Source organism: Crinia signifera, chromosome 2 (assembly GCF_055691185.1).
Source record: "Crinia signifera chromosome 2, ASM5569118v1, whole genome shotgun sequence".
In the NCBI taxonomy this organism is placed as follows: domain Eukaryota; kingdom Metazoa; phylum Chordata; class Amphibia; order Anura; family Myobatrachidae; genus Crinia; species Crinia signifera.
In genome coordinates this window covers 164,693,314-164,765,402 of record NC_139218.1, presented here as the reverse complement: position 1 = coordinate 164,765,402, position 72,089 = coordinate 164,693,314, and positions in this window count along the sequence as shown.

Below are 72,089 nucleotides of genomic sequence, written 5' to 3'. Positions count from 1 at the left end.
CATTGATGGTGGGAAACCATCTGGTTCTCCCCCATCGATGTAAAAACTATGAACATCGACCATAATATATCGATGTTTTATAAACATTGATGGTCATCCCTAATGAGAATTGCATCAACCAATCACATGGTCTAATTTCCAAACTAATTTGCATAAGAAATTTATTTGCTCTCCATAACTTATTTAGGTCCTTCCTCACCATAGTCTAATTGAAAACCTACAAAACCAGCCAAAGATGGTTGATAACAAGAATGTTCTTGACCAATTGGTTTGTTGGTTGAAGACTGTTGTATGATGGTCCCATCAAAAGTAGTAAAATAGAAAACTGTTGACTTGCCATTGATGTTGTTACATATTGGTGGTCATCCATTGTATTTGATGGACTGGCCTGTGGGCCAATCAGAATATGGGGGCGGGGCTTCACTGGTGTCGTGGGTGGAGCTATGCTCAGTGTCCCAGGAAATAGCAAAACAAAACTAGTAGTTTGAGCTTGACATTGATGGTGTGAAACCATCTGGTTCTCCCCCATCGATGTCAAAACTATTGAACATCGACCATAACCTATAGATGTTTTATAAACATCGATGGCCGATGGACATCCCTAATGAGTATTGCATCAACCAATCAGATGGTCTAATTTCTAAACTAATTTGCATAAGGGCTTTCTTTGCTCTCCATAACTTACTTAGGTCTTTCCTCACCCTAGTCTTATTGAAAACCTACAAAACTAGCCAAAGATGGTGGGTGACAAGAACATTCATGACTGATTGTCTTGCTGGTTGAAGACTATCACATGATGGTCCCAGCTAAAGTAGTAAAATAGAAAACTGTTGACTGACAGTGCATAAACCAATCGGAATGGATTGTTTTGAATGAGTGTTAGTGATGGCCATTGTTGCCTTTGCCATCGATGTTGTTACCTATAGGTGGTCATCCATTGTATTTGACTGACTGGACCATGGGCCAATCAGAACACGGGGGCGGGGCTTCACATGTTTCAGGGGGTGGAGCTATATTCCATGTCCCAGGAGATAGCACAACAAATCTTTTCGTTTTAGCTTGACATTGATGGTGGGAAACCATCTGGTTCTCCCCCATCGATGTAAAAACTATGAACATCGACCATAATATATCGATGTTTTATAAACATTGATGGTCATCCCTAATGAGAATTGCATCAACCAATCACATGGTCTAATTTCCAAACTAATTTGCATAAGAAATTTATTTGCTCTCCATAACTTATTTAGGTCCTTCCTCACCATAGTCTAATTGAAAACCTACAAAACCAGCCAAAGATGGTTGATAACAAGAATGTTCTTGACCAATTGGTTTGTTGGTTGAAGACTGTTGTATGATGGTCCCATCAAAAGTAGTAAAATAGAAAACTGTTGACTTGCCATTGATGTTGTTACATATTGGTGGTCATCCATTGTATTTGATGGACTGGCCTGTGGGCCAATCAGAATATGGGGGCGGGGCTTCACTGGTGTCGTGGGTGGAGCTATGCTCAGTGTCCCAGGAAATAGCAAAACAAAACTAGTAGTTTGAGCTTGACATTGATGGTGTGAAACCATCTGGTTCTCCCCCATCGATGTCAAAACTATTGAACATCGACCATAACCTATAGATGTTTTATAAACATCGATGGCCATCCCTAATGAGTATTGCATCAACCAATCAGATGATCTAATTTCTAAACTAATTTGCATAAGGGCTTTCTTTGCTCTCCATAACTTACTTAGGTCTTTCCTCACCCTAGTCTTATTGAAAACCTACAAAACTAGCCAAAGATGGTGGGTGACAAGAACATTCACGACCGATTGTCTTGCTGGTTGAAGACTATCACATGATGGTCCCAGCTAAAATAGTAAAATAGAAAACTGTTGACTGACAGTGCATAAACCAATCGGAATGGATTGTTTTGAATGAGTGTTAGTGATGGCCATTGTTGCCTTTGCCATCGATGTTGTTACCTATAGGTGGTCATCCATTGTATTTGACTGACTGGACCGTGGGCCAATCAGAACACGGGGGCGGGGCTTCACATGTTTCAGGGGGTGGAGCTATATTCCATGTCCCAGGAGATAGCACAACAAATCTTTTCGTTTTAGCTTGACATTGATGGTGGGAAACCATCTGGTTCTCCCCCATCGATGTAAAAACTATGAACATCGACCATAATCTATCGATGTTTTATAAACATCGATGGTCATCCCTAATGAGTATTGCATCAACCAATCACATGGTCTAATTTCCAAACTAATTTGCATAAGGAATTTATTTGCTCTCCATAACTTATTTAGGTCCTTCCTCACCATAGTCGAATTGAAAACCTACAAAACCAGCCAAAGATGGTTGATAACAAGAATGTTCTTGACCAATTGGTTTGTTGGTTGAAGACTGTTGTATGATGGTCCCATCAAAAGTAGTAAAATAGAAAACTGTTGACTTGCTATTGATGTTGTTACATATAGGTAGTCATCCATTGTATTTGATGGACTGGCCTGTGGGCCAATCAGGATATGGGGGTGGGGCATCGTGGGTGGAGCTATGCTCAGTGTCCCAGGAAATAGCAAAACAAAACTAGTAGTTTGAGCTTGACATTGATGGTGTGAAACCATCTGGTTCTCCCCCATCGATGTCAAAACTATTGAACATCGACCATAACCTATAGATGTTTTATAAACATCGATGGCCGATGGCCATCCCTAATGAGTATTGCATCAACCAATCAGATGGTCTAATTTCTAAACTAATTTGCATAAGGGCTTTCTTTGCTCTCCATAACTTACTTAGGTCTTTCCTCACCCTAGTCTTATTGAAAACCTACAAAACTAGCCAAAGATGGTGGGTGACAAGAACATTCACGACTGATTGTCTTGCTGGTTGAAGACTATCACATGATGGTCCCAGCTAAAGTAGTAAAATAGAAAACTGTTGACTGACAGTGCATAAACCAATCGGAATGGATTGTTTTGAATGAGTGTTAGTGATGGCCATTGTTGCCTTTGCCATCGATGTTGTTACCTATAGGCGGTCATCCATTGTATTTGACTGACTGGACCGTGGGCCAATCAGAACACGTGGGTGGGGCTTCACATGTTTCAGGGGGTGGAGCTATATTCCATGTCCCAGGAGATAGCACAACAAATCTTTTCGTTTTAGCTTGACATTGATGGTGGGAAACCATCTGGTTCTCCCCCATCGATGTAAAAACTATGAACATCAACCATAATCTATCGATGTTTTATAAACATCGATGGTCATCCCTAATAAGAATTGCATCAACCAATCACATGGTCTAATTTCCAAACTAATTTGCATAAGGAATTTATTTGCTCTCCATAACTTATTTCGGTCCTTCCTCACCATAGTCTAATTGAAAACCTACAAAACCAGCCAAAGATGGTTGATAACAGGAATGTTCTTGACCAATTGTTTTGTTGGTTGAAGACTGTTGTATGATGGTCCCATCAAAAGTAGTAAAATAGAAAACTGTTGACTTGCCATTGATGTTGTTACATATCGGTGGTCATCCATTGTATTTGATGGACTGGCCTGTGGGCCAATCAGAATATGGGGGCGGGGCTTCACTGGTGTCGTGGGTGGAGCTATGCTCAGTGTCCCAGGAAATAGCAAAACAAAACTAGTAGTTTGAGCTTGACATTGATGGTGTGAAACCATCTGGTTCTCCCCCATCGATGTCAAAACTATTGAACATCGACCATAACCTATAGATGTTTTATAAACATCGATGGCCGATGGCCATCCCTAATGAGTATTGCATCAACCAATCAGATGGTCTAATTTCTAAACTAATTTGCATAAGGGCTTTCTTTGCTCTCCATAACTTACTTAGGTCTTTCCTCACCCTAGTCTTATTGAAAACCTACAAAACTAGCCAAAGATGGTGGGTGACAAGAACATTCATGACTGATTGTCTTGCTGGTTGAAGACTATCACATGATGGTCCCAGCTAAAGTAGTAAAATAGAAAACTGTTGACTGACAGTGCATAAACCAATCGGAATGCATTGTTTTGAATAAGTGTTAGTGATGGCCATTGTTGCCTTTGCCATCGATGTTGTTACCTATAGGTGGTCATCCATTGTATTTGACTGACTGGACCATGGGCCAATCAGAACACGGGGGCGGGGCTTCACATGTTTCAGGGGGTGGAGCTATATTCCATGTCCCAGGAGATAGCACAACAAATCTTTTCGTTTTAGCTTGACATTGATGGTGGGAAACCATCTGGTTCTCCCCCATCGATGTAAAAACTATGAACATCGACCGTAATCTATCGATGTTTTATAAACATCGATGGTCATCCCTAATGAGAATTGCATCAACCAATCACATGGTCTAATTTCCAAACTAATTTGCATAAGGAATTTATTTGCTCTCCATAACTTATTTAGGTCCTTCCTCACCATAGTCTAATTGAAAACCTACAAAACCAGCCAAAGATGGTTGATAACAAGAATGTTCTTGACCAATTGGTTTGTTGGTTGAAGACTGTTGTATGATGGTCCCATCAAAAGTAGTAAAATAGAAAACTGTTGACTTGCCATTGATGTTGTTACATATCGGTGGTCATCCATTGTATTTGATGGACTGGCCTGTGGGTCAATCAGAATATGGGGGCGGGGCTTCACTGGTGTCATGGGTGGAGCTATGCTCAGTGTCCCAGGAAATAGCAAAACAAAACTAGTAGTTTGAGCTTGACATTGATGGTGTGAAACCATCTGGTTCTCCCCCATCGATGTCAAAACTATTGAACATCGACCATAACCTATAGATGTTTTATAAACATCGATGGCCGATGGCCATCCCTAATGAGTATTGCATCAACCAATCAGATGGTCTAATTTCTAAACTAATTTGCATAAGGGCTTTATTTGCTCTCCATAACTTACTTAGGTCTTTCCTCACCCTAGTCTTATTGAAAACCTACAAAACTAGCCAAAGATGGTGGGTGACAAGAACATTCACAACTGATTGTCTTGCTGGTTGAAGACTATCACATGATGGTCCCAGCTAAAGTAGTAAAATAGAAAACTGTTGACTGACAGTGCATAAACCGATCGGAATGGATTGTTTTGAATGAGTGTTAGTGATGGCCATTGTTGCCTTTGCCATTGATGTTGTTACCTATAGGTGGTCATCCATTGTATTTGACTGACTGGACCGTGGGCCAATCAGAACACGGGGGCGGGGCTTCATATGTTTCAGGGGGTGGAGCTATATTCCATGTCCCAGGAGATAGCACAACAAATCTTTTCGTTTTAGCTTGACATTGATGGTGGGAAACCATCTGGTTCTCCCCCATCGATGTAAAAACTATGAACATCGACCGTAATCTATCGATGTTTTATAAACATCGATGGTCATCCCTAATGAGAATTGCATCAACCAATCACATGGTCTAATTTCCAAACTAATTTGCATAAGGAATTTATTTGCTCTCCATAACTTATTTAGGTCCTTCCTCACCATAGTCTAATTGAAAACCTACAAAACCAGCCAACGATGGTTGATAACAAGAATGTTCTCGACCAATTGGTTTGTTGGTTGAAGACTGTTGTATGATGGTCCCATCAAAAGTATTAAAATAGAAAACTGTTGACTTGCCATTGATGTTGTTACATATCGGTGGTCATCCATTGTATTTGATGGACTGGCCTGTGGGCCAATCAGAATATGGGGGCGGGGCTTCACTGGTGTCGTGGGTGGAGCTATGCTCAGTGTCCCAGGAAATAGCAAAACAAAACTAGTAGTTTGAGCTTGACATTGATGGTGTGAAACCATCTGGTTCTCCCCCATCGATGTCAAAACTATTGAACATCGACCATAACCTATAGATGTTTTATAAACATCGATGGCCATCCCTAATGAGTATTGCATCAACCAATCAGATGATCTAATTTCTAAACTAATTTGCATAAGGGCTTTCTTTGCTCTCCATAACTTACTTAGGTCTTTCCTCACCCTAGTCTTATTGAAAACCTACAAAACTAGCCAAAGATGGTGGGTGACAAGAACATTCACGACCGATTGTCTTGCTGGTTGAAGACTATCACATGATGGTCCCAGCTAAAGTAGTAAAATAGAAAACTGTTGACTGACAGTGCATAAACCAATCGGAATGGATTGTTTTGAATGAGTGTTAGTGATGGCCATTGTTGCCTTTGCCATCGATGTTGTTACCTATAGGTGGTCATCCATTGTATTTGACTGACTGGACCGTGGGCCAATCAGAACACGGGGGCGGGGCTTCACATGTTTCAGGGGGTGGAGCTATATTCCATGTCCCAGGAGATAGCACAACAAATCTTTTCGTTTTAGCTTGACATTGATGGTGGGAAACCATCTGGTTCTCCCCCATCGATGTAAAAACTATGAACATCGACCATAATCTATCGATGTTTTATAAACATCGATGGTCATCCCTAATGAGTATTGCATCAACCAATCACATGGTCTAATTTCCAAACTAATTTGCATAAGGAATTTATTTGCTCTCCATAACTTATTTAGGTCCTTCCTCACCATAGTCGAATTGAAAACCTACAAAACCAGCCAAAGATGGTTGATAACAAGAATGTTCTTGACCAATTGGTTTGTTGGTTGAAGACTGTTGTATGATGGTCCCATCAAAAGTAGTAAAATAGAAAACTGTTGACTTGCTATTGATGTTGTTACATATAGGTGGTCATCCATTGTATTTGATGGACTGGCCTGTGGGCCAATCAGGATATGGGGGTGGGGCATCGTGGGTGGAGCTATGCTCAGTGTCCCAGGAAATAGCAAAACAAAACTAGTAGTTTGAGCTTGACATTGATGGTGTGAAACCATCTGGTTCTCCCCCATCGATGTCAAAACTATTGAACATCGACCATAACCTATAGATGTTTTATAAACATCGATGGCCGATGGCCATCCCTAATGAGTATTGCATCAACCAATCAGATGGTCTAATTTCTAAACTAATTTGCATAAGGGCTTTCTTTGCTCTCCATAACTTACTTAGGTCTTTCCTCACCCTAGTCTTATTGAAAACCTACAAAACTAGCCAAAGATGGTGGGTGACAAGAACATTCACGACTGATTGTCTTGCTGGTTGAAGACTATCACATGATGGTCCCAGCTAAAGTAGTAAAATAGAAAACTGTTGACTGACAGTGCATAAACCAATCGGAATGGATTGTTTTGAATGAGTGTTAGTGATGGCCATTGTTGCCTTTGCCATCGATGTTGTTACCTATAGGCGGTCATCCATTGTATTTGACTGACTGGACCGTGGGCCAATCAGAACACGGGGGTGGGGCTTCACATGTTTCAGGGGGTGGAGCTATATTCCATGTCCCAGGAGATAGCACAACAAATCTTTTCGTTTTAGCTTGACATTGATGGTGGGAAACCATCTGGTTCTCCCCCATCGATGTAAAAACTATGAACATCAACCATAATCTATCGATGTTTTATAAACATCGATGGTCATCCCTAATAAGAATTGCATCAACCAATCACATGGTCTAATTTCCAAACTAATTTGCATAAGGAATTTATTTGCTCTCCATAACTTATTTCGGTCCTTCCTCACCATAGTCTAATTGAAAACCTACAAAACCAGCCAAAGATGGTTGATAACAGGAATGTTCTTGACCAATTGTTTTGTTGGTTGAAGACTGTTGTATGATGGTCCCATCAAAAGTAGTAAAATAGAAAACTGTTGACTTGCCATTGATGTTGTTACATATCGGTGGTCATCCATTGTATTTGATGGACTGGCCTGTGGGCCAATCAGAATATGGGGGCGGGGCTTCACTGGTGTCGTGGGTGGAGCTATGCTCAGTGTCCCAGGAAATAGCAAAACAAAACTAGTAGTTTGAGCTTGACATTGATGGTGTGAAACCATCTGGTTCTCCCCCATCGATGTCAAAACTATTGAACATCGACCATAACCTATAGATGTTTTATAAACATCGATGGCCGATGGCCATCCCTAATGAGTATTGCATCAACCAATCAGATGGTCTAATTTCTAAACTAATTTGCATAAGGGCTTTCTTTGCTCTCCATAACTTACTTAGGTCTTTCCTCACCCTAGTCTTATTGAAAACCTACAAAACTAGCCAAAGATGGTGGGTGACAAGAACATTCATGACTGATTGTCTTGCTGGTTGAAGACTATCACATGATGGTCCCAGCTAAAGTAGTAAAATAGAAAACTGTTGACTGACAGTGCATAAACCAATCGGAATGCATTGTTTTGAATGAGTGTTAGTGATGGCCATTGTTGCCTTTGCCATCGATGTTGTTACCTATAGGTGGTCATCCATTGTATTTGACTGACTGGACCGTGGGCCAATCAGAACACGGGGGCGGGGCTTCACATGTTTCAGGGGGTGGAGCTATATTCCATGTCCCAGGAGATAGCACAACAAATCTTTTCGTTTTAGCTTGACATTGATGGTGGGAAACCATCTGGTTCTCCCCCATCGATGTAAAAACTATGAACATCGACCGTAATCTATCGATGTTTTATAAACATCGATGGTCATCCCTAATGAGAATTGCATCAACCAATCACATGGTCTAATTTCCAAACTAATTTGCATAAGGAATTTATTTGCTCTCCATAACTTATTTAGGTCCTTCCTCACCATAGTCTAATTGAAAACCTACAAAACCAGCCAAAGATGGTTGATAACAAGAATGTTCTTGACCAATTGGTTTGTTGGTTGAAGACTGTTGTATGATGGTCCCATCAAAAGTAGTAAAATAGAAAACTGTTGACTTGCCATTGATGTTGTTACATATCGGTGGTCATCCATTGTATTTGATGGACTGGCCTGTGGGTCAATCAGAATATGGGGGCGGGGCTTCACTGGTGTCATGGGTGGAGCTATGCTCAGTGTCCCAGGAAATAGCAAAACAAAACTAGTAGTTTGAGCTTGACATTGATGGTGTGAAACCATCTGGTTCTCCCCCATCGATGTCAAAACTATTGAACATCGACCATAACCTATAGATGTTTTATAAACATCGATGGCCGATGGCCATCCCTAATGAGTATTGCATCAACCAATCAGATGGTCTAATTTCTAAACTAATTTGCATAAGGGCTTTATTTGCTCTCCATAACTTACTTAGGTCTTTCCTCACCCTAGTCTTATTGAAAACCTACAAAACTAGCCAAAGATGGTGGGTGACAAGAACATTCACGACTGATTGTCTTGCTGGTTGAAGACTATCACATGATGGTCCCAGCTAAAGTAGTAAAATAGAAAACTGTTGACTGACAGTGCATAAACCGATCGGAATGGATTGTTTTGAATGAGTGTTAGTGATGGCCATTGTTGCCTTTGCCATTGATGTTGTTACCTATAGGTGGTCATCCATTGTATTTGACTGACTGGACCGTGGGCCAATCAGAACACGGGGGCGGGGCTTCATATGTTTCAGGGGGTGGAGCTATATTCCATGTCCCAGGAGATAGCACAACAAATCTTTTCGTTTTAGCTTGACATTGATGGTGGGAAACCATCTGGTTCTCCCCCATCGATGTAAAAACTATGAACATCGACCGTAATCTATCGATGTTTTATAAACATCGATGGTCATCCCTAATGAGAATTGCATCAACCAATCACATGGTCTAATTTCCAAACTAATTTGCATAAGGAATTTATTTGCTCTCCATAACTTATTTACGTCCTTCCTCACCATAGTCGAATTGAAAACCTACAAAACCAGCCAAAGATGGTTGATAACAAGAATGTTCTTGACCAATTGGTTTGTTGGTTGAAGACTGTTGTATGATGGTCCCATCAAAAGTAGTAAAATAGAAAACTGTTGACTTGCTATTGATGTTGTTACATATAGGTGGTCATCCATTGTATTTGATGGACTGGCCTGTGGGCCAATCAGGATATGGGGGTGGGGCATCGTGGGTGGAGCTATGCTCAGTGTCCCAGGAAATAGCAAAACAAAACTAGTAGTTTGAGCTTGACATTGATGGTGTGAAACCATCTGGTTCTCCCCCATCGATGTCAAAACTATTGAACATCGACCATAACCTATAGATGTTTTATAAACATCGAGGGCCGATGGCCATCCCTAATGAGTATTGCATCAACCAATCAGATGGTCTAATTTCTAAACTAATTTGCATAAGGGCTTTCTTTGCTCTCCATAACTTACTTAGGTCTTTCCTCACCCTAGTCTTATTGAAAACCTACAAAACTAGCCAAAGATGGTGGGTGACAAGAACATTCACGACTGATTGTCTTGCTGGTTGAAGACTATCACATGATGGTCCCAGCTAAAGTAGTAAAATAGAAAACTGTTGACTGACAGTGCATAAACCAATCGGAATGGATTGTTTTGAATGAGTGTTAGTGATGGCCATTGTTGCCTTTGCCATCGATGTTGTTACCTATAGGCGGTCATCCATTGTATTTGACTGACTGGACCGTGGGCCAATCAGAACACGGGGGTGGGGCTTCACATGTTTCAGGGGGTGGAGCTATATTCCATGTCCCAGGAGATAGCACAACAAATCTTTTCGTTTTAGCTTGACATTGATGGTGGGAAACCATCTGGTTCTCCCCCATCGATGTAAAAACTATGAACATCAACCATAATCTATCGATGTTTTATAAACATCGATGGTCATCCCTAATAAGAATTGCATCAACCAATCACATGGTCTAATTTCCAAACTAATTTGCATAAGGAATTTATTTGCTCTCCATAACTTATTTCGGTCCTTCCTCACCATAGTCTAATTGAAAACCTACAAAACCAGCCAAAGATGGTTGATAACAGGAATGTTCTTGACCAATTGTTTTGTTGGTTGAAGACTGTTGTATGATGGTCCCATCAAAAGTAGTAAAATAGAAAACTGTTGACTTGCCATTGATGTTGTTACATATCGGTGGTCATCCATTGTATTTGATGGACTGGCCTGTGGGCCAATCAGAATATGGGGGCGGGGCTTCACTGGTGTCGTGGGTGGAGCTATGCTCAGTGTCCCAGGAAATAGCAAAACAAAACTAGTAGTTTGAGCTTGACATTGATGGTGTGAAACCATCTGGTTCTCCCCCATCGATGTCAAAACTATTGAACATCGACCATAACCTATAGATGTTTTATAAACATCGATGGCCGATGGCCATCCCTAATGAGTATTGCATCAACCAATCAGATGGTCTAATTTCTAAACTAATTTGCATAAGGGCTTTCTTTGCTCTCCATAACTTACTTAGGTCTTTCCTCACCCTAGTCTTATTGAAAACCTACAAAACTAGCCAAAGATGGTGGGTGACAAGAACATTCACGACTGATTGTCTTGCTGGTTGAAGACTATCACATGATGGTCCCAGCTAAAGTAGTAAAATAGAAAACTGTTGACTGACAGTGCATAAACCAATCGGAATGGATTGTTTTGAATGAGTGTTAGTGATGGCCATTGTTGCCTTTGCCATCGATGTTGTTACCTATAGGTGGTCATCCATTGTATTTGACTGACTGGACCGTGGGCCAATCAGAACACGGGGGCGGGGCTTCACATGTTTCAGGGGGTGGAGCTATATTCCATGTCCCAGGAGATAGCACAACAAATCTTTTAGTTTTAGCTTGACATTGATGGTGGGAAACCATCTGGTTCTCCCCCATCGATGTAAAAACTATAAACATCGACCATAATATATCGATGTTTTATAAACATCGATGGTCATCCCTAATGAGAATTGCATCAACCAATCACATGGTCTAATTTCCAAACTAATTTGCATAAGGAATTTATTTGCTCTCCATAACTTATTTAGGTCCTTCCTCACCATAGTCTAATTGAAAACCTACAAAACCAGCCAAAGATGGTTGATAACAAGAATGTTCTTGACCAATTGGTTTGTTGGTTGTAGACTGTTGTATGATGGTCCCATCAAAAGTAGTAAAATAGAAAACTGTTGACTTGCCATTGATGTTGTTACATATCGGTGGTCATCCATTGTATTTGATGGACTGGCCTGTGGTCCAATCAGAATATGTGGGCGGGGCTTCACTGGTGTCGTGAGTGGAGCTATGCTCAGTGTCCCAGGAAATAGCAAAACAAAACTAGTAGTTTGAGCTTGACATTGATGGTGTGAAACCATCTGGTTCTCCCCCATCGATGTCAAAACTATTAAACATCGACCATAACCTATAGATGTTTTATAAACATCGATGGCCGATGGACATCCCTAATGAGTATTGCATCAACCAATCAGATGGTCTAATTTCTAAACTAATTTGCATAAGGGCTTTCTTTGCTCTCCATAACTTACTTAGGTTTTTCCTCACCCTAGTCTTATTGAAAACCTACAAAACTAGCCAAAGATAGTGGGTGACAAGAACATTCATGACTGATTGTCTTGCTGGTTGAAGACTATCACATGATGGTCCCAGCTAAAGCAGTAAAATAGAAAACTGTTGACTGACAGTGCATAAACCAATCGGAATGGATTGTTTTGAATGAGTGTTAGTGATGGCCATTGTTGCCTTTGCCATCGATGTTGTTACCTATAGGCGGTCATCCATTGTATTTGACTGACTGGACCGTGGGCCAATCAGAACACGGGGGCGGGGCTTCACATGTTTCAGGGGGCGGGGCTATATTCCATGTCCCAGGAGATAGCACAACAAATCTTTTCGTTTTAGCTTGACATTGATGGTGGGAAACCATCTGGTTCTCCCCCATCGATGTAAAAACTATGAACATCGACCATAATATATCGATGTTTTATAGACATCGATGGTCTTCCCTAATGAGAATTGCATCAACCAATCACATGGTCTAATTTCCAAACTAATTTGCATAAGGAATTTATTTGCTCTCCATAACTTATTTAGGTCCTTCCTCACCATAGTCTAATTGAAAACCAGCCAAAGATGGTTGATAATAAGAATGTTCTTGACCAATTGGTTTGTTGGTTGAAGACTGTTGTATGATGGTCCCATCAAAAGTAGTAAAATAGAAAACTGTTGACTTGCCATTGATGTTGTTACATATCGGTGGTCATCCATTGTATTTGATGGACTGGCCTGTGGGCCAATCAGAATATGGGGGCGGGGCTTCACTGGTGTCGTGGGTGGAGCTATGCTCAGTGTCCCAGGAAATAGCAAAACAAAACTAGTAGTTTGAGCTTGACATTGATGGTGTGAAACCATCTGGTTCTCCCCCATCGATGTCAAAACTATTGAACATCGACCATAACCTATAGATGTTTTATAAACATCGATGGCCGATGGACATCCCTAATGAGTATTGCATCAACCAATCAGATGGTCTAATTTCTAAACTAATTTGCATAAGGGCTTTCTTTGCTCTCCATAACTTACTTAGGTCTTTCCTCACCCTAGTCTTATTGAAAACCTACAAAACTAGCCAAAGATGGTGGGTGACAAGAACATTCATGACTGATTGTCTTGCTGGTTGAAGACTATCACATGATGGTCCCAGCTAAAGTAGTAAAATAGAAAACTGTTGACTGACAGTGCATAAACCAATCGGAATACATTGTTTTGAATGAGTGTTAGTGATGGCCATTGTTGCCTTTGCCATCGATGTTGTTACCTATAGGTGGTCATCCATTGTATTTGACTGACTGGACCATGGGCCAATCAGAACACGGGGGCGGGGCTTCACATGTTTCAGGGGGTGGAGCTATATTCCATGTCCCAGGAGATAGCACAACAAATCTTTTCGTTTTAGCTTGACATTGATGGTGGGAAACCATCTGGTTCTCCCCCATCAATGTAAAAACTATGAACATCGACCATAATATATCGATGTTTTATAAACATTGATGGTCATCCCTAATGAGAATTGCATCAACCAATCACATGGTCTAATTTCCAAACTAATTTGCATAAGGAATTTATTTGCTCTCCATAACTTATTTAGGTCCTTCCTCACCATAGTCTAATTGAAAACCTACAAAACCAGCCAAAGATGGTTGATAACAAGAATGTTCTTGACCAATTGGTTTGTTGGTTGAAGACTGTTGTATGATGGTCCCATCAAAAGTAGTAAAGTAGAAAACTGTTGACTTGCCATTGATGTTGTTGCATATCGGTGGTCATCCATTGTATTTGATGGACTGGCCTGTGGGCCAATCAGAATATGGGGGCGGGGCTTCACTGGTGTCGTGGGTGGAGCTATGCTCAGTGTCCCAGGAAATAGCAAAACAAAACTAGTAGTTTGAGCTTGACATTGATGGTGTGAAACCATCTGGTTCTCCCCCATCGATGTCAAAACTATTGAACATCGACCATAACCTATAGATGTTTTATAAACATCGATGGCCGATGGCCATCCCTAATGAGTATTGCATCAACCAATCAGATGGTCTAATTTCTAAACTAATTTGCATAAGGGCTTTCTTTGCTCTCCATAACTTACTTAGGTCTTTCCTCACCCTAGTCTTATTGAAAACCTACAAAACTAGCCAAAGATAGTGGGTGACAAGAACATTCACGACTGATTGTCTTGCTGGTTGAAGACTATCACATGATGGTCCCAGCTAAAGCAGTAAAATAGAAAACTGTTGACTGACAGTGCATAAACCAATCGGAATGGATTGTTTTGAATGAGTGTTAGTGATGGCCATTGTTGCCTTTGCCATCGATGTTGTTACCTATAGGCGGTCATCCATTGTATTTGACTGACTGGACCGTGGGCCAATCAGAACACGGGGGCGGGGCTTCACATGTTTCAGGGGGCGGGGCTATATTCCATGTCCCAGGAGATAGCACAACAAATCTTTTCGTTTTAGCTTGACATTGATGGTGGGAAACCATCTGGTTCTCCCCCATCGATGTAAAAACTATGAACATCGACCATAATATATCGATGTTTTATAAACATCGATGGTCATCCCTAATGAGAATTGCATCAACCAATCACATGGTCTAATTTCCAAACTAATTTGCATAAGGAATTTATTTGCTCTCCATAACTTATTTAGGTCCTTCCTCACCATAGTCTAATTGAAAACCAGCCTAAGATGGTTGATAACAAGAATGTTCTTGACCAATTGGTTTGTTGGTTGAAGACTGTTGTATGATGGTCCCATCAAAAGTAGTAAAATAGAAAACTGTTGACTTGCCATTGATGTTGTTACATATCGGTGGTCATCCATTGTATTTGATGGACTGGCCTGTGGGCCAATCAGAATATGGGGGCGGGGCTTCACTGGTGTCGTGGGTGGAGCTATGCTCAGTGTCCCAGGAAATAGCAAAACAAAACTAGTAGTTTGAGCTTGACATTGATGGTGTGAAACCATCTGGTTCTCCCCCATCGATGTCAAAACTATTGAACATCGACCATAACCTATAGATGTTTTATAAACATCGATGGCCGATGGACATCCCTAATGAGTATTGCATCAACAAATCAGATGGTCTAATTTCTAAACTAATTTGCATAAGGGCTTTCTTTGCTCTCCATAACTTACTTAGGTCTTTCCTCACCTTAGTCTTATTGAAAACCTACAAAACTAGCCAAAGATGGTGGGTGACAAGAACATTCATGACTGATTGTCTTGCTGGTTGAAGACTATCACATGATGGTCCCAGCTAAAGTAGTAAAATAGAAAACTGTTGACTGACAGTGCATAAACCAATCGGAATGGATTGTTTTGAATGAGTGTTAGTGATGGCCATTGTTGCCTTTGCCATCGATGTTGTTACCTATAGGTGGTCATCCATTGTATTTGACTGACTGGACCGTGGGCCAATCAGAACACGGGGGCGGGGCTTCACATGTTTCAGGGGGCGGGGCTATATTCCATGTCCCAGGAGATAGCACAACAAATCTTTTCGTTTTAGCTTGACATTGATGGTGGGAAACCATCTGGTTCTCCCCCATCGATGTAAAAACTATGAACATCGACCATAATCTATCGATGTTTTATAAACATCGATGGTCATCCCTAATGAGTATTGCATCAACCAATCACATGGTCTAATTTCCAAACTAATTTGCATAAGGAATTTATTTGCTCTCCATAACTTATTTAGGTCCTTCCTCACCATAGTCTAATTGAAAACCTACAAAACCAGCCAAAGATGGTTGATAACAAGAATGTTCTTGACCAATTGGTTTGTTGGTTGAAGACTGTTGTATGATGGTCCCATCAAAAGTAGTAAAATAGAAAACTGTTGACTTGCCATTGATGTTGTTACATATCGGTGGTCATCCATTGTATTTGATGGACTGGCCTGTGGGCCAATCAGGATATGGGGGTGGGGCGTCGTGGGTGGAGCTATGCTCAGTGTCCCAGGAAATAGCAAAACAAAACTAGTAGTTTGAGCTTGACATTGATGGTGTGAAACCATCTGGTTCTCCCCCATCAATGTCAAAACTATTGAACATCGACCATAACCTATAGATGTTTTATAAACATCGATGGCCGATGGCCATCCCTAATGAGTATTGCATCAACCAATCAGATGGTCTAATTTCTAAACTAATTTGCATAAGGGCTTTATTTGCTCTCCATAACTTACTTAGGTCTTTCCTCACCCTAGTCTTATTGAAAACCTACAAAACTAGCCAAAGATGGTGGGTGACAAGAACATTCATGACTGATTGTCTTGCTGGTTGAAGACTATCACATGATGGTCCCAGCTAAAGTAGTAAAATAGAAAACTGTTGACTGACAGTGCATAAACCAATCGGAATGGATTGTTTTGAATGAGTGTTAGTGATGGCCATTGTTGCCTTTGCCATCGATGTTGTTACCTATAGGCGGTCATCCATTGTATTTGACTGACTGGACCGTGGGCCAATCAGAACACGGGGGCGGGGCTTCACATGTTTCAGGGGGTGGAGCTATATTCCATGTCCCAGGAGATAGCACAACAAATCTTTTCGTTTTAGCTTGACATTGATGGTGGGAAACCATCTGGTTCTCCCCCATCGATGTAAAAACTATGAACATCGACCATAATATATCGATGTTTTATAAACATCGATGGTCATCCCTAATGAGAATTGCATCAACCAATCACATGGTCTAATTTACAAACTAATTTGCATAAGGAATTTATTTGCTCTCCATAACTTATTTAGGTCCTTCCTCACCATAGTCTAATTGAAAACCTACAAAACCAGCCAAAGATGGTTGATAACAAGAATGTTCTTGACCAATTGGTTTGTTGGTTGAAGACTGTTGTATGATGGTCCCATCAAAAGTAGTAAAATAGAAAACTGTTGACTTGCCATTGATGTTGTTACATATCGGTGGTCATCCATTGTATTTGATGGACTGGCCTGTGGGCCAATCAGAATATGTGGGCGGGGCTTCACTGGTGTCGTGAGTGGAGCTATGCTCAGTGTCCCAGGAAATAGCAAAACAAAACTAGTAGTTTGAGCTTGACATTGATGGTGTGAAACCATCTGGTTCTCCCCCATCGATGTCAGAACTATTGAACATCGACCATAACCTATAGATGTTTTATAAACATCGATGGCCGATGGCCATCCCTAATGAGTATTGCATCAACCAATCAGATGGTCTAATTTCTAATCTAATTTGCATAAGTGCTATCTTTGCTCTCCATAACTTACTTAGGTCTTTCCTCACCCTAGTCTTATTGAAAACCTACAAAACTAGCCAAAGATGGTGGGTGACAAGAACATTCATGACTGATTGTCTTGCTGGTTGAAGACTATCACATGATGGTCCCAGCTAAAGTAGTAAAATAGAAAACTGTTGACTAACAGTGCATAAACCAATCGGAATGGATTGTTTTGAATGAGTGTTAGTGATGGCCATTGTTGCCTTTGCCATCGATGTTGTTACCTATAGGTGGTCATCCATTGTATTTGACTGACTGGACCGTGGGCCAATCAGAACACGGGGGCGGGGCTTCACATGTTTCAGGGGGCGGGGCTATATTCCATGTCCCAGGAGATAGCACAACAAATCTTTTCGTTTTAGCTTGACATTGATGGTGGGAAACCATCTGGTTCTCCCCCATCGATGTAAAAACTATGAACATCGACCATAATCTATCGATGTTTTATAAACATCGATGGTCATCCCTAATGAGTATTGCATCAACCAATCACATGGTCTAATTTCCAAACTAATTTGCATAAGGAATTTATTTGCTCTCCATAACTTATTTAGGTCCTTCCTCACCATAGTCTAATTGAAAACCTACAAAACCAGCCAAAGATGGTTGATAACAAGAATGTTCTTGACCAATTGGTTTGTTGGTTGAAGACTGTTGTATGATGGTCCCATCAAAAGTAGTAAAATAGAAAACTGTTGACTTGCCATTGATGTTGTTACATATCGGTGGTCATCCATTGTATTTGATGGACTGGCCTGTGGGCCAATCAGAATATGGGGGCGGGGCTTCACTGGTGTCGTGGGTGGAGCTATGCTCAGTGTCCCAGGAAATAGCAAAACAAAACTAGTAGTTTGAGCTTGACATTGATGGTGTGAAACCATCTGGTTCTCCCCCATCGATGTCAAAACTATTGAACATCGACCATAACCTATAGATGTTTTATAAACATCGATGGCCGATGGCCATCCCTAATGAGTATTGCATCAACCAATCAGATGGTCTAATTTCTAAACTAATTTGCATAAGGGCTTTCTTTGCTCTCCATAACTTACTTAGGTCTTTCCTCACCCTAGTCTTATTGAAAACCTACAAAACTAGCCAAAGATGGTGGGTGACAAGAACATTCATGACTGATTGTCTTGCTGGTTGAAGACTATCACATGATGGTCCCAGCTAAAGTAGTAAAATAGAAAACTGTTGACTGACAGTGCATAAACCAATCGGAATGCATTGTTTTGAATGAGTGTTAGTGATGGCCATTGTTGCCTTTGCCATCGATGTTGTTACCTATAGGTGGTCATCCATTGTATTTGACTGACTGGACCATGGGCCAATCAGAACACGGGGGCGGGGCTTCACATGTTTCAGGGGGTGGAGCTATATTCCATGTCCCAGGAGATAGCACAACAAATCTTTTCGTTTTAGCTTGACATTGATGGTGGGAAACCATCTGGTTCTCCCCCATCGATGTAAAAACTATGAACATCGACCATAATATATCGATGTTTTATAAACATTGATGGTCATCCCTAATGAGAATTGCATCAACCAATCACATGGTCTAATTTCCAAACTAATTTGCATAAGAAATTTATTTGCTCTCCATAACTTATTTAGGTCCTTCCTCACCATAGTCTAATTGAAAACCTACAAAACCAGCCAAAGATGGTTGATAACAAGAATGTTCTTGACCAATTGGTTTGTTGGTTGAAGACTGTTGTATGATGGTCCCATCAAAAGTAGTAAAATAGAAAACTGTTGACTTGCCATTGATGTTGTTACATATCGGTGGTCATCCATTGTATTTGATGGACTGGCCTGTGGGCCAATCAGGATATGGGGGTGGGGCGTCGTGGGTGGAGCTATGCTCAGTGTCCCAGGAAATAGCAAAACAAAACTAGTAGTTTGAGCTTGACATTGATGGTGTGAAACCATCTGGTTCTCCCCCATCAATGTCAAAACTATTGAACATCGACCATAACCTATAGATGTTTTATAAACATCGATGGCCGATGGCCATCCCTAATGAGTATTGCATCAACCAATCAGATGGTCTAATTTCTAAACTAATTTGCATAAGGGCTTTATTTGCTCTCCATAACTTACTTAGGTCTTTCCTCACCCTAGTCTTATTGAAAACCTACAAAACTAGCCAAAGATGGTGGGTGACAAGAACATTCATGACTGATTGTCTTGCTGGTTGAAGACTATCACATGATGGTCCCAGCTAAAGTAGTAAAATAGAAAACTGTTGACTGACAGTGCATAAACCAATCGGAATGGATTGTTTTGAATGAGTGTTAGTGATGGCCATTGTTGCCTTTGCCATCGATGTTGTTACCTATAGGCGGTCATCCATTGTATTTGACTGACTGGACCGTGGGCCAATCAGAACACGGGGGCGGGGCTTCACATGTTTCAGGGGGTGGAGCTATATTCCATGTCCCAGGAGATAGCACAACAAATCTTTTCATTTTAGCTTGACATTGATGGTGGGAAACCATCTGGTTCTCCCCCATCGATGTAAAAACTATGAACATCGACCATAATATATCGATGTTTTATAAACATCGATGGTCATCCCTAATGAGAATTGCATCAACCAATCACATGGTCTAATTTACAAACTAATTTGCATAAGGAATTTATTTGCTCTCCATAACTTATTTAGGTCCTTCCTCACCATAGTCTAATTGAAAACCTACAAAACCAGCCAAAGATGGTTGATAACAAGAATGTTCTTGACCAATTGGTTTGTTGGTTGAAGACTGTTGTATGATGGTCCCATCAAAAGTAGTAAAATAGAAAACTGTTGACTTGCCATTGATGTTGTTACATATCGGTGGTCATCCATTGTATTTGATGGACTGGCCTGTGGGCCAATCAGAATATGTGGGCGGGGCTTCACTGGTGTCGTGAGTGGAGCTATGCTCAGTGTCCCAGGAAATAGCAAAACAAAACTAGTAGTTTGAGCTTGACATTGATGGTGTGAAACCATCTGGTTCTCCCCCATCGATGTCAGAACTATTGAACATCGACCATAACCTATAGATGTTTTATAAACATCGATGGCCGATGGCCATCCCTAATGAGTATTGCATCAACCAATCAGATGGTCTAATTTCTAATCTAATTTGCATAAGTGCTATCTTTGCTCTCCATAACTTACTTAGGTCTTTCCTCACCCTAGACTTATTGAAAACCTACAAAACTAGCCAAAGATGGTGGGTGACAAGAACATTAACGACTGATTGTCTTGCTGGGTGAAGACTATCACATGATGGTCCCAGCTAAAGTAGTAAAATAGAAAACTGTTGACTGACAGTGCATAAACCAATCGGAATGGATTGTTTTGAATGAGTGTTAGTAATGGCCATTGTTGCCTTTGCCATCGATGTTGTTACCTATAGGTGGTCATCCATTGTATTTGACTGACTGGACCGTGGTCCAATCAGAACACGGGGGCGGGGCTTCACATGTTTCAGGGGGTGGAGCTATATTCCATGTCCCAGGAGATAGCACAACAAATCTTTTCGTTTTAGCTTGACATTGATGGTGGGAAACCGTCTGGTTCTCCCCCATCGATGAAAAAACTATGAACATCGACCATAATCTATCGATGTTTTATAAACATTGATGGTCATCCCTAATGAGTATTGCATCAACCAATCACATGGTCTAATTTCCAAACTAATTTGCATTAGGAATTTATTTGCTCTCCATAACTTATGTAGGTCCTTCCTCACCATAGTCTAATTGAAAACCTACAAAACCAGCCAAAGATGGTTGATAACAAGAATGTTCTTGACCAATTGGTTTGTTGGTTGAAGACTGTTGTATGATGGTCCCATCAAAAGTAGTAAAATAGAAAACTGTTGACTTGCCATTGATGTTGTTACATATCGGTGGTCATCCATTGTATTTGATGGACTGGCCTGTGGGCCAATCAGAATATGGGGGCGGGGCTTCACTGGTGTCGTGGGTGGAGCTATGCTCAGTGTCCCAGGAAATAGCAAAACAAAACTAGTAGTTTGAGCTTGACATTGATGGTGTGAAACCATCTGGTTCTCCCCCATCGATGTCAAAACTATTGAACATCGACCATAACCTATAGATGTTTTATAAACATCGATGGCCGATGGCCATCCCTAATGAGTATTGCATCAACCAATCAGATGGTCTAATTTCTAAACTAAATTGCATAAGGGCTTTATTTTCTCTCCATAACTTACTTAGGTCTTTCCTCACCCTAGTCTTATTGAAAACCTACAAAACTAGCCAAAGATGTTGGGTGACAAGAACATTCACGACTGATTGTCTTGCTGGTTGAAGACTATCACATGATGGTCCCAGCTAAAGTAGTAAAATAGAAAATTGTTGACTGACAGTGCATAAACCAATCGGAATGGATTGTTTTGAATGAGTGTTAGTGATGGCCATTGTTGCCTTTGCCATCGATGTTGTTACCTATAGGTGGTCATCCATTGTATTTGATGGACTGGCCTGTGGGCCAATCAGAATATGGGGGCGGGGCTTCACTGGTGTCGTGGGTGAAGCTATGCTCAGTGTCCCAGGAAATAGCAAAACAAAACTAGTAGTTTGAGCTTGACATTGATGGTGTGAAACCATCTGGTTCTCCCCCATCGATGTCAAAACTATTGAACATCGACCATAACCTATAGATGTTTTATAAACATCGATGGCCGATGGCCATCCCTAATGAGTATTGCATCAACCAATCAGATGGTCTAATTTCTAAACTAATTTGCATAAGGGCTTTATTTTCTCTCCATAACTTACTTAGGTCTTTCCTCACCCTAGTCTTATTGAAAACCTACAAAACTAGCCAAAGATGTTGGGTGACAAGAACATTAACGACTGATTGTCTTGCTGGTTGAAGACTATCACATGATGGTCCCAGCTAAAGTAGTAAAATAGAAAATTGTTGACTGACAGTGCATAAACCAATCGGAATGGATTGTTTTGAATGAGTGTTAGTGATGGCCATTGTTGCCTTTGCCATCGATGTTGTTACCTATAGGTGGTCATCCATTGTATTTGACTGACTGGACCGTGGGCCAATCAGAACACGGGGGCGGGGCTTCACATGTTTCAGGGGGTGGAGCTATATTCCATGTCCCAGGAGATAGCACAACAAATCTTTTCGTTTTAGCTTGACATTGATGGTGGGAAACCATCTGGTTCTCCCCCATCGATGTAAAAACTATGAACATCGACCATAATCTATCGATGTTTTATAAACATTGATGGTCATCCCTAATGAGAATTGAATCAACCAATCACACGGTCTAATTTCCAAACTAATTTGCATAAGGAATTTATTTGCTCTCCATAACTTATTTAGGTCCTTCCTCACCATAGTCTAATTGAAAACCTACAAAACCAGCCAAAGATGGTTGATAACAAGAATGTTCTTGACCAATAGGTTTGTTGGTCGAAGACTGTTGTATGATGGTCCCATCAAAAGTAGTAAAATAGAAAACTGTTGACTTGCCATTGATGTTGTTACATATCGGTGGTCATCCATTGTATTTGATGGACTGGCCTGTGGGCCAATCAGAATATGGGGGCGGGGCTTCACTGGTGTCGTGGGTGGAGCTATGCTCAGTGTCCCAGGAAATAGCAAAACAAAACTAGTAGTTTGAGCTTGACATTGATGGTGTGAAACCATCTGGTTCTCCCCCATCGATGTCAAAACTATTGAACATCGACCATAACCTATAGATGTTTTATAAACATCGATGGCCATCCCTAATGAGTATTGCATCAACCAATCAGATGGTCTAATTTCTAAACTAATTTGCATAAGGGCTTTATTTGCTCTCCATAACTTACTTAGGTCTTTCCTCACCCTGTTCTTATTGAAAATCTACAAAACTAGCCAAAGATGGTGGGTGACAAGAACATTCACGACTGATTGTCTTGCTGGTTGAAGACTATCACATAATGGTCCCAGCTAAAGTAGTAAAATAGAAAACTGTTGATTGACAGTGCATAAACCAATCGGAATGGATTGTTTTGAATAAGTGTTAGTGATGGCCATTGTTGCCTTTGCCATCGATGTTGTTACCTATAGGTGGTCATCCATTGTATTTGACTGACTGGACCGTGGGCCAATCAGAACACGGGGGCGGGGCTTCACATGTTTCAGGGGGTGGAGCTATATTCCATGTCCCAGGAGATAGCACAACAAATCTTTTCGTTTTAGCTTGACATTGATGGTGGGAAACCATCTGGTTCTCCCCCATCGATGTAAAAACTATGAACATCGACCATAACCTATAGATGTTTTATAAACATCGATGGTCATCCCTAATGAGTATTGCATCAACCAATCACATGGTCTAATTTCCAAACTAATTTGCATATGGAATTTATTTGCTCTCCATAACTTATTTAGGTCCTTCCTCATCATAGTCTAATTGAAAACCTACAAAACCAGCCAAAGATGGTTGATAACAAGAATGTTCTTGACCAATTGGTTTGTTGGTTGAAGACTGTTGTATGATGGTCCCATCAAATGTAGTAAAATAGAAAACTGTTGACTTGCCATTGATGTTGTTACATATCGGTGGTCATCTATTGTATTTGATGGACTGGCCTGTGGGCCAATCAGAATATGGGGCAGGGCTTCACTGGTGTCGTGGGTGGAGCTATGCTCAGTGTCCCAGGAAATAGCAAAACAAAACTAGTAGTTTGAGCTTGACATTGATGGTGTGAAACCATCTGGTTCTCCCCCATCGATGTCAAAACTATTGAACATCGACCATAACCTATAGATGTTTTATAAACATCGATGGCCGATGGCCATCCCTAAGAGTATTGCATCAACCAATCAGATGGTCTAATTTCTAAACTAATTTGCATAAGGGCTTTCTTTGCTCTCCATAACTTACTTAGGTCTTTCCTCACCCTGGTCTTATTGAAAACCTACAAAACTAGCCAAAGATGGTGGGTGACAAGAACATTCACGACTGATTATCTTGCTGGTTGAAGACTATCACATGATGGTCCCAGCTAAAGTAGTAAAATAGAAAACTGTTGACTGACAGTGCATAAACCAATCGGAATGGATTGTTTTGAATGAGTGTTAGTGATGGCCATTGTTGCCTATAGGTGGTCATCCATTGTATTTGACTGACTGGACCGTGGGCCAATCAGAACACGGGGGCGGGGCTTCACATGTTTCAGGGGGTGGAGCTATATTCCATGTCCCAGGAGATAGCACAACAAATCTTTTCGTTTTAGCTTGACATTGATGGTGGGAAACCATCTGGTTCTCCCCCATCGATGTAAAAACTATGAACATCGACCATAATCTATCGATGTTTTATAAACATCGATAGTCATCCCTAATGAGAATTGCATCAACCAATCACATGGTCTAATTTCCAAACTAATTTGCATAAGGAATTTATTTGCTCTCCATAACTTATTTAGGTCGTTCCTCACCATAGTCTAATTGAAAACCTACAAAGCCAGCCAAAGATGGTTGATAACAAGAATGTTCTTGACCAATTGGTTTGTTGGTTGAAGACTGTTGTATGATGGTCCCATCAAAAGTAGTAAAATAGAAAACTGTTGACTTGCCATTGATGTTGTTACATATCGGTGGTCATCCATTGTATTTGATGGACTGGCCTGTGGGCCAATCAGAATATGGGGGCGGGGCTTCACTGGTGTTGTGGGTGGAGCTATGCTCAGTGTCCCAGGAAATAGCAAAACAAAACTCTTAGTTTGAGCTTGACATTGATGGTGTGAAACCATCTGGTTCTCCCCCATCGATGTCAAAACTATTGAACATCGACCATAACCTATAGATGTTTTATAAACATCGATGGCCGATGGCCATCCCTAATGAGTATTGCATCAACCAATCAGATGGTCTAATTTCTAAACTAATTTGCATAAGGGCTTTATTTGCTCTCCATAACTTACTTAGGTCTTTCCTCACCCTAGTCTTATTGAAAATCTACAAAACTAGCCAAAGATGGTGGGTGACAAGAACATTCACGACTGATTGTCTTGCTGGTTGAAGACTATCACATAATGGTCCCAGCTAAAGTAGTAAAATAGAAAACTGTTGATTGACAGTGCATAAACCAATCGGAATGGATTGTTTTGAATAAGTGTTAGTGATGGCCATTGTTGCCTTTGCCATCGATGTTGTTACCTATAGGTGGTCATCCATTGTATTTGACTGACTGGACCGTGGGCCAATCAGAACACGGGGGCGGGGCTTCACATGTTTCAGGGGGTGGAGCTATATTCCATGTCCCAGGAGATAGCACAACAAATCTTTTCGTTTTAGCTTGACATTGATGGTGGGAAACCATCTGGTTCTCCCCCATCGATGTAAAAACTATGAACATCGACCATAACCTATAGATGTTTTATAAACATCGATGGTCATCCCTAATGAGTATTGCATCAACCAATCACATGGTCTAATTTCCAAACTAATTTGCATACGGAATTTATTTGCTCTCCATAACTTATTTAGGTCCTTCCTCATCATAGTCTAATTGAAAACCTACAAAACCAGCCAAAGATGGTTGATAACAAGAATGTTCTTGACCAATTGGTTTGTTGGTTGAAGACTGTTGTATGATGGTCCCATCAAAAGTAGTAAAATAGAAAACTGTTGACTTGCCATTGATGTTGTTACATATCGGTGGTCATCTATTGTATTTGATGGACTGGCCTGTGGGCCAATCAGAATATGGGGCAGGGCTTCACTGGTGTCGTGGGTGGAGCTATGCTCAGTGTCCCAGGAAATAGCAAAACAAAACTAGTAGTTTGAGCTTGACATTGATGGTGTGAAACCATCTGGTTCTCCCCCATCGATGTCAAAACTATTGAACATCGACCATAACCTATAGATGTTTTATAAACATCGATGGCCGATGGCCATCCCTAAGAGTATTGCATCAACCAATCAGATGGTCTAATTTCTAAACTAATTTGCATAAGGGCTTTCTTTGCTCTCCATAACTTACTTAGGTCTTTCCTCACCCTGGTCTTATTGAAAACCTACAAAACTAGCCAAAGATGGTGGGTGACAAGAACATTCACGACTGATTATCTTGCTGGTTGAAGACTATCACATGATGGTCCCAGCTAAAGTAGTAAAATAGAAAACTGTTGACTGACAGTGCATAAACCAATCGGAATGGATTGTTTTGAATGAGTGTTAGTGATGGCCATTGTTGCCTTTGCCATCGATGTTGTTACCTATAGGTGGTCATCCATTGTATTTGACTGACTGGACCGTGGGCCAATCAGAACACGGGGGCGGGGCTTCACATGTTTCAAGGGGTGGAGCTATATTCCATGTCCCAGGAGATAGCACAACAAATCTTTTCGTTTTAGCTTGACATTGATGGTGGGAAACCATCTGGTTCTCCCCCATCGATGTAAAAACTATGAACATCGACCATAATCTATCGATGTTTTATAAACATCGATAGTCATCCTTAATGAGAATTGCATCAACCAATCACATGGTCTAATTTCCAAACTAATTTGCATAAGGAATTTATTTGCTCTCCATAACTTATTTAGGTCGTTCCTCACCATAGTCTAATTGAAAACCTACAAAACCAGCCAAAGATGGTTGATAACAAGAATGTTCTTGACCAATTGGTTTGTTGGTTGAAGACTGTTGTATGATGGTCCCATCAAAAGTATTAAAATAGAAAACTGTTGACTTGCCATTGATGTTGTTACATATCGGTGGCCATCCATTGTATTTGATGGACTAGCCTGTGGGCCAATCAGAATATGGGGGCGGGGCTTCACTGGTGTCGTGGGTGGAGCTATACTCAGTGTCCCAGGAAATAGCAAAACAAAACTAGTAGTTTGAGCTTGACATTGATGGTGTGAAACCATCTGGTTCTCCCCCATCGATGTCAAAACTATTGAACATCGACCATAACCTATAGCTGTTTTATAAACATCGATGGCCGATGGCCATCCCTAAGAGTATTGCATCAACCAATCAGATGGTCTAATTTCTAAACTAATTTGCATAAGGGCTTTCTTTGCTCTCCATAACTTACTTAGGTCTTTCCTCACCCTAGTCTTATTGAAAACCTACAAAACTAGCCAAAGATGGTGGGTGACAAGAACATTAACGACTGATTGTCTTGCTGGTTGGAGACTATCACATGATGGTCCCAGCTAAAGTAGTAAAATAAAAAACTGTTGACTGACAGTGCATAAACCAATCGGAATGGATTGTTTTGAATGAGTGTTAGTGATGGCCATTGTTGCCTTTGCCATCGATGTTGTTACCTATAGGTGGTCATCCATTGTATTTGACTGACTGGACCGTGGGCCAATCAGAACACGGGGGCGGGGCTTCACATGTTTCAGGGGGTGGAGCTATATTCCATGTCCCAGGAGATAGCACAACAAATCTTTTCGTTTTAGCTTGACATTGATGGTGGGAAACCATCTGGTTCTCCCCCATCGATGTAAAAACTATGAACATCGACCATAATCTATTGATGTTTTATAAACATCGATGGTCATCCCTAATGAGTATTGCATCAACCAATCACATGGTCTAATTTCCAAACTAATTTGCATAAGGAATTTATTTGCTCTCCATAACTTATTTAGGTCCTTCCTCATCATAGTCTAATTGAAAACCTACAAAACCAGCCAAAGATGGTTGATAACTAGAATGTTCTTGACCAATTGGTTTGTTGGTTGAAGACTGTTGTATGATGGTCCCATCAAAAGTAGTAAAATAGAAAACTGTTGACTTGCCATTGATGTTGTTACATATCGGTGGTCATCTATTGTATTTGATGGACTGGCCTGTGGGCCAATCAGAATATGGGGCAGGGCTTCACTGGTGTCGTGGGTGGAGCTATGCTCAGTGTCCCAGGAAATAGCAAAACAAAACTAGTAGTTTGAGCTTGACATTGATGGTGTGAAACCATCTGGTTCTCCCCCATCGATGTCAAAACTATTGAACATCGACCATAACCTATAGATGTTTTATAAACATCGATGGCCGATGGCCATCCCTAAGAGTATTGCATCAACCAATCAGATGGTCTAATTTCTAAACTAATTTGCATAAGGGCTTTCTTTGCTCTCCATAACTTACTTAGGTCTTTCCTCACCCTGGTCTTATTGAAAACCTACAAAACTAGCCAAAGATGGTGGGTGACAAGAACATTCACGACTGATTATCTTGCTGGTTGAAGACTATCACATGATGGTCCCAGCTAAAGTAGTAAAATAGAAAACTGTTGACTGACAGTGCATAAACCAATCGGAATGGATTGTTTTGAATGAGTGTTAGTGATGGCCATTGTTGCCTTTGCCATCGATGTTGTTACCTATAGGTGGTCATCCATTGTATTTGACTGACTGGACCGTGGGCCAATCAGAACACGGGGGCGGGGCTTCACATGTTTCAGGGGGTGGAGCTATATTCCATGTCCCAGGAGATAGCACAACAAATCTTTTCGTTTTAGCTTGACATTGATGGTGGGAAACCATCTGGTTCTCCCCCATCGATGTAAAAACTATGAACATCGACCATAATCTATCGATGTTTTATAAACATCGATGGTCATCCCTAATGAGTATTGCATCAACCAATCACATGGTCTAATTTCCGAACTAATTTGCATAAGGAATTTATTTGCTCTCCATAACTTATTTAGGTCCTTCCTCACCATAGTCTAATTGAAAACCTACAGAACCAGCCAAAGATAGTTGATAACTAGAATGTTCTTGACCAATTGGTTTGTTGGTTGAAGACTGTTGTATGATGGTCCCATCAAAAGTAGTAAAATAGAAAACTGTTGACTTGCCATTGATGTTGTTACATATCGGTGGTCATATATTGTATTTGATGGACTGGCCTGTGGGCCAATCAGAATATGGGGCAGGGCTTCACTGGTGTTGTGGGTGGAGCTATGCTCAGTGTCCCAGGAAATAGCAAAACAAAACTAGTAGTTTGAGCTTGACATTGATGGTGTGAAACCATCTGGTTCTCCCCCATCGATGTCAAAACTATTGAACATCGACCATAACCTATAGATGTTTTATAAACATCGATGGCCGATGGCCATCCCTAATGAGTATTGCATCAACCAATCAGATGGTCTAATTTCTAAACTAATTTGCATAAGGGCTTTATTTGCTCTCCATAACTTACTTAGGTCTTTCCTCACCCTAGTCTTATTGAAAATCTACAAAACTAGCCAAAGATGGTGGGTGACAAGAACATTCACGACTGATTGTCTTGCTGGTTGAAGACTATCACATAATGGTCCCAGCTAAAGTAGTAAAATAGAAAACTGTTGATTGACAGTGCATAAACCAATCGGAATGGATTGTTTTGAATAAGTGTTAGTGATGGCCATTGTTGCCTTTGCCATCGATGTTGTTACCTATAGGTGGTCATCCATTGTATTTGACTGACTGGACCGTGGGCCAATCAGAACACGGGGGCGGGGCTTCACATGTTTCAGGGGGTGGAGCTATATTCCATGTCCCAGGAGATAGCACAACAAATCTTTTCGTTTTAGCTTGACATTGATGGTGGGAAACCATCTGGTTCTCCCCCATCGATGTAAAAACTATGAACATCGACCATAACCTATAGATGTTTTATAAACATCGATGGTCATCCCTAATGAGTATTGCATCAACCAATCACATGGTCTAATTTCCAAACTAATTTGCATACGGAATTTATTTGCTCTCCATAACTTATTTAGGTCCTTCCTCATCATAGTCTAATTGAAAATCTACAAAACCAGCCAAAGATGGTTGATAACAAGAATGTTCTTGACCAATTGGTTTGTTGGTTGAAGACTGTTGTATGATGGTCCCATCAAAAGTAGTAAAATAGAAAACTGTTGACTTGCCATTGATGTTGTTACATATCGGTGGTCATCTATTGTATTTGATGGACTGGCCTGTGGGCCAATCAGAATATGGGGCAGGGCTTCACTGGTGTCGTGGGTGGAGCTATGCTCAGTGTCCCAGGAAATAGCAAAACAAAACTAGTAGTTTGAGCTTGACATTGATGGTGTGAAACCATCTGGTTCTCCCCCATCGATGTCAAAACTATTGAACATCGACCATAACCTATAGATGTTTTATAAACATCGATGGCCGATGGCCATCCCTAAGAGTATTGCATCAACCAATCAGATGGTGTAATTTCTAAACTAATTTGCATAAGGGCTTTCTTTGCTCTCCATAACTTACTTAGGTCTTTCCTCACCCTGGTCTTATTGAAAACCTACAAAACTAGCCAAAGATGGTGGGTGACAAGAACATTCACGACTGATTATCTTGCTGGTTGAAGACTATCACATGATGGTCCCAGCTAAAGTAGTAAAATAGAAAACTGTTGACTGACAGTGCATAAACCAATCGGAATGGATTGTTTTGAATGAGTGTTAGTGATGGCCATTGTTGCCTTTGCCATCGATGTTGTTACCTATAGGTGGTCATCCATTGTATTTGACTGACTGGACCGTGGGCCAATCAGAACACGGGGGCGGGGCTTCACATGTTTCAGGGGGTGGAGCTATATTCCATGTCCCAGGAGATAGCACAACAAATCTTTTCGTTTTAGCTTGACATTGATGGTGGGAAACCATCTGGTTCTCCCCCATCGATGTAAAAACTATGAACATCGACCATAATCTATCGATGTTTTATAAACATCGATAGTCATCCTTAATGAGAATTGCATCAACCAATCACATGGTCTAATTTCCAAACTAATTTGCATAAGGAATTTATTTGCTCTCCATAACTTATTTAGGTCGTTCCTCACCATAGTCTAATTGAAAACCTACAAAACCAGCCAAAGATGGTTGATAACAAGAATGTTCTTGACCAATTGGTTTGTTGGTTGAAGACTGTTGTATGATGGTCCCATCAAAAGTATTAAAATAGAAAACTGTTGACTTGCCATTGATGTTGTTACATATCGGTGGCCATCCATTGTATTTGATGGACTAGCCTGTGGGCCAATCAGAATATGGGGGCGGGGCTTCACTGGTGTCGTGGGTGGAGCTATGCTCAGTGTCCCAGGAAATAGCAAAACAAAACTAGTAGTTTGAGCTTGACATTGATGGTGTGAAACCATCTGGTTCTCCCCCATCGATGTCAAAACTATTGAACATCGACCATAACCTATAGCTGTTTTATAAACATCGATGGCCGATGGCCATCCCTAAGAGTATTGCATCAACCAATCAGATGGTCTAATTTCTAAACTAATTTGCATAAGGGCTTTCTTTGCTCTCCATAACTTACTTAGGTCTTTCCTCACCCTAGTCTTATTGAAAACCTACAAAACTAGCCAAAGATGGTGGGTGACAAGAACATTAACGACTGATTGTCTTGCTGGTTGGAGACTATCACATGATGGTCCCAGCTAAAGTAGTAAAATAAAAAACTGTTGACTGACAGTGCATAAACCAATCGGAATGGATTGTTTTGAATGAGTGTTAGTGATGGCCATTGTTGCCTTTGCCATCGATGTTGTTACCTATAGGTGGTCATCCATTGTATTTGACTGACTGGACCGTGGGCCAATCAGAACACGGGGGCGGGGCTTCACATGTTTCAGGGGGTGGAGCTATATTCCATGTCCCAGGAGATAGCACAACAAATCTTTTCGTTTTAGCTTGACATTGATGGTGGGAAACCATCTGGTTCTCCCCCATCGATGTAAAAACTATGAACATCGACCATAATCTATTGATGTTTTATAAACATCGATGGTCATCCCTAATGAGTATTGCATCAACCAATCACATGGTCTAATTTCCAAACTAATTTGCATAAGGAATTTATTTGCTCTCCATAACTTATTTAGGTCCTTCCTCATCATAGTCTAATTGAAAACCTACAAAACCAGCCAAAGATGGTTGATAACTAGAATGTTCTTGACCAATTGGTTTGTTGGTTGAAGACTGTTGTATGATGGTCCCATCAAAAGTAGTAAAATAGAAAACTGTTGACTTGCCATTGATGTTGTTACATATCGGTGGTCATATATTGTATTTGATGGACTGGCCTGTGGGCCAATCAGAATATGGGGCAGGGCTTCACTGGTGTTGTGGGTGGAGCTATGCTCAGTGTCCCAGGAAATAGCAAAACAAAACTAGTAGTTTGAGCTTGACATTGATGGTGTGAAACCATCTGGTTCTCCCCCATCGATGTCAAAACTATTGAACATCGACCATAACCTATAGATGTTTTATAAACATCGATGGCCGATGGCCATCCCTAAGAGTATTGCATCAACCAATCAGATGGTCTAATTTCTAAACTAATTTGCATAAGGGCTTTCTTTGCTCTCCATAACTTACTTAGGTCTTTCCTCACCCTGGTCTTATTGAAAACCTACAAAACTAGCCAAAGATGGTGGGTGACAAGAACATTCACGACTGATTATCTTGCTGGTTGAAGACTATCACATGATGGTCCCAGCTAAAGTAGTAAAATAGAAAACTGTTGACTGACAGTGCATAAACCAATCGGAATGGATTGTTTTGAATGAGTGTTAGTGATGGCCATTGTTGCCTATAGGTGGTCATCCATTGTATTTGACTGACTGGACCGTGGGCCAATCAGAACACGGGAGCGGGGCTTCACATGTTTCAGGGGGTGGAGCTATATTCCATGTCCCAGGAGATAGCACAACAAATCTTTTCGTTTTAGCTTGACATTGATGGTGGGAAACCATCTGGTTCTCCCCCATCGATGTAAAAACTATGAACATCGACCATAATCTATCGATGTTTTATAAACATCGATAGTCATCCCTAATGAGAATTACATCAACCAATCACATGGTCTAATTTCCAAACTAATTTGCATAAGGAATTTATTTGCTCTCCATAACTTATTTAGGTCGTTCCTCACCATAGTCTAATTGAAAACCTACAAAGCCAGCCAAAGATGGTTGATAACAAGAATGTTCTTGACCAATTGGTTTGTTGGTTGAAGACTGTTGTATGATGGTCCCATCAAAAGTAGTAAAATAGAAAACTGTTGACTTGCCATTGATGTTGTTACATATCGGTGGTCATCCATTGTATTTGATGGACTGGCCTGTGGGCCAATCAGAATATGGGGGCGGGGCTTCACTGGTGTCGTGGGTGGAGCTATGCTCAGTGTCCCAGGAAATAGCAAAACAAAACTAGTAGTTTGAGCTTGACATTGATGGTGTGAAACCATCTGGTTCTCCCCCATCGATGTCAAAACTATTGAACATCGACCATAACCTATAGATGTTTTATAAACATCGATGGCCGATGGCCATCCCTAATGAGTATTGCATCAACCAATCAGATGGTCTAATTTCTAAACTAATTTGCATAAGGGCTTTCTTTGCTCTCCATAACTTACTTAGGTCTTTCCTCACCCTAGTCTTATTGAAAACCTACAAAACTAGCCGAAGATGGTGGGTGACAAGAACATTAACGACTGATTGACTTGCTGGTTGGAGACTATCACATGATGGTCCCAGCTAAAGTAGTAAAATAAAAAACTGTTGACTGACAGTGCATAAACCAATCGGAATGGATTGTTTTGAATGAGTGTTAGTGATGGCCATTGTTGCCTTTGCCATCGATGTTGTTACCTATAGGTGGTCATCCATTGTATTTGACTGACTGGACCGTGGGCCAATCAGAACACGGGGGCGGGGCTTCACATGTTTCAGGGGGTGGAGCTATATTCCATGTCCCAGGAGATAGCACAACAAATCTTTTCGTTTTAGCTTGACATTGATGGTGGGAAACCATCTGGTTCTCCCCCATCGATGTAAAAACTATGAACATCGACCATAATCTATAGATGTTTTATAAACATCGATAGTCATCCCTAATGAGAATTGCATCAACCAATCACATGGTCTAATTTCCAAACTAATTTGCATAAGGAATTTATTTGCTCTCCATAACTTATTTAGGTCGTTCCTCACCATAGTCTAATTGAAAACCTACAAAACCAGCCAAAGATGGTTGATAACAAGAATGTTCTTGACCAATTGGTTTGTTGGTTGAAGACTGTTGTATGATGGTCCCATCAAAAGTATTAAAATAGAAAACTGTTGACTTGCCATTGATGTTGTTACATATCGGTGGCCATCCATTGTATTTGATGGACTAGCCTGTGGGCCAATCAGAATATGGGGGCGGGGCTTCACTGGGGTCGTGGGTTGAGCTATGCTCAGTGTCCCAGGAAATAGCAAAACAAAACTAGTAGTTTGAGCTTGACATTGATGGTGTGAAACCATCTGGTTCTCCCCCATCGATGTCAAAACTATTGAACATCGACCATAACCTATAGATGTTTTATAAACATCGATGGCCGATGGCCATCCCTAATGAGTATTGCATCAACCAATCAGATGGTCTAATTTCTAAACTAATTTGCATAAGGGCTTTATTTGCTCTCCATAACTTACTTAGGTCTTTCCTCACCCTAGTCTTATTGAAAACCTACAAAACTAGCCAAAGATGGTGGGTGACAAGAACATTCACGACTGATTGTCTTGCTGGTTGAAGACTATCACATGATGGTCTCTGCTAAAGTAGTAAAATAGAAAACTGTTGACTGACAGTGCATAAACCAATTGGAATGGATTGTTTTGAATGAGTGTTAGTGATGGCCATTGTTGCCTTTGCCATCGATGTTGTTACCTATAGGTGGTCATCCATTGTATTTGACTGACTGGACCGTGGGCCAATCAGAACACGGGGGCGGGGCTTCACATGTTTCAGGGGGTGGAGCTATATTCCATGTCCCAGGAGATAGCACAACAAATCTTTTCGTTTTAGCTTGACATTGATGGTGGGAAACCATCTGGTTCTCCCCCATCGATGTAAAAACTATGAACATCGACCATAATCTATCGATGTTTTATAAACATCGATGGCCATCCCTAATGAGAATTGCATCAACCAATCACATGGTCTAATTTCCAAACTTATTTGCATAAGGAATTTATTTGCTCTCCATAACTTATTTCGGTCCTTCCTCACCATAGTCTGATTGAAAACCTACAAAACCAGCCAAAGATGGTTGATAACAAGAATGTTCTTGACCAATTGGTTTGTTGGTTGAAGACTGTTGTATGATGGTCCCATCAAAAGTAGTAAAATAGAAAACTGTTGACTTGCCATTGATGTTGTTACATATCGGTGGTCATCCATTGTATTTGATGGACTGGCCTGTGGGCCAATCAGAATATGGGGGCGGGGCTTCACTGGTGTCGTGGGTGGAGCTATGCTCAGTGTCCCAGGAAATAGCAAAACAAAACTAGTAGTTTGAGCTTGACATTGATGGTGTGAAACCATCTGGTTCTCCCCCATCGATGTCAAAACTATTGAACATCGACCATAACCTATAGATGTTTTATAAACATCGATGGCCGATGGCCATCCCTAATGAGTATTGCATCAACCAATCAGATGGTCTAATTTCTAAACTAATTTGCATAAGGGCTTTCTTTGCTCTCCATAACTTACTTAGGTCTTTCCTCACCCTAGTCTTATTGAAAACCTACAAAACTAGCCAAAGATGGTGGGTGACAAGAACATTAACGACTGATTGTCTTGCTGGTTGGAGACTATCACATGATGGTCCCAGCTAAAGTAGTAAAATAGAAAACTGTTGACTGACAGTGCATAAACCAATCGGAATGGATTGTTTTGAATGAGTGTTAGTGATGGCCATTGTTGCCTTTGCCATCGATGTTGTTACCTATAGGTGGTCATCCATTGTATTTGACTGACTGGACCGTGGGCCAATCAGAACACGGGGGCGGGGCTTCACATGTTTCAGGGGGTGGAGCTATATTCCATGTCCCAGGAGATAGCACAACAAATCTTTTCGTTTTAGCTTGACATTGATGGTGGGAAACCATCTGGTTCTCCCCCATCGATGTAAAAACTATTAACATCGACCATAATCTATCGATGTTTTATAAACATCGATGGTCATCCCTAATGAGAATTGCATCAACCAATCACATGGTCTAATTTCCAAACTTATTTGCATAAGTAATTTATTTGCTCTCCATAACTTATTTAGGTCCTTCCTCACCATAGTCTAATTGAAAACCTACAAAACCAGCCAAAGATGGTTGATAACAAGAATGTTCTTGACCAATTGGTTTGTTGGTTGAAGACTGTTGTATGATGGTCCCATCAAAAGTAGTAAAATAGAAAACTGTTGACTTGCCATTGATGTTGTTACATATCGGTGGTCATCCATTGTATTTGATGGACTGGCCTGTGGGCCAATCAGAATATGGGGGCGGGGCTTCACTGGTGTCGTGGGTGGAGCTATGCTCAGTGTCCCAGGAAATAGCAAAACAAAACTAGTAGTTTGAGCTTGACATTGATGGTGTGAAACCATCTGGTTCTCCCCCATCGATGTCAAAACTATTGAACATCGACCATAACCTATAGATGTTTTATAAACATCGATGGCCGATGGCCATCCCTAATGAGTATTGCATCAACCAATCAGATGGTCTAATTTCTAAACTAATTTGCATAAGGGCTTTCTTTGCTCTCCATAACTTACTTAGGTCTTTCCTCACCCTAGTCTTATTGAAAACCTACAAAACTAGCCAAAGATGGTGGGTGAAAAGAACATTAACGACTGATTGTCTTGCTGGTTAGAGACTATCACATGATGGTCCCAGCTAAAGTAGTAAAATAGAAAACTGTTGACTGACAGTGCATAAACCAATCGGAATGGATTGTTTTGAATGAGTGTTAGTGATGGCCATTGTTGCCTTTGCCATCGATGTTGTTACCTATAGGTGGTCATCCATTGTATTTGACTGACTGGACCGTGGGCCAATCAGAACACGGGGGCGGGGCTTCACATGTTTCAGGGGGTGGAGCTATATTCCATGTCCCAGGAGATAGCACAACAAATCTTTTCGTTTTAGCTTGACATTGATGGTGGGAAACCATCTGGTTCTCCCCCATCGATGTAAAAACTATGAACATCGACCATAATCTATCGATGTTTTAAAAACATCGATAGTCATCCCTAATGAGAATTGCATCAACCAATCACATGGTCTAATTTCCAAACTAATTTGCATAAGGAATTTATTTGCTCTCCATAACTTATTTAGGTCGTTCCTCACCATAGTCTAATTGAAAACCTACAAAACCAGCCAAAGATGGTTGATAACAAGAATGTTCTTGACCAATTGGTTTGTTGGTTGAAGACTGTTGTATGATGGTCCCATCAAAAGTAGTAAAATAGAAAACTGTTGACTTGCCATTGATGTTGTTACATATCAGTGGTCATCCATTGTATTTGATGGACTGGCCTGTGGGCCAATCAGAATATGGGGGCGGGGCTTCACTGGTGTCGTGGGTGGAGCTATGCTCAGTGTCCCAGGAAATAGCAAAACAAAACTAGTAGTTTGAGCTTGACATTGATGGTGTGAAACCATCTGGTTCTCCCCCATCGATGTCAAAACTTTTGAACATCGACCATAACCTATAGATGTTTTATAAACATCGATGGCCGATGGCCATCCCTAATGAGTATTGCATCAACCAATCAGATGGTCTAATTTCTAAACTAATTTGCATAAGGGCTTTCTTTGCTCTCCATAACTTACTTAGGTCTTTCCTCACCCTAGTCTTATTGAAAACCTACAAAACTAGCCAAAGATGGTGGGTGACAAGAACATTCACGACTGATTGTCTTGCTGGTTGAAGACTATCACGTGATGGTCCCAGCTAAAATAGTAAAATAGAAAACTGTTGACTGACAGTGCATAAACCAATCAGAATGGATTGTTTTGAATGAGTGTTAGTGATGGCCATTGTTGCCTTTGCCATCGATGTTGTTACCTATAGGTGGTCATCCATTGTATTTGACTGACTGGACCGTGGGCCAATCAGAACACGGGGGCGGGGCTATATTCCATGTCCCAGGAGATAGCACGAAAAATCTTTTCGTTTTAGCTTGACATTGATGGTGGGAAACCATCTGGTTCTCCCCCATCGATGTAAAAACTATGAACATCGACCATAATCTATTGATGTTTTATAAACATCGATGGTCATCCCTAATGAGAATTGCATCAACCAATCACACGGTCTAATTTCCAAACTAATTTGCATAAGGAATGTATTTGCTCTCTATAACTTATTTAGGTCCTTCCTCACCATAGTCTAATTGAAAACCTACAAAACCAGCCAAAGATGGTTCATAACAAGAATGTTCTTGAACAATTGGTTTGTTGGTCAAAGACTGTTGTATGATGGTCCCATCAAAAGTAGTAAAATAGAAAACTGTTGACTTGCCATTGATGTTGTTACATATCGGTGGTCATCCATTGTATTTGATGGACTGGCCTGTGGGCCAATCAGAATATGGGGGCGGGGCTTCACTGGTGTCGTGGGTGGAGCTATGCTCAGTGTCCCAGGAAATAGCAAAACAAAACTAGTAGTTTGAGCTTGACATTGATGGTGTGAAACCATCTGGTTCTCCCCCATCGATGTCAAAACTATTGAACATCGACCATAACCTATAGATGTTTTATAAACATCGATGGCCGATGGCCATCCCTAATGAGTATTGCATCAACCAATCAGATGGTCTAATTTCTAAACTAATTTGCATAAGGGCTTTCTTTGCTCTCCATAACTTACTTAGGTCTTTCCTCACCCTAGTCTTATTGAAAACCTACAAAACTAGCCAAAGATGGTGGGTGACAAGAACATTCACGACTGATTGTCTTGCTGGTTGAAGACTATCACATGATGGTCCCAGCTAAAGTAGTAAAATAGAAAACTGTTGACTGACAGTGCATAAACCAATCGGAATGGATTGTTTTGAATGAGTGTTAGTGATGGCCATTGTTGCCTTTGCCATCGATGTTGTTACCTATAGGTGGTCATCCATTGTATTTGACTGACTGGACCGTGGGCCAATCAGAACATGGGGGCGGGGCTATATTCCATGTCCCAGGAGATAGCACAACAAATCTTTTCGTTTTAGCTTGACATTGATGGTGGGAAACCATCTGGTTCTCCCCCATCGATGTAAAAACTATGAACATCGACCATAATCTATCGATGTTTTATAAACATTGATGGTCATCCCTAATGAGTATTGCATCAACCAATCACACGGTCTAATTTCCAAACTAATTTGCATAAGGAATTTATTTGCTCTCCATAACTTATTTAGGTCCTTCCTCACCATAGTCTAATTGAAAACCTACAAAACCAGCCAAAGATGGTTGATAACAAGAATGTTCTTGACCAATTGGTTTGTTTGTTGAAGACTGTTGTATGATGGTCCCATTAAAAGTAGTAAAATAGAAAACTGTTGACTTGCCATTGATGTTGTTACATATCGGTGGTCATCCATTGTATTTGATGGACTGGCCTGTGGGCCAATCAGAATATGGGGGCGGGGCTTCACTGGTGTCGTGGGTGGAGCTATGCTCAGTGTCCCAGGAAATAGCAAAACAAAACTAGTAGTTTGAGCTTGACATTGATGGTGTGAAACCATCAGGTTCTCCCCCATCGATGTCAAAACTATTGAACATCGACCATAACCTATAGATGTTTTATAAACATCGATGGCCGATGGCCATCCCTAATAAGTATTGCATCAACCAATCAGATGGTCTAATTTCTAAACTAATTTGCATAAGGGCTTTCTTTGCTCTCCATAACTTACTTAGGTCTTTCCTCACCCTAGTCTTATTGAAAACCTACAAAACTAGCCAAAGATGGTGGGTGACAAGAACATTCACGACTGATTGTCTTGCTGGTTGAAGACTATCACATGATGGTCCCAGCTAAAGTAGTAGAATAGAAAACTGTTGACTGACAGTGCATAAACCAATCGGAATGGATTGTTTTGAATGAGTGTTAGTGATGGCTGTTGTTGCCTTTGCCATCGATGTTGTTACCTATAGGTGGTCATCCATTATATTTGACTGACTGGACCGTGGGCCAATCAGAACACGGGGGCGGGGCTTCACATGTTTCAGGGGGTGGAGCTATACTCCATGTCCCAGGAGATAGCACAACAAATCTTTTCGTTTTAGCTTGACATTGATGGTGGGAAACCATCTGGTTCTCCCCCATCGATGTAAAAACTATGAACATCGACCATAATATATCGATGTTTTATAAACATCGATGGTCATCCCTAATGAGAATTGCATCAACCAATCACATGGTCTAATTTCCAAACTTATTTGCATAAGTAATTTATTTGCTCTCCATAACTTATTTAGGTCCTTCCTCACCATAGTCTAATTGAAAACCTACAAAACCAGCCAAAGATGGTTGATAACAAGAATGTTCTTGACCAATTGGTTTGTTGGTTGAAGACTGTTGTATGATGGTCCCATCAAAAGTAGTAAAATAGAAAACTGTTGACTTGTCATTGATGTTGTTGCATATCGGTGGTCATCCATTGTATTTGATGGACTGGCCTGTGGGCCAATCAGAATATGGGGGCGGGGCTTCACTGGTGTCGTGGGTGGAGCTATGCTCAGTGTCCCAGGAAATAGCAAAACAAAACTAGTAGTTTGAGCTTGACATTGATGGTGTGAAACCATCTGGTTCTCCCCCATCGATGTCAAAACTATTGAACATCGACCATAACCTATAGTTGTTTTATAAACATCGATGGCCGATGGCCATCCCTAATGAGTATTGCATCAACCAATCAGATGGTCTAATTTCTAAACTAATTTGCATAAGGGCTTTCTTTGCTCTCCATAACTTACTTAGGTCTTTCCTCACCCTAGTCTTATTGAAAACCTACAAAACTAGCCAAAGATGGTGGGTGACAAGAACATTCACGACTGATTGTCTTGCTGGTTGAAGACTATCACGTGATGGTCCCAGCTAAAATAGTAAAATAGAAAACTGTTGACTGACAGTGCATAAACCAATCAGAATGGATTGTTTTGAATGAGTGTTAGTGATGGCCATTGTTGCCTTTGCCATCGATGTTGTTACCTATAGGTGGTCATCCATTGTATTTGACTGACTGGACCGTGGGCCAATCAGAACACGGGGGCGGGGCTATATTCCATGTCCCAGGAGATAGCACAAAAAATCTTTTCGTTTTAGCTTGACATTGATGGTGGGAAACCATCTGGTTCTCCCCCATCGATGTAAAAACTATGAACATCGACCATAATCTATCGATGTTTTATAAACATCGATGGTCATCCCTAATGAGAATTGCATCAACCAATCACACGGTCTAATTTCCAAACTAATTTGCATAAGGAATGTATTTGCTCTCTATAACTTATTTAGGTCCTTCCTCACCATAGTCTAATTGAAAACATACAAAACCAGCCAAAGATGGTTGATAACAAGAATGTTCTTGACCAATTGGTTTGTTGGTTGAAGACTGTTGTATGATGGTCCCATCAAAAGTAGTAAAATAGAAAACTGTTGACTTGCCATTGATGTTGTTACATATCGGTGGTCATCCATTGTATTTGATGGACTGGCCTGTGGGCCAATCAGAATATGGTGGCGGGGCTTCACTGGTGTCGTGGGTGGAGCTATGCTCAGTGTCCCAGGAAATAGCAAAACAAAACTAGTAGTTTGAGCTTGACATTGATGGTGTGAAACCATCTGGTTCTCCCCCATCGATGTCAAAACTATTGAACATCGACCATAACCTATAGATGTTTTATAAACATCGACGGCCGATGGCCATCCCTAATGAGTATTGCATCAACCAATCAGATGGACTAATTTCTAAACTAATTTGCATAAGGGCTTTATTTGCTCTCCATAACTTACTTAGGGCTTTCCTCACCCTAGTCTTATTGAAAACCTACAAAACTAGCCAAAGGTGGTGGGTGACAAGAACATTCATGACTGATTGTCTTGCAGGTTGAAGACTATCACATGATGGTCCCAGCTAAAGTAGTAAAATAGAAAACTGTTTACTGACAGTGCATAAACCAATCGGAATGGATTGTTTTGAATGAGTGTTAGTGATGGCCATTGTTGCCTTTGCCATCGATGTTGTTACCTATAGGTGGTCATCCATTGTATTTGACTGACTGGACCGTGGGCCAATCAGAACATGGGGGCGGGGCTATATTCCATGTCCCAGGAGATAGCACAACAAATCTTTTCGTTTTAGCTTGACATTGATGGTGGGAAACCATCTGGTTCTCCCCCATCGATGTAAAAACTATGAACATCGACCATAATCTATCGATGTTTTATAAACATTGATGGTCATCCCTAATGAGTATTGCATCAACCAATCACACGGTCTAATTTCCAAACTAATTTGCATAAGGAATTTATTTGCTCTCCATAACTTATTTAGGTCCTTCCTCACCATAGTCTAATTGAAAACCTACAAAACCAGCCAAAGATGGTTGATAACAAGAATGTTCTTGACCAATTGGTTTGTTTGTTGAAGACTGTTGTATGATGGTCCCATTAAAAGTAGTAAAATAGAAAACTGTTGACTTGCCATTGATGTTGTTACATATCGGTGGTCATCCATTGTATTTGATGGACTGGCCTGTGGGCCAATCAGAATATGGGGGCGGGGCTTCACTGGTGTCGTGGGTGGAGCTATGCTCAGTGTCCCAGGAAATAGCAAAACAAAACTAGTAGTTTGAGCTTGACATTGATGGTGTGAAACCATCAGGTTCTCCCCCATCGATGTCAAAACTATTGAACATCGACCATAACCTATAGATGTTTTATAAACATCGATGGCCGATGGCCATCCCTAATAAGTATTGCATCAACCAATCAGATGGTCTAATTTCTAAACTAATTTGCATAAGGGCTTTCTTTGCTCTCCATAACTTACTTAGGTCTTTCCTCACCCTAGTCTTATTGAAAACCTACAAAACTAGCCAAAGATGGTGGGTGACAAGAACATTCACGACTGATTGTCTTGCTGGTTGAAGACTATCACATGATGGTCCCAGCTAAAGTAGTAGAATAGAAAACTGTTGACTGACAGTGCATAAACCAATCGGAATGGATTGTTTTGAATGAGTGTTAGTGATGGCTGTTGTTGCCTTTGCCATCGATGTTGTTACCTATAGGTGGTCATCCATTATATTTGACTGACTGGACCGTGGGCCAATCAGAACACGGGGGCGGGGCTTCACATGTTTCAGGGGGTGGAGCTATACTCCATGTCCCAGGAGATAGCACAACAAATCTTTTCGTTTTAGCTTGACATTGATGGTGGGAAACCATCTGGTTCTCCCCCATCGATGTAAAAACTATGAACATCGACCATAATATATCGATGTTTTATAAACATCGATGGTCATCCCTAATGAGAATTGCATCAACCAATCACATGGTCTAATTTCCAAACTTATTTGCATAAGTAATTTATTTGCTCTCCATAACTTATTTAGGTCCTTCCTCACCATAGTCTAATTGAAAACCTACAAAACCAGCCAAAGATGGTTGATAACAAGAATGTTCTTGACCAATTGGTTTGTTGGTTGAAGACTGTTGTATGATGGTCCCATCAAAAGTAGTAAAATAGAAAACTGTTGACTTGTCATTGATGTTGTTGCATATCGGTGGTCATCCATTGTATTTGATGGACTGGCCTGTGGGCCAATCAGAATATGGGGGCGGGGCTTCACTGGTGTCGTGGGTGGAGCTATGCTCAGTGTCCCAGGAAATAGCAAAACAAAACTAGTAGTTTGAGCTTGACATTGATGGTGTGAAACCATCTGGTTCTCCCCCATCGATGTCAAAACTATTGAACATCGACCATAACCTATAGTTGTTTTATAAACATCGATGGCCGATGGCCATCCCTAATGAGTATTGCATCAACCAATCAGATGGTCTAATTTCTAAACTAATTTGCATAAGGGCTTTCTTTGCTCTCCATAACTTACTTAGGTCTTTCCTCACCCTAGTCTTATTGAAAACCTACAAAACTAGCCAAAGATGGTGGGTGACAAGAACATTCACGACTGATTGTCTTGCTGGTTGAAGACTATCACGTGATGGTCCCAGCTAAAATAGTAAAATAGAAAACTGTTGACTGACAGTGCATAAACCAATCAGAATGGATTGTTTTGAATGAGTGTTAGTGATGGCCATTGTTGCCTTTGCCATCGATGTTGTTACCTATAGGTGGTCATCCATTGTATTTGACTGACTGGACCGTGGGCCAATCAGAACACGGGGGCGGGGCTATATTCCATGTCCCAGGAGATAGCACAAAAAATCTTTTCGTTTTAGCTTGACATTGATGGTGGGAAACCATCTGGTTCTCCCCCATCGATGTAAAAACTATGAACATCGACCATAATCTATCGATGTTTTATAAACATCGATGGTCATCCCTAATGAGAATTGCATCAACCAATCACACGGTCTAATTTCCAAACTAATTTGCATAAGGAATGTATTTGCTCTCTATAACTTATTTAGGTCCTTCCTCACCATAGTCTAATTGAAAACATACAAAACCAGCCAAAGATGGTTGATAACAAGAATGTTCTTGACCAATTGGTTTGTTGGTTGAAGACTGTTGTATGATGGTCCCATCAAAAGTAGTAAAATAGAAAACTGTTGACTTGCCATTGATGTTGTTACATATCGGTGGTCATCCATTGTATTTGATGGACTGGCCTGTGGGCCAATCAGAATATGGTGGCGGGGCTTCACTGGTGTCGTGGGTGGAGCTATGCTCAGTGTCCCAGGAAATAGCAAAACAAAACTAGTAGTTTGAGCTTGACATTGATGGTGTGAAACCATCTGGTTCTCCCCCATCGATGTCAAAACTATTGAACATCGACCATAACCTATAGATGTTTTATAAACATCGACGGCCGATGGCCATCCCTAATGAGTATTGCATCAACCAATCAGATGGACTAATTTCTAAACTAATTTGCATAAGGGCTTTATTTGCTCTCCATAACTTACTTAGGGCTTTCCTCACCCTAGTCTTATTGAAAACCTACAAAACTAGCCAAAGGTGGTGGGTGACAAGAACATTCATGACTGATTGTCTTGCTGGTTGAAGACTATCACATGATGGTCCCAGCTAAAGTAGTAAAATAGAAAACTGTTTACTGACAGTGCATAAACCAATCGGAATGGATTGTTTTGAATGAGTGTTAGTGATGGCCATTGTTGCCTTTGCCATCGATGTTGTTACCTATAGGTGGTCATCCATTGTATTTGACTGACTGGACCGTGGGCCAATCAGAACATGGGGGCGGGGCTATATTCCATGTCCCAGGAGATAGCACAACAAATCTTTTCGTTTTAGCTTGACATTGATGGTGGGAAACCATCTGGTTCTCCCCCATCGATGTAAAAACTATGAACATCGACCATAATCTATCGATGTTTTATAAACATTGATGGTCATCCCTAATGAGTATTGCATCAACCAATCACACGGTCTAATTTCCAAACTAATTTGCATAAGGAATGTATTTGCTCTCTATAACTTATTTAGGTCCTTCCTCACCATAGTCTAATTGAAAACATACAAAACCAGCCAAAGATGGTTGATAACAAGAATATTCTTGACCAATTGGTTTGTTGGTTGAAGACTGTTGTATGATGGTCCCATCAAAAGTAGTAAAATAGAAAACTGTTGACTTGCCATTGATGTTGTTACATATCGGTGGTCATCCATTGTATTTGATGGACTGGCCTGTGGGCCAATCAGAATATGGGGGCGGGGCTTCACTGGTGTCGTGGGTGGAGCTATGCTCAGTGTCCCAGGAAATAGCAAAACAAAACTAGTAGTTTGAGCGTGACATTGATGGTGTGAAACCATCTGGTTCTCCCCCATCGATGTCAAAACTTTTGAACATCGACCATAACCTATAGATGTTTTATAAACATCGATGGCCGATGGCCATCCCTAATAAGTATTGCATCAACCAATCAGATGGTCTAATTTCTAAACTAATTTGCATAAGGGCTTTCTTTGCTCTCCATAACTTACTTAGGTCTTTCCTCACCCTAGTCTTATTGAAAACCTACAAAACTAGCCAAAGATGGTGGGTGACAAGAACATTCACGACTGATTGTCTTGCTGGTTGAAGACTATCACATGATGGTCCCAGCTAAAGTAGTAGAATAGAAAACTGTTGACTGACAGTGCATAAACCAATCGGAATGGATTGTTTTGAATGAGTGTTAGTGATGGCTGTTGTTGCCTTTGCCATCGATGTTGTTACCTATAGGTGGTCATCCATTATATTTGACTGACTGGACCGTGGGCCAATCAGAACACGGGGGCGGGGCTTCACATGTTTCAGGGGGTGGAGCTATACTCCATGTCCCAGGAGATAGCACAACAAATCTTTTCGTTTTAGCTTGACATTGATGGTGGGAAACCATCTGGTTCTCCCCCATCGATGTAAAAACTATGAACATCGACCATAATCTATCGATGTTTTATAAACATCGATGGTCATCCCTAATGAGAATTGCATCAACCAATCACATGGTCTAATTTCCAAACTTATTTGCATAAGTAATTTATTTGCTCTCCATAACTTATTTAGGTCCTTCCTCACCATAGTCTAATTGAAAACCTACAAAACCAGCCAAAGATGGTTGATAACAAGAATGTTCTTGACCAATTGGTTTGTTGGTTGAAGACTGTTGTATGATGGTCCCATCAAAAGTAGTAAAATAGAAAACTGTTGACTTGCCATTGATGTTGTTACATATCGGTGGTCATCCATTGTATTTGATGGACTGGTCTGTGGGCCAATCAGAATATGGGGGCGGGGCTTCACTGGTGTCGTGGGTGGAGCTATGCTCAGTGTCCCAGGAAATAGCAAAACAAAACTAGTAGTTTGAGCTTGACATTGATGGTGTGAAACCATCTGGTTCTCCCCCATCGATGTCAAAACTATTGAACATCGACCATAACCTATAGATGTTTTATAAACATCGATGGCCGATGGCCATCCCTAATGAGTATTGCATCAACCAATCAGATGGTCTAATTTCTAAACTAATTTGCATAAGGGCTTTCTTTGCTCTCCATAACTTACTTAGGTCTTTCCTCACCCTAGTCTTATTGAAAACCTACAAAAATAGCCAAAGATGGTGGGTGACAAGAACATCCACGACTGACTGTCTTGCTGGTTGAAGACTATCACATGATGGTCCCAGCTAAAGTAGTAAAATAGAAAACTGTTGACTAACAGTGCATAAATCAATCGGAATGGATTGTTTTGAATGAGTGTTAGTGATGGCCATTGTTGCCTTTGCCATCGATGTTGTTACCTATAGGTGGTCATCCATTGTATTTGACTGACTGGACCGTGGGCCAATCAGAACATGGGGGCGTGGCTTCACATGTTTCAGGGGGTGGAGCTTTAGTCCATGTCCCCGGAGATAGCACAACAAATCTTTTCGTTTTAGCTTGACATTGATGGTGGGAAACCATCTGGTTCTCCCCCATCGATGTAAAAACTATGAACATCGACCATAATCTATCGATGTTTTATAAACATCGATGGCCATCCCTAATGAGAATTGCATCAACCAATCACATGGTCTAATTTCCAAACTAATTTGCATAAGGAATTTATTTGCTCTCCATAACTTATTTATGTCCTTCCTCACCATAGTCTAATTGAAAACCTACAAAACCAGCCAAAGATGGTTGATAACAAGAATGTTCTTGACAAATTGGTTTGTTGGTTGAAGACTGTTGTATGATGGTCCCATCAAAAGTAGTAAAATAGAAAACTGTTGACTTGCTATTGATGTTGTTACATATCGGTGGTCATCCATTGTATTTGATGGACTGGCCTGTGGGCCAATCAGAATATGGGGGCGGGGCTTCACTGGTGTCGTGGGTGGAGCTATGCTCAGTGTTCCAGGAAATAGCAAAACAAAACTAGTAGTTTGAGCTTAACATTGATGGTGTGAAACCATCTGGTTCTCCCCCATCGATGTCAAAACTATTGAACATCGACCATAACCTATAGATGTTTTATAAACATCGATGGCCGATGGCCATCCCTAATGAGTATTGCATCAACCAATCAGATGGTCTAATTTCTAAACTAATTTGCATAAGGGCTTTATTTGCTCTCCATAACTTACTTAGGTCTTTCCTCACCCTAGTCTTATTGAAAACCTACAAAACTAGCCAAAGATGGTGGGTGACAAGAACATTCACGACTGATTGTCTTGCTGGTTGAAGACTATCACATGATGGTCCCAGCTAAAGTAGTAAAATAGAAAACTGTTGACTGACAGTGCATAAACCAATCGGAATGGATTGTTTTGAATGAGTGTTAGTGATGGCCATTGTTGCCTTTGCCATCGATGTTGTTACCTATAGGTGGTCATCCATTGTATTTGACTGACTGGACCGTGGGCCAATCAGAACACGGGGGCGGGGCTTCACATGTTTCAGGGGGTGGAGCTATACTCCATGTCCCAGGAGATAGCACAACAAATCTTTTCGTTTTAGCTTGACATTGATGGTGGGAAACCATCTGGTTCTCCCCCATCAATGTAAAAACTATGAACATCGACCATAATCTATCGATGTTTTATAAACATCGATGGCCATCCCTAATGAGAATTGCATCAACCAATCACATGGTCTAATTTCCAAACTAATTTGCATAAGGAATTTATTTGCTCTCCATAACTTATTTAGGTCCTTCCTCACCATAGTCTAATTGAAAACCTACAAAACCAGCCAAAGATGGTTGATAACAAGAATGTTCTTGACCAATTGGTTTGTTGGTTGAAGACTGTTGTATGATGGTCCCATCAAAAGTAGTAAAATAGAAAACTATTGACTTCCCATTGATGTTGTTACATATCGGTGGTCATCCATTGTATTTGATGGACTGGCCTGTGGGCCAATCAGAATATGGGGGCGGGGCTTCACTGGTGTCGTGGGTGGAGCTATGCTCAGTGTCCCAGGAAATAGCAAAACAAAACTAGTAGTTTGAGCTTGACATTGATGGTGTGAAACCATCTGGTTCTCCCCCATCGATGTCAAAACTTTTGAACATCGACCATAACCTATAGATGTTTTATAAACATCGATGGCCGATGGCCATCCCTAATGAGTATTGCATCAACCAATCAGATGGTCTAATTTCTAAACTAATTTGCATAAGGGCTTTCTTTGCTCTCCATAACTTACTTAGGTCTTTCCTCACCCTAGTCTTATTGAAAACCTACAAAACTAGCCAAAGATGGTGGGTGACAAGAACATTCACGACTGATTGTCTTGCTGGTTGAAGACTATCACATGATGGTCCCAGCTAAAGTAGTAAAATAGAAAACTGTTGACTGACAGTGCATAAACCAATCGGAATGGATTGTTTTGAATGAGTGTTAGTGATGGCCATTGTTGCCTTTGCCATCGATGTTGTTACCTATAGGTGGTCATCCATTGTATTTGACTGACTGGACCGTGGGCCAATCAGAACACGGGGGCGGGGCTTCACATGTTTCAGGGGGTGGAGCTATATTCCATGTCCCAGGAGATATCACAACAAATCTTTTCGTTTTAGCTTGACATTGATGGTGGGAAACCATCTGGTTCTCCCCCATCGATGTAAAAACTATGAACATCGACCATAATCTATCGATGTTTTATAAACATCGATGGTCATCCCTTATGAGAATTGCATCAACCAATCACATGGTCTAATTTCCAAACTAATTTGCATAAGGAATTTATTTGCTCTCCATTACTTATTTAGGTCCTTCCTCACCATAGTCTAATTGAAAACCTACAAAACCAGCCAAAGATGGTTGATAACAAGAATGTTCTTGACCATATGGTTTGTTGGTTGAAGACTGTTGTATGATGGTCCCATCAAAAGTAGTAAAATAGAAAACTGTTGACTTGCCATTGATGTTGTTACATATCGGTGGTCATCCATTGTATTTGATGGACTGGCCTGTGGGCCAATCAGAATATGGGGGCGGGGCTTCACTGGTGTCGTGGGTGGAGCAATGCTCAGTGTCCCAGGAAATAGCAAAACAAAACTAGTAGTTTGAGCTTGACATTGATGGTGTGAAACCATCTGGTTCTCCCCCATCGATGTCAAAACTATTGAACATCGACCATAACCTATAGATGTTTTATAAACATCGATGGCCGATGGCCATCCCTAATGAGTATTGCATCAACCAATCAGATGGTCTAATTTCTAAACTAATTTGCATAAGGGCTTTCTTTGCTCTCCATAACTTACTTAGGTCTTTCCTCACCCTAGTCTTATTGAAAACCTACAAAACTAGCCAAAGATGGTGGGTGACAAGAACATTCACGACTGATTGTCTTGCTGGTTGAAGACTATCACATGATGGTCCCAGCTAAAGTAGTAAAATAGAAAACTGTTGACTGACAGTGCATAAACCAATCGGAATGGATTGTTTTGAATGAGTGTTAGTGATGGCCATTGTTGCCTTTGCCATCGATGTTGTTACCTATAGGTGGTCATCCATTGTATTTGACTGACTGGACCGTGGGCCAATCAGAACACGGGGGCGGGGCTTCACATGTTTCAGGGGGTGGAGCTATATTCCATGTCCCAGGAGATATCACAACAAATCTTTTCGTTTTAGCTTGACATTGATGGTGGGAAACCATCTGGTTCTCCCCCATCGATGTAAAAACTATGAACATCGACCATAATCTATCGATGTTTTATAAACATCGATGGTCATCCCTTATGAGAATTGCATCAACCAATCACATGGTCTAATTTCCAAACTAATTTGCATAAGGAATTTATTTGCTCTCCATTACTTATTTAGGTCCTTCCTCACCATAGTCTAATTGAAAACCTACAAAACCAGCCAAAGATGGTTGATAACAAGAATGTTCTTGACCATATGGTTTGTTGGTTGAAGACTGTTGTATGATGGTCCCATCAAAAGTAGTAAAATAGAAAACTGTTGACTTGCCATTGATGTTGTTACATATCGGTGGTCATCCATTGTATTTGATGGACTGGCCTGTGGGCCAATCAGAATATGGGGGCGGGGCTTCACTGGTGTCGTGGGTGGAGCAATGCTCAGTGTCCCAGGAAATAGCAAAACAAAACTAGTAGTTTGAGCTTGACATTGATGGTGTGAAACCATCTGGTTCTCCCCCATCGATGTCAAAACTATTGAACATCGACCATAACCTATAGATGTTTTATAAACATCGATGGCCGATGGCCATCCCTAATGAGTATTGCATCAACCAATCAGATGGTCTAATTTCTAAACTAATTTGCATAAGGGCTTTATTAGCTCTCCATAACTTACTTAGGTCTTTCCTCACCCTAGTCTTATTGAAAACCTACAAAACTAGCCTAAGATGGTGGGTGACAAGAACATTCACGACTGATTGTCTTGCTGGTTGAAGACTATCACATAATGGTCCCAGCTAAAGTAGTAAAATAGAAAACTGTTGATTGACAGTGCATAAACCAATCGGAATGGATTGTTTTGAATGAGTGTTAGTGATGGCCATTGTTGCCTTTGCCATCGATGTTGTTACCTATAGGTGGTCATCCATTGTATTTGACTGACTGGACCGTGGGCCAATCAGAACACGGGGGCGGGGCTTCACATGTTTCAGGGGGTGGAGCTATATTCCATTACCCAGGAGATAGCACAACAAATCTTTTCGTTTTAGCTTGACATTGATGGTGGGAAACCATCTGGTTCTCCCCCATCGATGTAAAAACTATGAACATCGACCATAACCTATAGATGTTTTATAAACATCGATGGTCATCCCTAATGAGTATTGCATCAACCAATCACATGGTCTAATTTCCAAACTAATTTGCATAAGGAATTTATTTGCTCTCCATAACTTATTTAGGTCCTTCCTCATCATAGTCTAATTGAAAACCTACAAAATCAGCCAAAGATGGTTGATAACAAGAATGTTCTTGACCAATTGGTTTGTTGGTTGAAGACTGTTGTATGATGGTCCCATCAAAAGTAGTAAAATAGAAAACTGTTGACTTGTCATTGATGTTGTTACATATCGGTGGTCATCCATTGTATTTGATGGACTGGCCTGTGGGCCAATCAGAATATGGGGGCGGGGCTTCACTGGTGTCGTGGGTGGAGCTATGCTCAGTGTCCCAGGAAATAGCAAAACAAAACTAGTAGTTTGAGCTTGACATTGATGGTGTGAAACCATCTGGTTCTCCCCCATCGATGTCAAAACTATTGAACATCGACCATAACCTATAGTTGTTTTATAAACATCGATGGCCGATGGCCATCCCTAATGAGTATTGCATCAACCAATCAGATGGTCTAATTTCTAAACTAATTTGCATAAGGGCTTTCTTTGCTCTCCATAACTTACTTAGGTCTTTCCTCACCCTAGTCTTATTGAAAACCTACAAAACTAGCCAAAGATGGTGGGTGACAAGAACATTCACGACTGATTGTCTTGCTGGTTGAAGACTATCACGTGATGGTCCCAGCTAAAATAGTAAAATAGAAAACTGTTGACTGACAGTGCATAAACCAATCAGAATGGATTGTTTTGAATGAGTGTTAGTGATGGCCATTGTTGCCTTTGCCATCGATGTTGTTACCTATAGGTGGTCATCCATTGTATTTGACTGACTGGACCGTGGGCCAATCAGAACACGGGGGCGGGGCTATATTCCATGTCCCAGGAGATAGCACAAAAAATCTTTTCGTTTTAGCTTGACATTGATGGTGGGAAACCATCTGGTTCTCCCCCATCGATGTAAAAACTATGAACATCGACCATAATCTATCGATGTTTTATAAACATCGATGGTCATCCCTAATGAGAATTGCATCAACCAATCACACGGTCTAATTTCCAAACTAATTTGCATAAGGAATGTATTTGCTCTCTATAACTTATTTAGGTCCTTCCTCACCATAGTCTAATTGAAAACATACAAAACCAGCCAAAGATGGTTGATAACAAGAATGTTCTTGACCAATTGGTTTGTTGGTTGAAGACTGTTGTATGATGGTCCCATCAAAAGTAGTAAAATAGAAAACTGTTGACTTGCCATTGATGTTGTTACATATCGGTGGTCATCCATTGTATTTGATGGACTGGCCTGTGGGCCAATCAGAATATGGTGGCGTGGCTTCACTGGTGTCGTGGGTGGAGCTATGCTCAGTGTCCCAGGAAATAGCAAAACAAAACTAGTAGTTTGAGCTTGACATTGATGGTGTGAAACCATCTGGTTCTCCCCCATCGATGTCAAAACTATTGAACATCGACCATAACCTATAGATGTTTTATAAACATCGACGGCCGATGGCCATCCCTAATGAGTATTGCATCAACCAATCAGATGGACTAATTTCTAAACTAATTTGCATAAGGGCTTTATTTGCTCTCCATAACTTACTTAGGGCTTTCCTCACCCTAGTCTTATTGAAAACCTACAAAACTAGCCAAAGGTGGTGGGTGACAAGAACATTCATGACTGATTGTCTTGCTGGTTGAAGACTATCACATGATGGTCCCAGCTAAAGTAGTAAAATAGAAAACTGTTTACTGACAGTGCATAAACCAATCGGAATGGATTGTTTTGAATGAGTGTTAGTGATGGCCATTGTTGCCTTTGCCATCGATGTTGTTACCTATAGGTGGTCATCCATTGTATTTGACTGACTGGACCGTGGGCCAATCAGAACATGGGGGCGGGGCTATATTCCATGTCCCAGGAGATAGCACAACAAATCTTTTCGTTTTAGCTTGACATTGATGGTGGGAAACCATCTGGTTCTCCCCCATCGATGTAAAAACTATGAACATCGACCATAATCTATCGATGTTTTATAAACATTGATGGTCATCCCTAATGAGTATTGCATCAACCAATCACACGGTCTAATTTCCAAACTAATTTGCATAAGGAATGTATTTGCTCTCTGTAACTTATTTAGGTCCTTCCTCACCATAGTCTAATTGAAAACATACAAAACCAGCCAAAGATGGTTGATAACAAGAATATTCTTGACCAATTGGTTTGTTGGTTGAAGACTGTTGTATGATGGTCCCATCAAAAGTAGTAAAATAGAAAACTGTTGACTTGCCATTGATGTTGTTACATATCGGTGGTCATCCATTGTATTTGATGGACTGGCCTGTGGGCCAATCAGAATATGGGGGCGGGGCTTCACTGGTGTCGTGGGTGGAGCTATGCTCAGTGTCCCAGGAAATAGCAAAACAAAACTAGTAGTTTGAGCGTGACATTGATGGTGTGAAACCATCTGGTTCTCCCCCATCGATGTCAAAACTTTTGAACATCGACCATAACCTATAGATGTTTTATAAACATCGATGGCCGATGGCCATCCCTAATAAGTATTGCATCAACCAATCAGATGGTCTAATTTCTAAACTAATTTGCATAAGGGCTTTCTTTGCTCTCCATAACTTACTTAGGTCTTTCCTCACCCTAGTCTTATTGAAAACCTACAAAACTAGCCAAAGATGGTGGGTGACAAGAACATTCACGACTGATTGTCTTGCTGGTTGAAGACTATCACATGATGGTCCCAGCTAAAGTAGTAGAATAGAAAACTGTTGACTGACAGTGCATAAACCAATCGGAATGGATTGTTTTGAATGAGTGTTAGTGATGGCTGTTGTTGCCTTTGCCATCGATGTTGTTACCTATAGGTGGTCATCCATTATATTTGACTGACTGGACCGTGGGCCAATCAGAACACGGGGGCGGGGCTTCACATGTTTCAGGGGGTGGAGCTATACTCCATGTCCCAGGAGATAGCACAACAAATCTTTTCGTTTTAGCTTGACATTGATGGTGGGAAACCATCTGGTTCTCCCCCATCGATGTAAAAACTATGAACATCGACCATAATCTATCGATGTTTTATAAACATCGATGGTCATCCCTAATGAGAATTGCATCAACCAATCACATGGTCTAATTTCCAAACTTATTTGCATAAGTAATTTATTTGCTCTCCATAACTTATTTAGGTCCTTCCTCACCATAGTCTAATTGAAAACCTACAAAACCAGCCAAAGATGGTTGATAACAAGGATGTTCTTGACCAATTGGTTTGTTGGTTGAAGACTGTTGTATGATGGTCCCATCAAAAGTAGTAAAATAGAAAACTGTTGACTTGCCATTGATGTTGTTACATATCGGTGGTCATCCATTGTATTTGATGGACTGGTCTGTGGGCCAATCAGAATATGGGGGCGGGGCTTCACTGGTGTCGTGGGTGGAGCTATGCTCAGTGTCCCAGGAAATAGCAAAACAAAACTAGTAGTTTGAGCTTGACATTGATGGTGTGAAACCATCTGGTTCTCCCCCATCGATGTCAAAACTATTGAACATCGACCATAACCTATAGATGTTTTATAAACATCGATGGCCGATGGCCATCCCTAATGAGTATTGCATCAACCAATCAGATGGTCTAATTTCTAAACTAATTTGCATAAGGGCTTTCTTTGCTCTCCATAACTTACTTAGGTCTTTCCTCACCCTAGTCTTATTGAAAACCTACAAAAATAGCCAAAGATGGTGGGTGACAAGAACATCCACGACTGACTGTCTTGCTGGTTGAAGACTATCACATGATGGTCCCAGCTAAAGTAGTAAAATAGAAAACTGTTGACTAACAGTGCATAAATCAATCGGAATGGATTGTTTTGAATGAGTGTTAGTGATGGCCATTGTTGCCTTTGCCATCGATGTTGTTACCTATAGGTGGTCATCCATTGTATTTGACTGACTGGACCGTGGGCCAATCAGAACATGGGGGCGGGGCTTCACATGTTTCAGGGGGTGGAGCTTTAGTCCATGTCCCCGGAGATAGCACAACAAATCTTTTCGTTTTAGCTTGACATTGATGGTGGGAAACCATCTGGTTCTCCCCCATCGATGTAAAAACTATGAACATCGACCATAATCTATCGATGTTTTATAAACATCGATGGCCATCCCTAATGAGAATTGCATCAACCAATCACATGGTCTAATTTCCAAACTAATTTGCATAAGGAATTTATTTGCTCTCCATAACTTATTTATGTCCTTCCTCACCATAGTCTAATTGAAAACCTACAAAACCAGCCAAAGATGGTTGATAACAAGAATGTTCTTGACAAATTGGTTTGTTGGTTGAAGACTGTTGTATGATGGTCCCATCAAAAGTAGTAAAATAGAAAACTGTTGACTTGCTATTGATGTTGTTACATATCGGTGGTCATCCATTGTATTTGATGGACTGGCCTGTGGGCCAATCAGAATATGGGGGCGGGGCTTCACTGGTGTCGTGGGTGGAGCTATGCTCAGTGTTCCAGGAAATAGCAAAACAAAACTAGTAGTTTGAGCTTAACATTGATGGTGTGAAACCATCTGGTTCTCCCCCATCGATGTCAAAACTATTGAACATCGACCATAACCTATAGATGTTTTATAAACATCGATGGCCGATGGCCATCCCTAATGAGTATTGCATCAACCAATCAGATGGTCTAATTTCTAAACTAATTTGCATAAGGGCTTTATTTGCTCTCCATAACTTACTTAGGTCTTTCCTCACCCTAGTCTTATTGAAAACCTACAAAACTAGCCAAAGATGGTGGGTGACAAGAACATTCACGACTGATTGTCTTGCTGGTTGAAGACTATCACATGATGGTCCCAGCTAAAGTAGTAAAATAGAAAACTGTTGACTGACAGTGCATAAACCAATCGGAATGGATTGTTTTGAATGAGTGTTAGTGATGGCCATTGTTGCCTTTGCCATCGATGTTGTTACCTATAGGTGGTCATCCATTGTATTTGACTGACTGGACCGTGGGCCAATCAGAACACGGGGGCGGGGCTTCACATGTTTCAGGGGGTGGAGCTATACTCCATGTCCCAGGAGATAGCACAACAAATCTTTTCGTTTTAGCTTGACATTGATGGTGGGAAACCATCTGGTTCTCCCCCATCAATGTAAAAACTATGAACATCGACCATAATCTATCGATGTTTTATAAACATCGATGGCCATCCCTAATGAGAATTGCATCAACCAATCACATGGTCTAATTTCCAAACTAATTTGCATAAGGAATTTATTTGCTCTCCATAACTTATTTAGGTCCTTCCTCACCATAGTCTAATTGAAAACCTACAAAACCAGCCAAAGATGGTTGATAACAAGAATGTTCTTGACCAATTGGTTTGTTGGTTGAAGACTGTTGTATGATGGTCCCATCAAAAGTAGTAAAATAGAAAACTATTGACTTCCCATTGATGTTGTTACATATCGGTGGTCATCCATTGTATTTGATGGACTGGCCTGTGGGCCAATCAGAATATGGGGGCGGGGCTTCACTGGTGTCGTGGGTGGAGCTATGCTCAGTGTCCCAGGAAATAGCAAAACAAAACTAGTAGTTTGAGCTTGACATTGATGGTGTGAAACCATCTGGTTCTCCCCCATCGATGTCAAAACTTTTGAACATCGACCATAACCTATAGATGTTTTATAAACATCGATGGCCGATGGCCATCCCTAATGAGTATTGCATCAACCAATCAGATGGTCTAATTTCTAAACTAATTTGCATAAGGGCTTTCTTTGCTCTCCATAACTTACTTAGGTCTTTCCTCACCCTAGTCTTATTGAAAACCTACAAAACTAGCCAAAGATGGTGGGTGACAAGAACATTCACGACTGATTGTCTTGCTGGTTGAAGACTATCACATGATGGTCCCAGCTAAAGTAGTAAAATAGAAAACGACTGACAGTGCATAAACCAATCGGAATGGATTGTTTTGAATGAGTGTTAGTGATGGCCATTGTTGCCTTTGCCATCGATGTTGTTACCTATAGGTGGTCATCCATTGTATTTGACTGACTGGACCGTGGGCCAATCAGAACACGGGGGCGGGGCTTCACATGTTTCAGGGGGTGGAGCTATATTCCATGTCCCAGGAGATATCACAACAAATCTTTTCGTTTTAGCTTGACATTGATGGTGGGAAACCATCTGGTTCTCCCCCATCGATGTAAAAACTATGAACATCGACCATAATCTATCGATGTTTTATAAACATCGATGGTCATCCCTTATGAGAATTGCATCAACCAATCACATGGTCTAATTTCCAAACTAATTTGCATAAGGAATTTATTTGCTCTCCATTACTTATTTAGGTCCTTCCTCACCATAGTCTAATTGAAAACCTACAAAACCAGCCAAAGATGGTTGATAACAAGAATGTTCTTGACCATATGGTTTGTTGGTTGAAGACTGTTGTATGATGGTGCCATCAAAAGTAGTAAAATAGAAAACTGTTGACTTGCCATTGATGTTGTTACATATCGGTGGTCATCCATTGTATTTGATGGACTGGCCTGTGGGCCAATCAGAATATGGGGGCGGGGCTTCACTGGTGTCGTGGGTGGAGCAATGCTCAGTGTCCCAGGAAATAGCAAAACAAAACTAGTAGTTTGAGCTTGACATTGATGGTGTGAAACCATCTGGTTCTCCCCCATCGATGTCAAAACTATTGAACATCGACCATAACCTATAGATGTTTTATAAACATCGATGGCCGATGGCCATCCCTAATGAGTATTGCATCAACCAATCAGATGGTCTAATTTCTAAACTAATTTGCATAAGGGCTTTATTAGCTCTCCATAACTTACTTAGGTCTTTCCTCACCCTAGTCTTATTGAAAACCTACAAAACTAGCCAAAGATGGTGGGTGACAAGAACATTCACGACTGATTATCTTGCTGGTTGAAGACTATCACACGATGGTCCCAGCTAAAGTAGTAAAATAGAAAACTGTTGACTGACAGTGCATAAACCAATCGGAATGGATTGTTTTGAATGAGTGTTAGTGATGGCCATTGTTGCCTTTGCCATCGATGTTGTTACCTATAGGTGGTCATCCATTGTATTTGACTGACTGGACCGTGGGCCAATCAGAACACGGGGGCGGGGCTTCACATGTTTCAGGGGGTGGAGCTATATTCCATGTCCCAGGAGATAGCACAACAAATCTTTTCGTTTTAGCTTGACATTGATGGTGGGAAACCATCTGGTTCTCCCCCATCGATGTAAAAACTATGAACATCGACCATAACCTATAGATGTTTTCTAAACATCGATGGTCATCCCTAATGAGTATTGCATCAACCAATCACATGGTCTAATTTCCAAACTAATTTGCATAAGGAATTTATTTGCTCTCCATAACTTATTTAGGTCCTTCCTCATCATAGTCTAATTGAAAACCTACAAAACCAGCCAAAGATGGTTGATAACAAGAATGTTCTTGACCAATTGGTTTGTTGGTTGAAGACTGTTGTATGATGGTCCCATCAAAAGTAGTAAAATAGAAAACTGTTGACTTGCCATTGATGTTGTTACATATCGGTGGTCATATATTGTATTTGATGGACTGGCCTGTGGGCCAATCAGAATATGGGGCAGGGCTTCACTGGTGTTGTGGGTGGAGCTATGCTCAGTGTCCCAGGAAATAGCAAAACAAAACTAGTAGTTTGAGCTTGACATTGATGGTGTGAAACCATCTGGTTCTCCCCCATCGATGTCAAAACTATTGAACATCGACCATAACCTATAGATGTTTTATAAACATCGATGGCCGATGGCCATCCCTAATGAGTATTGCATCAACCAATCAGATGGTCTAATTTCTAAACTAATTTGCATAAGGGCTTTATTTGCTCTCCATAACTTACTTAGGTCTTTCCTCACCCTAGTCTTATTGAAAACCTACAAAACTAGCCAAAGATGGTGGGTGACAAGAACATTCACGACTGATTATCTTGCTGGTTGAAGACTATCACACGATGGTCCCAGCTAAAGTAGTAAAATAGAAAACTGTTGACTGACAGTGCATAAACCAATCGGAATGGATTGTTTTGAATGAGTGTTAGTGATGGCCATTGTTGCCTTTGCCATCGATGTTGTTACCTATAGGTGGTCATCCATTGTATTTGACTGACTGGACCGTGGGCCAATCAGAACACGGGGGCGGGGCTTTACATGTTTCAGGGGGTGGAGCTATATTCCATGTCCCAGGAGATAGCACAACAAATCTTTTCGTTTTAGCTTGACATTGATGGTGGGAAACCATCTGGTTCTCCCCCATCGATGTAAAAACTATGAACATCGACCATAACCTATAGATGTTTTCTAAACATCGATGGTCATCCCTAATGAGTATTGCATCAACCAATCACATGGTCTAATTTCCAAACTAATTTGCATAAGGAATTTATTTGCTCTCCATAACTTATTTAGGTCCTTCCTCATCATAGTCTAATTGAAAACCTACAAAACCAGCCAAAGATGGTTGATAACAAGAATGTTCTTGACCAATTGGTTTGTTGGTTGAAGACTGTTGTATGATGGTCCCATCAAAAGTAGTAAAATAGAAAACTGTTGACTTGCCATTGATGTTGTTACATATCGGTGGTCATATATTGTATTTGATGGACTGGCCTGTGGGCCAATCAGAATATGGGGCAGGGCTTCACTGGTGTTGTGGGTGGAGCTATGCTCAGTGTCCCAGGAAATAGCAAAACAAAACTAGTAGTTTGAGCTTGACATTGATGGTGTGAAACCATCTGGTTCTCCCCCATCGATGTCAAAACTATTGAACATCGACCATAACCTATAGATGTTTTATAAACATCGATGGCCGATGGCCATCCCTAATGAGTATTGCATCAACCAATCAGATGGTCTAATTTCTAAACTAATTTGCATAAGGGCTTTATTTGCTCTCCATAACTTACTTAGGTCTTTCCTCACCCTAGTCTTATTGAAAACCTACAAAACTAGCCAAAGATGGTGGGTGACAAGAACATTCACGACTGATTGTCTTGCTGGTTGAAGACTATCACATAATGGTCCCAGCTAAAGTAGTAAAATAGAAAACTGTTGATTGACAGTGCATAAACCAATCGGAATGGATTGTTTTGAATGAGTGTTAGTGATGGCCATTGTTGCCTTTGCCATCGATGTTGTTACCTATAGGTGGTCATCCATTGTATTTGACTGACTGGACCGTGGGCCAATCAGAACACGGGGGCGGGGCTTCACATGTTTCAGGGGGTGGAGCTATATTCCATGTCCCAGGAGATAGCACAACAAATCTTTTCGTTTTAGCTTGACATTGATGGTGGGAAACCATCTGGTTCTCCCCCATCGATGTAAAAACTATGAACATCGACCATAATCTATCGATGTTTTATAAACATCGATGGCCATCCCTAATGAGAATTGCATCAACCAATCACATGGTCTAATTTCCAAACTAATTTGCATAAGGAATTTATTTGCTCTCCATAACTTATTTCGGTCCTTCCTCACCATAGTCTAATTGAAAACCTACAAAACCAGCCAAAGATGGTTGATAACAAGAATGTTCTTGACCAATTGGTTTGTTGGTTGAAGACTGTTGTATGATGGTCCCATCAAAAGTAGTAAAATAGAAAACTGTTGACTTGCCATTGATGTTGTTACATATCGGTGGTCATCTATTGTATTTGATGGACTGGCCTGTGGGCCAATCAGAATATGGGGGCGGGGCTTCACTGGTGTCGTGGGTGGAGCTATGCTCAGTGTCCCAGGAAATAGCAAAACAAAACTAGTAGTTTGAGCTTGACATTGATGGTGTGAAACCATCTGGTTCTCCCCCATCGATGTCAAAACTATTGAACATCGACCATAACCTATAGATGTTTTATAAACATCGATGGCCGATGGCCATCCCTAATGAGTATTGCATCAACCAATCAGATGGTCTAATTTCTAAACTAATTTGCATAAGGGCTTTCTTTGCTCTCCATAACTTACTTAGGTCTTTCCTCACCCTAGTCTTATTGAAAACCTACAAAACTAGCCAAAGATGGTGGGTGACAAGAACATTCACGACTGATTGTCTTGCTGGTTGAAGACTATCACATGATGGTCCCAGCTAAAGTAGTAAAATAGAAAACTGTTGACTGACAGTGCATAAACCAATCGGAATATATTGTTTTGAATGAGTGTTAGTGATGGCCATTGTTGCCTATAGGTGGTCATCCATTGTATTTGACTGACTGGACCGTGGGCCAATCAGAACACGGGGGCGGGGCTTCACATGTTTCAGGGGGTGGAGCTATATTCCATGTCCCAGGAGATAGCACAACAAATCTTTTCGTTTTAGCTTGACATTGATGGTGGGAAACCATCTGGTTCTCCCCCATCGATGTAAAAACTATGAACATCGACCATAATCTATCGATGTTTTATAAACATCGATAGTCATCCCTAATGAGAATTGCATCAACCAATCACATGGTCTAATTTCCAAACTAATTTGCATAAGGAATTTATTTGCTCTCCATAACTCATTTAGGTCGTTCCTCACCATAGTCTAATTGAAAACCTACAAAACCAGCCAAAGATGGTTGATAACAAGAATGTTCTTGACCAATTGGTTTGTTGGTTGAAGACTGTTGTATGATGGTCCCATCAAAAGTATTAAAATAGAAAACTGTTGACTTGCCATTGATGTTGTTACATATCGGTGGCCATCCATTGTATTTGATGGACTAGCCTGTGGGCCAATCAGAATATGGGGGCGGGGCTTCACTGGTGTCGTGGGTGGAGCTATGCTCAGTGTCCCAGGAAATAGCAAAACAAAACTAGTAGTTTGAGCTTGACATTGATGGTGTGAAACCATCTGGTTCTCCCCCATCGATGTCAAAACTATTGAACATCGACCATAACCTATAGATGTTTTATAAACATCGATGGCCGATGGCCATCCCTAATGAGTATTGCATCAACCAATCAGATGGTCTAATTTCTAAACTAATTTGCATAAGGGCTTTCTTTGCTCTCCATAACTTACTTAGGTCTTTCCTCACCCTAGTCTTATTGAAAACCTACAAAACTAGCCAAAGATGGTGGGTGACAAGAACATTCACGACTGATTGTCTTGCTGGTTGAAGACTATCACATGATGGTCCCAGCTAAAGTAGTAAAATAGAAAACTGTTGACTGACAGTGCATAAACCAATCGGAATGGATTGTTTTGAATGAGTGTTAGTGATGGCCATTGTTGCCTTTGCCATCGATGTTGTTACCTATAGGTGGTCATCCATTGTATTTGACTGACTGGACCGTGGGCCAATCAGAACACGGGGGCGGGGCTTCACATGTTTCAGGGGGTGGAGCTATATTCCATGTCCCAGGAGATAGCACAACAAATCTTTTCGTTTTAGCTTGACATTGATGGTGGGAAACCATCTGGTTCTCCCCCATCGATGTAAAAACTATGAACATCGACCATAATCTATCGATGTTTTATAAACATCGATGGCCATCCCTAATGAGAATTGCATCAACCAATCACATGGTCTAATTTCCAAACTTATTTGCATAAGGAATTTATTTGCTCTCCATAACTTATTTCGGTCCTTCCTCACCATAGTCTAATTGAAAACCTACAAAACCAGCCAAAGATGGTTGATAACAAGAATGTTCTTGACCAATTGGTTTGTTGGTTGAAGACTGTTGTATGATGGTCCCATCAAAAGTAGTAAAATAGAAAACTGTTGACTTGCCATTGATGTTGTTACATATCGGTGGTCATCTATTGTATTTGATGGACTGGCCTGTGGGCCAATCAGAATATGGGGGCGGGGCTTCACTGGTGTCGTGGGTGGAGCAATGCTCAGTGTCCCAGGAAATAGCAAAACAAAACTAGTAGTTTGAGCTTGACATTGATGGTGTGAAACCATCTGGTTCTCCCCCATCGATGTCAAAACTATTGAACATCGACCATAACCTATAGATGTTTTATAAACATCGATGGCCGATGGCCATCCCTAATGAGTATTGCATCAACCAATCAGATGGTCTAATTTCTAAACTAATTTGCATAAGGGCTTTCTTTGCTCTCCATAACTTACTTAGGTCTTTCCTCACCCTAGTCTTATTGAAAACCTACAAAACTAGCCAAAGATGGTGGGTGACAAGAACATTCACGACTGATTGTCTTGCTGGTTGAAGACTATCACATGATGGTCCCAGCTAAAGTAGTAAAATAGAAAACTGTTGACTGACAGTGCATAAACCAATCGGAATGGATTGTTTTGAATGAGTGTTAGTGATGGCCATTGTTGCCTTTGCCATCGATGTTGTTACCTATAGGTGGTCATCCATTGTATTTGACTGACTGGACCGTGGGCCAATCAGAACACGGGGGCGGGGCTTCACATGTTTCAGGGGGTGGAGCTTTATTCCATGTCCCAGGAGATAGCACAACAAATCTTTTCGTTTTAGCTTGACATTGATGGTGGGAAACCATCTGGTTCTCCCCCATCGATGTAAAAACTATGAACATCGACCATAATATATCGATGTTTTATAAACATCGATGGCCATCCCTAATGAGAATTGCATCAACCAATCACATGGTCTAATTTCCAAACTTATTTGCATAAGGAATTTATTTGCTCTCCATAACTTATTTCGGTCCTTCCTCACCATAGTCTAATTGAAAACCTACAAAACCAGCCAAAGATGGTTGATAACAAGAATGTTCTTGACCAATTGGTTTGTTGGTTGAAGACTGTTGTATGATGGTCCCATCAAAAGTAGTAAAATAGAAAACTGTTGACTTGCCATTGATGTTGTTACATATCGGTGGTCATCTATTGTATTTGATGGACTGGCCTGTGGGCCAATCAGAATATGGGGGCGGGGCTTCACTGGTGTCGTGGGTGGAGCTATGCTCAGTGTCCCAGGAAATAGCAAAACAAAACTAGTAGTTTGAGCTTGACATTGATGGTGTGAAACCATCTGGTTCTCCCCCATCGATGTCAAAACTATTGAACATCGACCATAACCTATAGATGTTTTATAAACATCGATGGCCGATGGCCATCCCTAATGAGTATTGCATCAACCAATCAGATGGTCTAATTTCTAAACTAATTTGCATAAGGGCTTTCTTTGCTCTCCATAACTTACTTAGGTCTTTCCTCACCCTAGTCTTATTGAAAACCTACAAAACTAGCCAAAGATGGTGGGTGACAAGAACATTCACGACTGATTGTCTTGCTGGTTGAAGACTATCACATGATGGTCCCAGCTAAAGTAGTAAAATAGAAAACTGTTGACTGACAGTGCATAAACCAATCGGAATGGATTGTTTTGAATGAGTGTTAGTGATGGCCATTGTTGCCTTTGCCATCGATGTTGTTACCTATAGGTGGTCATCCATTGTATTTGACTGACTGGACCGTGGGCCAATCAGAACACGGGGGAGGGGCTTCACATGTTTCAGGGGGTGGAGCTATATTCCATGTCCCAGGAGATAGCACAACAAATCTTTTCGTTTTAGCTTGACATTGATGGTGGGAAACCATCTGGTTCTCCCCCATCGATGTAAAAACTATGAACATCGACCGTAATCTATCGATGTTTTATAAACATCGATGGCCATCCCTAATGAGAATTGCATCAACCAATCACATGGTCTAATTTCCAAACTTATTTGCATAAGGAATTTATTTGCTCTCCATAACTTATTTCGGTCCTTCCTCACCATAGTCTAATTGAAAACCTACAAAACCAGCCAAAGATGGTTGATAACAAGAATGTTCTTGACCAATTGGTTTGTTGGTTGAAGACTGTTGTATGATGGTCCCATCAAAAGTAGTAAAATAGAAAACTGTTGACTTGCCATTGATGTTGTTACATATCGGTGGTCATCTATTGTATTTGATGGACTGGCCTGTGGGCCAATCAGAATATGGGGGCGGGGCTTCACTGGTGTCGTGGGTGGAGCTATGCTCAGTGTCCCAGGAAATAGCAAAACAAAACTAGTAGTTTGAGCTTGACATTGATGGTGTGAAACCATCTGGTTCTCCCCCATCGATGTCAAAACTATTGAACATCGACCATAACCTATAGATGTTTTATAAACATCGATGGCCGATGGCCATCCCTAATGAGTATTGCATCAACCAATCAGATGGTCTAATTTCTAAACTAATTTGCATAAGGGCTTTCTTTGCTCTCCATAACTTACTTAGGTCTTTCCTCACCCTAGTCTTATTGAAAACCTACAAAACTAGCCAAAGATGGTGGGTGACAAGAACATTCACGACTGATTGTCTTGCTGGTTGAAGACTATCACATGATGGTCCCAGCTAAAGTAGTAGAATAGAAAACTGTTGACTGACAGTGCATAAACCAATCGGAATGGATTGTTTTGAATGAGTGTTAGTGATGGCTGTTGTTGCCTTTGCCATCGATGTTGTTACCTATAGGTGGTCATCCATTATATTTGACTGACTGGACCGTGGGCCAATCAGAACACGGGGGCGGGGCTTCACATGTTTCAGGGGGTGGAGCTATACTCCATGTCCCAGGAGATAGCACAACAAATCTTTTCGTTTTAGCTTGACATTGATGGTGGGAAACCATCTGGTTCTCCCCCATCGATGTAAAAACTATGAACATCGACCATAATATATCGATGTTTTATAAACATCGATGGTCATCCCTAATGAGAATTGCATCAACCAATCACATGGTCTAATTTCCAAACTTATTTGCATAAGTAATTTATTTGCTCTCCATAACTTATTTAGGTCCTTCCTCACCATAGTCTAATTGAAAACCTACAAAACCAGCCAAAGATGGTTGATAACAAGAATGTTCTTGACCAATTGGTTTGTTGGTTGAAGACTGTTGTATGATGGTCCCATCAAAAGTAGTAAAATAGAAAACTGTTGACTTGCCATTGATGTTGTTACATATCGGTGGTCATCCATTGTATTTGATGGACTGGTCTGTGGGCCAATCAGAATATGGGGGCGGGGCTTCACTGGTGTCGTGGGTGGAGCTATGCTCAGTGTCCCAGGAAATAGCAAAACAAAACTAGTAGTTTGAGCTTGACATTGATGGTGTGAAACCATCTGGTTCTCCCCCATCGATGTCAAAACTATTGAACATCGACCATAACCTATAGATGTTTTATAAACATCGATGGCCGATGGCCGATGGCCATCCCTAATGAGTATTGCATCAACCAATCAGATGGTCTAATTTCCAAACTAATTTGCATAAGGGCTTTCTTTGCTCTCCATAACTTACTTAGGTCTTTCCTCACCCTAGTCTTATTGAAAACCTACAAAAATAGCCAAAGATGGTGGGTGACAAGAACATCCACGACTGACTGTCTTGCTGGTTGAAGACTATCACATGATGGTCCCAGCTAAAGTAGTAAAATAGAAAACTGTTGACTAACAGTGCATAAATCAATCGGAATGGATTGTTTTGAATGAGTGTTAGTGATGGCCATTGTTGCCTTTGCCATCGATGTTGTTACCTATAGGTGGTCATCCATTGTATTTGACTGACTGGACCGTGGGCCAATCAGAACATGGGGGCGGGGCTTCACATGTTTCAGGGGGTGGAGCTATAGTCCATGTCCCCGGAGATAGCACAACAAATCTTTTCGTTTTAGCTTGACATTGATGGTGGGAAACCATCTGGTTCTCCCCCATCGATGTAAAAACTATGAACATCGACCATAATATATCGATGTTTTATAAACATCGATGGCCATCCCTAATGAGAATTGCATCAACCAATCACATGGTCTAATTTCCAAACTAATTTGCATAAGGAATTTATTTGCTCTCCATAACTTATTTATGTCCTTCCTCACCATAGTCTAATTGAAAACCTACAAAACCAGCCAAAGATGGTTGATAACAAGAATGTTCTTGACAAATTGGTTTGTTGGTTGAAGACTGTTGTATGATGGTCCCATCAAAAGTAGTAAAATAGAAAACTGTTGACTTGCTATTGATGTTGTTACATATCGGTGGTCATCCATTGTATTTGATGGACTGGCCTGTGGGCCAATCAGAATATGGGGGCGGGGCTTCACTGGTGTCGTGGGTGGAGCTATGCTCAGTGTTCCAGGAAATAGCAAAACAAAACTAGTAGTTTGAGCTTGACATTGATGGTGTGAAACCATCTGGTTCTCCCCCATCGATGTCAAAACTATTGAACATCGACCATAACCTATAGATGTTTTATAAACATCGATGGCCGATGGCCATCCCTAATGAGTATTGCATCAACCAATCAGATGGTCTAATTTCTAAACTAATTTGCATAAGGGCTTTATTTGCTCTCCATAACTTACTTAGGTCTTTCCTCACCCTAGTCTTATTGAAAACCTACAAAACTAGCCAAAGATGGTGGGTGACAAGAACATTCACGACTGATTGTCTTGCTGGTTGAAGACTATCACATGATGGTCCCAGCTAAAGTAGTAAAATAGAAAACTGTTGACTGACAGTGCATAAACCAATCGGAATGGATTGTTTTGAATGAGTGTTAGTGATGGCCATTGTTGCCTTTGCCATCGATGTTGTTACCTATAGGTGGTCATCCATTGTATTTGACTGACTGGACCGTGGGCCAATCAGAACACGGGGGCGGGGCTTCACATGTTTCAGGGGGTGGAGCTATACTCCATGTCCCAGGAGATAGCACAACAAATCTTTTCGTTTTAGCTTGACATTGATGGTGGGAAACCATCTGGTTCTCCCCCATCGATGTAAAAACTATGAACATCGACAATAATCTATCGATGTTTTATAAACATCGATGGTCATCCCTAATGAGAATTTCATCAACCAATCACACGGTCTAATTTCCAAACTAATTTGCATAAGTAATTTATTTGCTCTCCATAACTTATTTAGGTCCTTCCTCACCATAGTCTAATTGAAAACCTACAAAACCAGCCAAAGATGGTTGATAACAAGAATGTTCTTGACCAATTGGTTTGTTGGTTGAAGACTGTTGTATGATGGTCCCATCAAAAGTAGTAAAATAGAAAACTATTGACTTCCCATTGATGTTGTTACATATCGGTGGTCATCCATTGTATTTGATGGACTGGCCTGTGGGCCAATCAGAATATGGGGGCGGGGCTTCACTGGTGTCGTGGGTGGAGCTATGCTCAGTGTCCCAGGAAATAGCAAAACAAAACTAGTAGTTTGAGCTTGACATTGATGGTGTGAAACCATCTGGTTCTCCCCCATCGATGTCAAAACTTTTGAACATCGACCATAACCTATAGATGTTTTATAAACATCGATGGCCGATGGCCATCCCTAATGAGTATTGCATCAACCAATCAGATGGTCTAATTTCTAAACTAATTTGCATAAGGGCTTTCTTTGCTCTCCATAACTTACTTAGGTCTTTCCTCACCCTAGTCTTATTGAAAACCTACAAAACTAGCCAAAGATGGTGGGTGACAAGAACATTCACGACTGATTGTCTTGCTGGTTGAAGACTATCACATGATGGTCCCAGCTAAAGTAGTAAAATAGAAAACTGTTGACTGACAGTGCATAAACCAATCGGAATGGATTGTTTTGAATGAGTGTTAGTGATGGCCATTGTTGCCTTTGCCATCGATGTTGTTACCTATAGGTGGTCATCCATTGTATTTGACTGACTGGACCGTGGGCCAATCAGAACACGGGGGCGGGGCTTCACATGTTTCAGGGGGTGGAGCTATATTCCATGTCCCAGGAGATAGCACAACAAATCTTTTCGTTTTAGCTTGACATTGATGGTGGGAAACCATCTGGTTCTCCCCCATCGATGTAAAAACTATGAACATCGACCATAATCTATCGATGTTTTATAAACATCGATGGTCATCCCTTATGAGAATTGCATCAACCAATCACATGGTCTAATTTCCAAACTAATTTGCATAAGGAATTTATTTGCTCTCCATTACTTATTTAGGTCCTTCCTCACCATAGTCTAATTGAAAACCTACAAAACCAGCCAAAGATGGTTGATAACAAGAATGTTCTTGACCATATGGTTTGTTGGTTGAAGACTGTTGTATGATGTTCCCATCAAAAGTAGTAAAATAGAAAACTGTTGACTTGCCATTGATGTTGTTACATATCGGTGGTCATCCATTGTATTTGATGGACTGGCCTGTGGGCCAATCAGAATATGGGGGCGGGGCTTCACTGGTGTCGTGGGTGGAGCAATGCTCAGTGTCCCAGGAAATAGCAAAACAAAACTAGTAGTTTGAGCTTGACATTGATGGTGTGAAACCATCTGGTTCTCCCCCATCGATGTCAAAACTATTGAACATCGACCATAACCTATAGATGTTTTATAAACATCGATGGCCGATGGCCATCCCTAATGAGTATTGCATCAACCAATCAGATGGTCTAATTTCTAAACTAATTTGCATAAGGGCTTTATTAGCTCTCCATAACTTACTTAGGTCTTTCCTCACCCTAGTCTTATTGAAAACCTACAAAACTAGCCTAAGATGGTGGGTGACAAGAACATTCACGACTGATTGTCTTGCTGGTTGAAGACTATCACATAATGGTCCCAGCTAAAGTAGTAAAATAGAAAACTGTTGATTGACAGTGCATAAACCAATCGGAATGGATTGTTTTGAATGAGTGTTAGTGATGGCCATTGTTGCCTTTGCCATCGATGTTGTTACCTATAGGTGGTCATCCATTGTATTTGACTGACTGGACCGTGGGCCAATCAGAACACGGGGGCGGGGCTTCACATGTTTCAGGGGTGGAGCTATATTCCATTACCCAGGAGATAGCACAACAAATCTTTTCGTTTTAGCTTGACATTGATGGTGGGAAACCATCTGGTTCTCCCCCATCGATGTAAAAACTATGAACATCGACCATAACCTATAGATGTTTTATAAACATCGATGGTCATCCCTAATGAGTATTGCATCAACCAATCACATGGTCTAATTTCCAAACTAATTTGCATAAGGAATTTATTTGCTCTCCATAACTTATTTAGGTCCTTCCTCATCATAGTCTAATTGAAAACCTACAAAATCAGCCAAAGATGGTTGATAACAAGAATGTTCTTGACCAATTGGTTTGTTGGTTGAAGACTGTTGTATGATGGTCCCATCAAAAGTAGTAAAATAGAAAACTGTTGACTTGCCATTGATGTTGTTACATATCGGTGGTCATCTATTGTATTTGATGGACTGGCCTGTGGGCCAATCAGAATATGGGGCAGGGCTTCACTGGTGTCGTGGGTGGAGCTATGCTCAGTGTCCCAGGAAATAGCAAAACAAAACTAGTAGTTTGAGCTTGACATTGATGGTGTGAAACCATCTGGTTCTCCCCCATCGATGTCAAAACTATTGAACATCGACCATAACCTATAGATGTTTTATAAACATCGATGGCCGATGGCCATCCCTAAGAGTATTGCATCAACCAATCAGATGGTCTAATTTCTAAACTAATTTGC